Source organism: Ruditapes philippinarum, unplaced genomic scaffold (genome assembly GCF_026571515.1).
Source record: "Ruditapes philippinarum isolate M1 unplaced genomic scaffold, ASM2657151v2 ctg959_1_1_1_1, whole genome shotgun sequence".
NCBI lineage: Eukaryota > Metazoa > Mollusca > Bivalvia > Venerida > Veneridae > Ruditapes > Ruditapes philippinarum.
In genome coordinates, this window is record NW_026858792.1 from 6,875 (window position 1) to 78,963 (window position 72,089).

Sequence of the window (72,089 nt, forward strand, 5' to 3'; positions counted from 1 at the left end):
AAAATACTGAAAAATATTTTTTATGAAACTTAAAATTCGGTAGAGGCAGTTCTGCGTTATGCACATTTTTTTTCTTTTCTTCCCCTATGTTTTGAAAAATTTCGGTTCTATTGGCAACAAATAGCTGGATTTCAAATTTAAATTTTTCGCTTTTTTACTATAAGTTCTTTATTTCTTAAGGTGTTTACTTAAATTTAAATATAAGTTTCTGCGGCATCAACCCACATCATATGTAACAAGGTTACAACTCTAGCACAAACAAAAATTATCAGTATTACCTCCCTTGAACTTGAATTTTTATGAAAAAAAAATGTTGTCTTTTTTTAAAAACTTCTTTATTTCCTAATGTATCTACTTCAAACTATATTTTTTTTTTATCATCAACATTTTTAGAAGGTTAAATACTCTAGCAAGCTATTTCAAATTATGTCCCCCTTGAACTTAGATTTTTATTTTCAAGAAATTGGTATTTTTTCTCCAACTTCTTCCATTCTTTATAGGATTTACTTTAAAATCCCACATCGTAATAAAATACAAAGGTTGTATAAAACATAATTCCTTACTAGGAGGAAACTTAACACATTACTGTGAAATAACAAACTTAAAACTCAAAAGATTTAAGTTCATTCATGTCATTCATTCACTGGTAAAATTGAAATCAGAATGTTGCTGGGGTTCTAACCGGTAGGGGACTTATGGATTGCTTGCAATACTATGATAATTGCTTGTATGTATATAGTAAACACTTAAAAAAAACTTCTTGTGAAAATCCCAAAAAGGTAGAGCTTAGATATTTGGCATGAAACATTTTCTAGTGGATGTCTACCAAGTTTGTTCAAAATTGACCCCCGCCACAGGGGGTCACTGATTTTTCATATATGCATACTGTAAAAAATTAAAAAGATCTTCTTGTTACAAAATGTTTTTAATTTGTATTATTTGTTTTAATATGTAACTAAAGCCCCGGTCGCACCGCAATAACTTTGCTGGAGCGTTCCTTGAACGACAGGGAGAGGGGACCGAAATTCGACAATGCTCACCACCACGCACAAAATTGGAAAACAAATCTAAAAACACGGGCTCTGCCTTAGCGGACCACCGCTGTACCGGCGTTGCTATAGCATTGGCTTAACGGTAGCGAGCGAAAGCAAGCGTTGGTTAAGTGGTGACGCGAACGTTGATAGAGCGGCGTTCTGCGCATGCGGGGGTTGACTCGGCGGCGGTTTAGCGGCATACCGCTTTTGATACTTAAAACATGACACTTTTTCACCAATTTGAACACGCGTGTTTTGTATTAAGGGATATTTCAAATTGTGTAGGTTTGCACAAGAAGGCTTAGTCAGGATTTTAGCTTTACCAGCACGTTTGCTCCTTTTGTGTGTTTTGGGTTGAGAGATGTTCAGCTTATGTATAACACCGTGTACACAGAATGGTCTAATTTATGAAGTTGCCAATTTACTCGAAACCGTTAATCCTATTTTCAATAGCTTGCGTCACGACAATACCTGTACTTTTGATTTATGAGTTTTGGCTGGTTATGATTTTTACACTTAACTGTAGATCTGTTGTTAACAAGGATAATTGTGTTGGCCAGTATTAGATGAGAACAAAAATTGATTTGCTTTGTTGACTGTAACATGGTATTCTGGACGAAAAAACAACATCAGTATGAAACGTCTGATCTCAATCAACACGTTACAAAATCAGGTGTTTGCAAACCGCAAGAACAAAATTGGTGGCGGTGTTGCTTTACTTGTTTAAAACCGAAAATATAAAATGAGAAAGATGGAACATGGGGGAACAAAAAAGTTTTATTTGGCATTTATGGAAACTCATTTTTTCAAAAGTATACAGTACACGTAGTTGGTTTATACAGACCCCCATCCCTAGCCACATGTGAGCAATTTGTTAACTGACATTTCAAATTTTCATAGAAGATATCTTACCTACATACTCTAACTTGTTGATTATGGCGAGACTTCAACCTTCACCTTGACAATGGTAGTGCTGCATCTACAACTTTCAAAATTGCCTTCATGCTATGGGTTAGAGCAACATGTCAACTTTAGTACCAACACACTGCTGGAAAACTGTTTAGACTTGGTTATCACTGAATCGATTAATGGTGTATGTGTACTTAAATGTGAACAAGGACCTTTTTCTCTCCGATCACTGTGCTGTCCACGTAGTCATTAATGTGAGAAAGAACATTACCAGTAAAACTGTACAATTTTAGAAACTGGAAAAAGCATATCCCATTCTGAATTCTCTGATGAGTTAACGAAGATTTCAAGCTTGAATAGTGAAGATGTCAATACTTTTCTACACTTGTTGAATCAGAAAATCCAATCTGTTATCGACAAACATGCTCCAACAAAGGAACAAACTAGTAATATGCAGAACTCAAAAACCTTGGTTCAATGCAGGTCAATATTGGAATCTAAGCTATTGTCCGAAAAAAGAGAGAATTTGGGAGAAAGTACAAAGAGCCAGAACAGTTCAAGAAATTTAAAGAAGCACGGAATAGATACTGTAAAGAAATTGATTTTGAGAAAAAACTAGTAACAAGTGAGAACATTCTAAATGCCAAAGGTGATTCAAAAAAAACTCTATGGTTTAATTTCGGAATTAACTGGTACTAAAGCTGAAAATCCTATGCCACAGTTTCTACAAATGACGGTGAGCTAGCTGAGAAGTTTGCAGACTTTTTATGGACAAAATAGCTAAAATTCGTAAATCACTTCAAAAAGGATTTTCCAAGCTTCATTCCAAATGTCAAAACAATTCAACGTTTAGAAAATTTCGAGGATCTTACAGAAACACAGGTGCAAGAGCCTTATTTGTGAACTAAATACTAAATCGTGTGAGCTTGACTTAATACCCACACATATATTAAAGTCACATCTAGATGAGCTTCTGCCAACCATTACCAAACTGGTCAATCTATCTCTGTCTAAAGGCGTATTTCCAACACACTGGAAACAGGCGATCGTTAGACCCCTTTTTAAGAAGTCTGGTTTAGAATTACAATTGTCAAACTACAGGCCTGTCAGTAACTTATCGTTTCTTTCAAAATTGATAGAAAAGGCTGCGCTCTTCAGACTAAATAACCATGTCGATACCCATAATTTGTTACCCAAAAATCAATCAGCATACAGGCGTCATCATTCATGTGAGACTGCTTTACACAGACTTGTCAATGATCTTCTAGACGGTATTGTGAAAGCAAGAGGTCACAGCTCTAATTGCAATAGATCTTTAGTCAGCTTTCAACACCGTTGACCACAACATTCTACTCGACGTGTTACACAGTCAGTACGGTGTCAAATGGTACCGTGTTAGCTTGGGTGGACTCGTACCTGCGGACCTCGTAGTTGTCGCGTCAGTGTTAATTCTACTGAATCGACTCCACGATTGCTGGAATGCAGTGTACCTCAGGGGAGCTGTCTTTGGTCCGTGGCTCTATCTCACATATGCAGGAACCCTATTTGATGTGATACCACCATCCATATCTGTGTACGGCTTTGCTTGATGACCACATTGCTAGTCAACGCTTTCGACCAACTTCAGTGACCAATGAACTTAACGCTATAAAGCAACTTCAAGACAGTGCTGTAAATCATCAATGACTGGATGAATGCCAATAAACTCAAAATGAACACCACTAAGACAGAATTCATTATGTTTGGTAGTAAAGCCCAACTTGGTAAATGTTCAATTAAAGAAATTTGATATCGCTGGTGATAAAATTCAAAATGTCAGTGTTCATAAGATACTTAGGTGCCTACTTAGACGAGGGCCTAAGATTTTTTTTCAACACATGTTAAGACCAAAGTTGTAGAACTGTTATGTTAAATTATTTGAGAATAAAGAGCATTTCGCAAATATCTGACTCAGGACGCCACAAAAATCCTAGTATTGTCGCTTGTAATCTCACATTTGGATTATTGCAACGCTATATTGTTTTGCATTTCAGAAAGTGAGTTACAGAAAATTACAGCGTATCCAGAATATGTGCGCTAAACTTGTTTTGCAACGCGGAAAATATGATAGTTCCAACGCACTCTTTGTTGGAACTGCATTGGTTACCAATTAAAAGCTAGGATCAATTTTAAAATACTATGTACAATGTATAACTGTTTTATGCGGCTAACAGAACTGTTACACAAGCCTGTCATAAAAATACCAAATCTCAGATCTGTTTGATAATATGGATTATTGTTTTGCTGTCCCTTTAACAAAAGGAAAACATTTAACGACAGAAGTTTTTAGTACCGTTGGTCCAAACTCTCTGGAATAAATTGCCTCTGTATATAAGACAGTCTTCGACTTTGGACATGTTCAAGAAAAATGTCAAAAACTACTATTTTAGAGATTTTTACGAATTGTTTTAAGATTGTGATTGGGCTGTAAACTGATAGAGATGTGGAAATGTGTTTGAAATTTTACTGAAATAACCATTCATTTTTATTTTCTTCTAAATTATTTTTTATTGTTGCTTTTTATATTTATTCTTTCTTTTTTTAAAGTTTTTAATACTTTATATTTTACACGGCTGATATCTTTAACATATTTTTTGTAGTTCATTTGCCATGTTGTTTTTTTATCTATATGTACATACTTTTATTATCCTTTTGTACAACACCATTGAATATGTATATAGAAATAGGCGTTTAATTAAACAGAACAGTTTCAGTTTGTAGTGTCTTTTACGAAATTTCTTATTCCTTCTCAAAGTACGCCCCTGCGAGTTCCACACATCGTTGATGCCGATTGATCCATTGTTTATAAATATCTTACCAGTACCAGTTGGTGTCATACTGCCTAGTTATAGTCTGGGTGACGATAGAGAGCTCGTGTAACGACGTGAATTTCTGTCCTTTCAACTGTGATTTAATTACTGGAAAAATGCGAAGACTAAAGGATCTGGCGAGTAAGGAGGGTGGGAAACTCTACCGAAACCAAACACGGGAACTTCTAGGTCGGTAGCTGCGACTATAAGGGAGGATGCGTTATCAATATGTAGGATGAAATGCTCGTGTGGCACAACGGGTCGATTATTCTCAAGAGCATGTACGAGATCACGTCTCAGCACCTGCAGAATGATAGATTCAATTTTTATTCCTTAAGTTATTTGCATTTTTACATCGGCCATGATTTATGATTTATTGAATACTATTGTAGTCTATATGTAAATGATGTGTTTCAAATATTCTATTAATCAATTTATTTTTCTTCGGAATATAAAATTATATAATGAAGATTTACGCATTTTGTTAGACATGATTTTTACATTAAATTTAAAGACATGTTAAAAAACCCTGCATTTATCATTGATGTAATGTAATATAATTTTAATTCGTTAAATTAACAAACCTTGCAAAAAATCGGCGTTAACAGTGATATTCTTCGGATGACGTGTTGTAGGATCATTCCGTGTATAACTGCAAACATGATAAACATGTATTTACCTCCGCTTTTCGACACACGTGCCTTTTTTGACGGTGGTGACAGTCATGCTCCTCTTCCAAACTTGGTTCTGGATCATAACACCACAGCCAGGTTTCGTATGTTGTAATGATGCGGCCTAGAAAGTCATCACCCTCTCGATTTTGCCGGCGCAGAAACTCCGATGAATCTTGCAGTCGGCGAGCCTTCTCGTGGTCTTGACGAAGTCTAGGGACACAGCGTGCGTGTACCTGCAATAGGTTGTGATATGTTTTATAATTTAGTTTTGCTAAATAATAATGAAAAATAATGTATCATATTAACGGGAAAATAAAAGAATATTAACATGCGCCTAAGGCAAAATTGTTATATTATTAAAACAAATATAACGCTATCCCGATTTTGAACTTGAACGTGGCTGGTAAACTGTAAACAAAATGCTAACATAAGAACATTGATAGCAATGAAAATTAAATTCTGTTTTTAACAATTTTAATCGAAAAATAAAATCTACCAATGTACTAATCTTTCTCATTTTCAAACCCTTGGTTAAAATTGACTGCACCGTCCCAAAGCTGATGCCGAACATTGCTGATACAACCCGCACATTTATTCGCCCTTCTTTTTCTAACGTTTCGGCGATTGACGTCACCAACGTCCCTGTATATTGCCTTTTTTCTCCTTATTCAATCTTTGTCTGATATCTCTGTCTTACCATCTCTGAATATTTTATGGCAGTCGAAAACTAGTGAACGGGTTACTGAGGCTTTCCCTTGATATCCAATATCCGTTTGTACGTTTTAGATGGTTTTTCGCCTTCTTCTTGATAAAGTTTAATTATTGCTTGTTTTTTCAAGTCATTCTCACGACGCCATTTTGAACAAAAATCTTATTGCCACAAGCAAAATTAAAATTGTGACTACAATGGCAAATGTTGTTAGATGCGTCATTTTGTCTGACAACGCCATAGACATAACGCATGACGTTTTTGTGAATTTTGAAATTTATATATGCCATATTGTAAAATATACGCATCATTAAGCGCCTGCCATCAGAGAAAATTTACGCACTGCGCCGGGTATGTGTTATCATGATTTTTTGATTCGCTATTTGCGGTTTCAAAGTATATATGGTATCAGTTTATACGTATTGCCCACCGATGAATTGTGATAGATAGGTTGAAAATGGTTTATCTGACTTCCACAGTCCAGTTTTTTTTTGGTGATGATCCCTATATAAAGGTTAACGGCCGTGAAATATTTTCTCTAGTTTTATGTTTTAACAAGAATGTACATGAATTTTCAATATGATTCATTCATCTGTTCTTTACACTTAACTGCCGTATAAGTCTTTATAAGTGTCTTCTTACAGGTTCGCTAGGACAAAAAAAAAAACAATTCATCATCGGCTTTGGCTCAGACAAGTTGCTATTTAGATCACAATTAGACACGGTGGATAATATATTTTGTTTGTCCATGGTCTTATCAATCATATCAATAGTGTTTATCAATTATACTGTGCTTTTATAGATTTTGGCAAAGTTTTTGATAATGTAAATAGGGATAATCCATGGTCAAAACATATGAGATAGGTATTAAAGGTACATTTTAAATTTCATTTGATCAATGCATACTTTTAGCTCGACTATTCGCATAATAATCGAGCTAATGCAGTTACCCATTTGTCGGCGTCCCTGTGGCTAAGTTTTTGCGTGTAAGCTGGTATCTCCATAACTACTTAAGGGAATTGATTGAAACTTCACACACTTGTTCTCTGTGATTATATTATATGAATAACTCAAGGCCCATAACTCTGATTTGCTTTTTTGCATAATTATGCCCCTTTTTTTGACTTAAATTTTATTTTTAGGGAATGGTTAACAACTTCACACACTTGTTCTCTGTGATTATCTCATATGATTGGCACAAGGCCAATAACTCTGATTTGCGTCTTTGCATAATTATGCCCCTTTTTCGACTTAGAAATTTTTGGTAAAGTGTTTGCGTGTAAGCTGGTATCTCCATAACTAATGAAAGGAATGGTTTACAACTTCACACATTTGTTCTCTGTGATTATCTTACATGATTGGCATAAGTCTCATAACTATTGATTTGTTTTTTGTGTATAATTATGCCCCTTTTTCGGCTTAGAAATTCTGTATCTGGTATCTTAATAACTACTTAAGGGTTTGCGCCTTTTTTGAACAATTTTATGCATTCATAATAATAAAGCAGTGGTTAACTCGATAAAACATCTTAATAACAAATATTTTTACCTTTTCGAAACAAGTTTCGAATAGTCGAGCATTACTGTCCACTGACAGTTCTTGTTGAATACACTTTGGGTCTTAGACAGGATGAATACAATTTTTGTTTTCAATGTTTATAAATGACATCAACGATATGTATGTTAAAAATGGCTTGGAAAGTAGAAGTTAATATGTTTAAAACGTTTTTGATATTGTATGCAAATGATATTTCAAAAGTCAAAACAAAGGTAATAATGTTTAAAAACGATGGTCGTTTACAAGAAAATAATGTTTCTGTTACTATTACTATTATTCTCGTATAATGATGGCATAGTTGAAATTGATAAAACATTTTATTTTTTGGAATTGTTTTAACTACCGGTAGATCTTTGGTGGAAGCTCAAGATACTTAGCGGGACAAGCGCTTAAGACTATCTGCAAATAGAATAATTACTACAAATTCTCTGACATATCAGTTTAACATACAGTATAATTGTACAATAAACTCATTGTACATATTCTAAATAATGGAAGTGAAAAATAGGGGTGTTATCAAGGAAAATCAGTAGAACGTATTCATATGCATTTTTATAAACGTATATTGGGAGTAAGAAAGAGTAAACATAATAATTTTTGTCAAGCCCGCTTGTGGAGGGCTGGTAATAGTTGTCACAGTGGTGGTTTGGTGTAGGTATGTGCATCCGTGCGTCAGTCCGGATTATGTTTGTCCGGGTCGAAACTCTGTCATTATTAAGCAGATTAAAAATAGATTAGCACAAATGTTTACAATAATGAGACGTCGTGTCGTGAGCAAGAACTCTGTGGCTAGGTTAAAGGTCAAGGTAATACTTTTAGGTCAAATGGGAACGCAATAATTAAAAATTATGTTATCAAACTTATTAAGATGCTACAATCGCAGTTATTTACACAATGAATACAGAGTAAAATCCTGAATTTAATAATAATTATATGATTATACAAATTTGCCACTGTTCATTAATTCCATATATATTATTTCATCAATGGTACTACTCGTATTTATAACTTTATGTAATGTGTGTATGTTATGTATGTATGTAATATAACATAATTTTTGTTTGTCCTTTCAATGGAGAAGGAAGTGTAGATTTTTGTTTTGTCAAAGTTCGGCAATGTTTTGATATGTGAACATGATTTATACATACATTGTAGTTGTCTAAGAGAGGGAATATGTCAAGCGAAGAAAATATACTATCTATTTAGTGTTACTTTAACAATATAGACAACCATAAAATAAATGCGTGAGTTCGTGGACTTCGATAATTTGCAAACCCCTATTCTGGTCCATTCCATCGTTAACAGTAGTTTACGTCTTTCTTGAATGAATAAATTTAAATATTGCTTGAGATGTTCCCTGTTTTTGACGAACATGGTTTATAATCTTTAGTAAGGTAATTACAATAAACATAAATATTCCGCTCAACTTGGGTATGGATTACTTCCTGATTACATCGTATTGTATACAGAGTTGGACGCTTTTTAAAATAACCTCTTTTGAATTATGTTTTACTCTACCGACAACTACTTTCTAATTGAAATTGTGAATAACATTTTAATGCTAAACAGTCTTTAATCCACTTTTTTGTTGATTGTATTGACGTAATGTTCATGTTTTTTTGTTCTAAAGTTTTGCGTAAGTGCCTATATATTTCATTAAAATGACTGTCATAATGGTGATTGACCAATACATGTAGCTGATATCGGAAAACGTTTTTAATAAAATATAAGATTGCCTTAAATTTACAAAGACTGCTTCACTAATCCTATAATTAAAATTGAACTTGACAGATAAATGCCGATTGATATTTACAGAATTTTCATTGGCCAACGTGAGTTATATTCACATTTATATCACAATGAATTATACCAAAAATGAAAACTTATTTTGACTTTCACCAGTTCATTCTTTATAAAACCTTTGATTTGCAAAAAACTGACAACGTTCTCGAAATTTAACAATCAATTAAAAAAGAACTGTTTTTTGCAGAGGGATATTAGTGATGATCAGGCAATGACCCCTATTGGTATTTTGGTAGCCGTTACTGTCGGTGTTGATATAGAGGTCCCAATTTAAGTGGTCATATTCATAGACATACTAAACAGTGTAAAAGTCGTTGTCATGGTGGCTTATTGATGAATTTCTTGTCTTAGTAATAAACTCGAAGTAGTCATGTTTTTATCGTCTATTAGTCGTGGTACTTGTAAACGCCATCTAATATCTAGCTGCATTGATGATTGTAGATGTTTAGAACAATTGAAGTTGAGATAAATAACAGTCATAGATAAAGGCTTCAAATCGTAACGTCATGGCCGAAGTTGTTCCGTAGTAAACGATGAAATATATCGAGTTGTGTCGTGGTCGTTCTGCAAAGTCTTTAAAGAAGAATTCGTTTACAATACTTCATCGTCCAAGATTCATATTGTAGTCAAAGCCGAGGCTATTGTTGCCATATTTTTGAAATCGTTGCCACAAGTAAATTAGATAAAGTTTATCAATGGTCGAATTCGTCGTTATCTTTGGGGTTAAAGTAGCAAAATTGCAGCAGTCAAAGTAATAGTTCCATAGGCCTACGAACTCTTTCACGTACTCGTTGTGATAGAAGTTGTAGTAGTGATAGCGGCTGTCGTAGTCATAGCTCTTCTAAAAGTCATTAAAGTTGTCATAGCCGTGGTCGAATTTAACAGCTAAATTCTGATGGATATTTACAGAATTTTTCGGAAAAACAATTTCTGCAAAAACAGTTCATTTTTAGTTCTTTGTTAAATTTTGGGAACGTTGTCAGTTTTTGCAAATCAAAGGTTTTATAATTAATAAACTGGTGAACTTTTAGTCATAAAAGTCATAGTTGTGGTCTTTCTCATAGCAGGAGTCATAGTCGTGGCCGTAGCCTGGACGAAAATGTGATGACGATTACCATTGTGGTCATCTTCCAAAAATGAGCTAACGATACTTGCTTTATCACATAAAATGCATTCTTTAATGCTCGTATATTTTAACCAAATTTACATAAAAAATTGTTCTGTTTGCTCTTCTTGTATATATTTTACTGTTATTTATCTATTTATTGATGAATCATTTAATCTATTTCTTTTTGTTCAAAGATTAATTCTATTATTCATTTTGATAATGTTATTTAGTATGTTTTATAATTTTTGTAATTAACGGTATGAAGCTTTTTTATGTTTTATAAATGGTAAAAGTAACTTCAAATAAAATGAAATACAGCTTCTTGTATCAAAATATCATCAGACATTCACCATTTGTTTTTTTCTAAGAAAAATTTGATATACAAAGGGCTTTTGTTCAACATAGTTCCGCTCCGGTAGGTGAGCCTAGACTGACCGGCGACTGTACTAAGTGTCCCAATGCTTTTCTGTTTTTGGCACCTCTTTGGGACTGATAAAATAGCTCACGGTGATTGTGAAATGTCTCGAATAAAATTAGATCAGTGACTCGTGGAAAAAAATGCAAGTTAAATTTCATTTATGAGTTTGACATCGAGTGATAAACACTGGGTAACATTTTTTTATCTTTATTTTTTTTTGAGAGTGACCTTTAGTGAAATTACTCGGGCGTAAAAATATTTAGTATTTTCATATACAGGCATGCACGAGTTTATTGAGTAACAGAAAAATCGCGTTAAATTGAAATGCTGATGCACTGAACCTGTGTAGCTTAAGAGAAATAATCATTCATGCAGAACATTGTCGATATCCTCATTACGAACGGTCGTACATAGTAATGTTCATTGTAATGTAATTTCAAACGAAATGTTTTTGGACGTTCTATCGAGCGCTTATATTCGATTGAACATAAAATCACTCGTGCGTAAAATGCATTTCCCCCGTCTAGAGCCGATACCATGATCCTAAAATGACGCGAACAAGCTCTACATTGAGTATACAAGTCAGCTCTCTATGCTCTCGGAAGATCTAGAAATAAACAATGATGTCAACAGTTAAAATTCCAAGATGGCTGCCGCTCAGATTTTCAAATTTTCTGGCCGCGCACTAGCTAACTGTAAAATATGGCCGCCAAAAGTGACTCTTATTCAAAATGGCGCCACGCATGTGGGGTTTAGGAGCTGCATATACTTGAAACTGATATTATTTGATGTAGCTGTGTTGTGATGTTTAAATTTATATTAAAAAGTTATCTTAACCCGTATTGTGTGTCCATTAAACAGCATTTTCAATCAAACATATTAATAATTGTTTATAACTTATAAAAATGTTTTCATTCAGTGTTATGTAGTTTGAATATGATACCAAACTATTGTAAGCGTACGAGCTACGCAATATAAAACCATAATCAATAACTACAAGCATAGAGAGTTAAATTACCATATTTATTTTATAACAACTATTTAATGCATGTCGTGGTACAATAATGGTCGGTTTAGACTCTTATTCACTCATATAGAAAATTTATTTTTGCTTCCTTTTTGCTTATTTTATGAAAAAAAAACATTCAAGACGAAAATGGGGAGATGTCATATTATATATGTGCTTTCCCTTGGATTTGTAGCTGCTCTGAATACTGGTGAGTTGATTATATGTTAATAGGTTATGACAAAAACAAATTATAAACTTGTTCATGTGTTTGAGTTTCATATAAAATTATAAAAAAATAAAAATAAATAAAAAATATTACAGCGACCGGATCGGTATTCTCTAGCTTTAAAGTACATTGTTAAAGTACAAAATAGGTCTTTCATTTCTAATAAGAGAACAAAATAATACTTCAGTATTGAGTTAAGCTGCGTCGGAATAGACCATATACAGCCATGTTCGAATAAGAAATGTCATCAAACATTGAGGTTAAATATAAGATTTTCATCTTTAAACAAGCCAGCATTCAAAAATGACTTTAAGTAGCAAATAAACTACAATTTACCATTGTAAATTGCAAATATTGAAACACATTAGGAATAATTATTTTCACAGTTCATGTTCTTTTTAAATAGACATTTACTTGCTGCTATCAAAGTTAAGTGATGATAAAACCCCAACCTGACGCATAAATTATAGATTTGAATGTAAACACGATGAATGTAAACACGAAACATTATCTTTATTTATATAACATTAAACTTAAAGACTGAACATTACATCCTTTGCATGATAAAAAAAAACATCTGTCATATACTTATATATTATCGAAAAGAAAAAGTTCTTTACGAATTACAATCATGATATAGGAAATACGTTAACATTTATTAAAATATATTTGTTAATGACAATTATGTTTTCAGCGTACATGTATCATTTTTTAGTTTAATAATATTTTACTGCTTTTTGAATACAATATAAGAACATTATTTCCACAAAACAACATCTTTAACAAAATACAAAAGGGTTGAACAACAAGTTCTAGCAACATTAGTAACTGTCCTTCCCTTAAGCATTATAAGATATAGAAACGAAAACATGTTTAAACACTATACACATGAGCAATTAAAATATTAAGACGGATACAAAAAACAAAGTAGCAAATAGATTTCGACTTTTAATTTAAAAGAAAACAAACACATTTGCTAATCAATTTTTTAAATATTAAAATTAAAAGTAATTTTCCAGCACTTGCAGTATGTGATGGTTTGTATGGCTGTCCAAATATGTCCTTTATAAGGGGAATTAGAAGAATTAAAATTCGAACAACGATTGTTTCTTTTACATGTACTTATTTGTTATTATTTATATTTTATTTATCTATGTGTATTTATATATATATATTTATTTGAACCTCATGAAATAAAGAGTTTTCCTCGTCTGATAAATTTTCTTTTCCATAAAGGTACTTGTACTTAATGGATGAAAAGGTCGAATGGAAGTTAAAAGTTGGAGTCTTTGGACACCAAAAAGGTTACAATGAAAAAAGAAATGCTAAGCATCCTCCTCGATATGGCAAAACTCACAAACAGGGGAGTTTGCTAAGTGATTTCTATACAGCTCATCATTCAAATTACTACATCTTTTTTTAACGTGCATGGTAAACAGATGTTAATCTTTCTCCAATAAAATAATATTTAGTGACAAGTGTGGGTTTGAATTTATCCTTAAGTTTAGTTTTGAACACATTTAAAGAAGTCGAGCCACGTATATCATTATCAAGACTATTTCATGCCGAAATTGCTGAGGGTATAAATGATCTAGAAAATATTTCTGTTCGTCGTGCTATTATTACGTAATAACCGTTATTTCTTAGGTTATATTGGCTAATTTCTGATACAAAATTTGGGAACAAAGTGTCCAGATAACTTGGAAGCTCCCCATTTTTAGCTTTATACATTATTGATAATTTTTGCATTAAACGGCGATCTGCTAAAGAGACCCAACCTATTTCGTGCAAAAGTCTTTTTATAGACACAGAGCGAGTCAATCCAGTTACTGCGCGCGCAGCTCCGTATTGATTTTTTTCATTTATTTCTTTTTCATATAAGGTACAACTATCCCAAATAACACTAGCATATTCTAATAAGGGCCTCATGTAGGAAATATAAATTTGATTTAATGCTGTTCTATTTAATTTGAACTTTAATAAACGCATACGAGGGCTGTCCAAAAAATTCGTGCACTGCAGTTATTGTCGTGAGAGTTCTTGATATAAAAACATTAATTATACATCACTTGAAGGGGAGATCTGTCTCGAATGAGAAAACAAAAGAAAAAAACGTGTAACCGGCATGTCGTGAAAACGAATCGTCATACAGTTACCTTGGTAACGTAATACCGGCGCACGACAAAAAAGTGGGTTAGTTCATTACTTTGATGCATCACGGTATTCTTAAAACACAACATATATGCGTTAAAATTCAGGGAAAAGTATGTGTACGTATCCCAAACGTCACTATAAAATATTACGTCATTTGCCCTATTGTAATGTCGTAAACAAACATTTGTGTGAGGTCGTCAATATTGTAATTACGTAAAAATGTCAGTCGCTAAACGTCTGGAAATACGGACGATCATACATTTTGTGCAAATATTGGTAAAACACAAACAAATACCTACAAAGAACTTATAATGGCAAGCGGGGACAAGTTCAGTGTCACCAAGGCTGGTTTTTAAATGGCACAAACGCTCTGTAGAAGGGCGAGAGTCTGTAGACGATGACAACCGGTCAGTCAGACGTCCATCCATAATGCCGGACTATGTGACGAGGGTTGTCCAATATATTCGTTCACTGGTGGGATATGTTACATGTCTGTTGCATAAGAACAATAAAAACTACAACAAACTATGCATTAATCTTTCCTCTTTTGACAGTAAAACAAATTATAACATAAAAAGCAAATGCCACTTTACAAGCAACAAACAATTAATACAACTACAGTAATGAACAAACCCAATTTTTTGCCGTGCGCCGGTATTACGTTACTAAGGTAACTTAATGACCATTCTTTTACACGACACGCCAGTTACCCGGCTTTTTCTTTTGTTTTCTTATTTGAGACAGATTTCCCCTTCAAGTGATATATAATTCATTTGTTTTTATTAATAACTCTTACGACAATTACTGCAGTGCACGAATTTTTTGGACAACCCTCGTATAACCTAACATTTTGGACGCCGAGGTAGTTATATTATTAATATGTTCATGCCAAGTTCCATCATCACTAAAGGTTAACCCCAAATGCCTGTGGTGTTGAATGTAATTAAGTTGAACATTGTTAAAGTACAAAAAAGGTGTTTCATTTCTAATAAGAGAACAAAATAATACTTTTGTCTTATTAGGATTAAAGGTTACAAGCCATTGGTCTGCCCATTCAGTAATAATTTTAAGATCAATATTTAGAGTAATTTCTATATATTTAGAATCATCGCTTGTAACTGATAAGGAACTATCATCTGCAAAATGACGAGTCAAACTAAGTTAGTTTTCAGAAATGTCATTAACATAAATCAAAAAAAAAAGAAGAGGACCAAGCACAGATCCTTAAAGGACACCAGCATTTATGAATTTTGTGTCAGAAAAAGAAGAACCAACAAAAACGCTTTGGTTCCTTGACTCCAGATAGCTAGCAATCCAAGTATTCAAATTATTTGTAATGCCGCACTGATGCAGTTTAAACAGTAGACATTTATGCCAAACACGATCAAATGCTTAAGAGATATCACAGAACTCTATACATGTTGATTTCTTTTCATTAAAAGCTTTACATATTTGATGTTAAATGTCAATGAATTGATATACAGTAGAATGCCCTTGAATAAAACCCGGATTGATATTTGTAAATTAGATTGTTCATATGTAAATGGTTGTAAATATATTAAAAAATAATGTTTTCTATAACTTTTGCTATGCAACTTATTAAAGAAATTGGTCTGTAATTAGAACAAAGATCGTGCTACCTTTTCTAAATAATGGCATAACACTTGCGTTTTTCCAACATGTGGGAACGATTAAAAAGTGTACATAGAGGTTTACAATTGCTAGAAGATGTTTCTTTAAGCATACGGTGACTTATCCCATCTGGTCCACTAGCCTTTTTTATTACTAGTATTAAGCATGAAAGAATGTCTTTAAACTTCTTCTTCGTTAATGCTTATGTCACACAAAAATTCGTTTGTTTTAAGATTGAAAATGGGTAAAGAAGTATTAGAATCATCAATAGATGATACAGAGACAAAGTAATCATTGAGCGCATTTACCTTTTCTTTATCAGTAAATACATACAAGTCATTATTAAGTCTTAATGGCGGTATTATTTCACATTGTTTATTATCTTAAACTAACATTTTCACAATTGTCCACTATTCGCGAGGATTATTACTACTTATATCGTTGGTTGTTAATTCTAAATTATTAAAAAAACTTGTTTCGCGTGCTTTTTTAAATTATTAACCTTGTTTCTTAAACGTTTATATAAAATCTGACGATTTATTAGTTTTAATTGCACGTGGTTTTTGTCTGTCACGTTTACGGGAAGTTCGTTTTATTGAATCGTACCATGGTCTGTCGTATGGTCGTATTGTATCTTCTTTATATGGAATGCATCGTTTTGTCAAATCTAAAAATGAAGAAGTAAATAAATCGGAAGCCTCGTCTATAATGCCATTAAATAATAATGACCAATTATATGAAGTTATCAATTCATTTAAGCGTACAAAGTCCGCATTTTTATAATTCTAAACACAACGCTTATAAGTATTAAAAGGAAGCGCTTCAAAATGAATAAAAATATAACAAGCATAATGATCACTTATGTCTCTCGTAGTTTCTGAAACACCAAAGTCAAATGATTTTATTTCGCTAGAAATTACTATTGGGTCAATAAGTGTGTCAGATATATTTGATACACGAGTCGGCTGATTGATAACATTACTCATATTATTAATAATTAAGATATCAGGTAGTTTATGGTTTAAATGATTGAGTTGATCTTCGTTTACATCACCAAGTAAAACAATGTACTTTGACAACTCGTGCGCATTTTATAAACAGTTATCCAGTTTCGACCAAAACTCAACAGTAGTATTTGGGTGACGATAAACAGTGCCTATCAAAATGTTCTCCTCCTTATCTTTAACATTAATCCATATTGATTCTTCAGAATACATTTCAAATTCAAAAACTCTTTTTGTTACCAATTATCTGACGTATAAATAATAATCCCCCCTGAATGGGCAGTGTTATTCTTCCTATATAAGCATCAATATCCATCCGACATGCATCATTTTGATTGTTAAGACCCGGGTTGGTTTCTAAGTGCCTTAGAACCTATAAAGTAAAATAATCGTAAATATTCTGCAATGCTTTGGGACTGTTTTCGAGGTTATTATTGCAAAGAAGAAGAAACATGTTAATAGAAAATATAAATTAAAGCAAACAAAAACCCAGAGTACATATATACTTCTAAAATACATTTCTTTTAACAAACCAAAAATATATAAAAGGTGTTTTTGTGGGTATTGTTTGAAAAAAATTGAATAATGAAAACAATGTGTTCCGTTATAATACAATCCTATAGCCGCTCTCCAAGCACCAATGTTTATATTACCCATTGGGAAGTAACAAAACGAAATGCAGAGCAAATGCTATGAGCAGCCATTGATGAATAAAAGAAACTGAAAATGACATTTTGAAACATAACAGACAAATCATCACAACAAAAATACACGAAAATAAAATAATCATTTGATGCTTATTTATATAGAACAAATATTTGCGAGCAGAGAAAAAACCGACGTCATTTAAAAATATAAATACTAATTTGAAGTGACCAAACTTTAGCTATGTTTAGGGATCTATAACATAATTTTACATGACTAGCCACATTTTTAACAAACACCTTGTATTTGTAGTACGTTTTAATTTATGTATCATTTGATGATTACATGTTGTCTATTTTCGTAAAAAATCGTAGTAACTCAACAGATTAAAATATTTTTCTGCAAAACTGTTGTAACTTAAATACGTACAGTTTTGCACTTAAAAATAAATGATTGTTCTTTTCTATAAACGCAAGACTATAGCAACTGTGTAGTAACTACGTTTACTGTCTGACAAATAATATATAATTTGTCCCAACGTTTTTATGTAAGACTGTAGTAACTCACAAGGCAATACATATTGATATCATCAATTATTAAACAAAGAAGTTGACACAACTCATGTTCATTTTTGAATCATTCTATAATTTAGCAACATACTTTTTTCTGTGTATTTTAGATATTTTGCTAAAAATGCAAATGAATATGAAATGTTCAGCTGATTTCTAACAATAACAAAGGCTTCATGGATTTAAACAGTTAAATAAGTTAACCTTTACTCATTAAAAGTACTAGTTTGAACCAATTTCAGATGTCCTAAATAAGTAAAAATAACAACATGTTTAGAAGCATTTAAGGCCCCATGTTTTTAAAAAACAACTTGATATATGTTCAATTGGTTAGTTTCGTTTCGAGTAAAATAATGTTTGATTCACAAAAATTGACTTAAAAACTAAACTATTTGCATCTGAACATTGGCCTGCCAATGACGATCAGTTTATAAATAGCAGAAAACGTTCAATAAAAGCTACAAATATCGTCTGCCAAAAGTGCAAGTAGATTTATGAATTTATATTTTTGATATTAGTAAAAATGCATGAAAGTGTGATTTGTTTTTATAGTCCTTGTTGGTAGTATAAGGATATTTTTTTCTAACAGTTAATCATGGGAAGGCACAGCACAGGGCGATTGCAATCAACAATGCAAACGTCAATAAACATTTGCATGCATACCTAATGATAGAAAGAGTTATTATTATACTTGGGGTTTTCGGAAACCGATGAGGACGTTACTTCTTATGAAAATAAAATAATACAAATTGCTTAATTCGTAATTTTATTCATGATTCCAATCAAATGTATCATTGTGGTTATTTATCGTACATTAGTTTTAAACATGTCACGGAAACCTCTCTATTCTGTAGTCTTTCCTGTATTAGCCAGTTAGAAATACATGTACTAAACTGTTGGCAAGTATTGTTACTGAAAGAAAACTAAATATATATTGTAGATGTCAAATTTATATAGTATTCTTAATGTTTTCGCTTCAGCGTAATTCATTTTCATGTTGCATAATAATATAAAGTTAACGTTTAAATGTTTCTGTTAAAAATCAAATCAGATGAAATAAGAGAATTAGAAGTTTGTTTAGTCCGTATAAATGATGGGATTAAAAAATCAACTTTGTGTTAGCGATTCAGTATCAGTACTGGTACTGCAAAATGACTACAATTATTTCTTAGTCATGAAGAAATTGGAGATTTTTAAAATAAAAGATGATTATGTCCTACATTAGATTTAATACATTAAATAAGGGAATACTATGCATGTCTAATTGTATTGCCACCTCTGTAATAAAAGTGTCGACATAGAAGAGAATCATACTTGTGACTGCTGCACAAAATAATATCTTATTGGCACCACAATTATTACTAATATGAAGAACAATTCCCCTGAAAGTTACAATGAACACTATCAATTATCTTATTTCAAGTATTATTAGTTGAGTAACAACAGTGTTGCAATCAATATTGTAAATATATGCCCTCAGTTTGAACATGTAATACTGCAGTAAGTCTACTAACAACTGTCTTCCACTCGGAATAATTTCTAATATATAATAATTTTAGCGCAAAAGTGTAGTAACTCAACACAGTCCAAATATCTAAGAGAAACAACAACAATTTATTTTAATTTATTTGCTTTCTTCCAAACTATGATACAACGTAAGTTTATTTTACCTATATTCAACCAAAAGTAAAATAAAATATGTAAATTGAGTGTAAGAAATAAAAACAAGTTTGTTTTGATGTATATTGAAAAATTTCAATTTCGATACTGTGAAGAATTGGATGAAGACGAACATGGTGATAACGAGCACAATGTAATCACACTTATAAAAGTATTTAACTCTATCTATTACGTATTTAAGTCAAATCCAGTTAAGGACATTCTATCCTGTAACAAATGATAAGTTTGAAAGCATGTCTCATTTGATTGATTTTCTTTCTTTCTTTTCTTCTTTTTTTTTGGAGGTAGGGGGGGGGGGCGTTGCACAAAAACAGTGTAAGTTATTTTAGTGATTCTTCAGCTTTACTGGAGGAGAAAAAACTCGGGCATCTCTCTTTGCAAAATGTTTCAGACTCAAACGGTCATCTGAGTACAATTAATTACGTTTCTTGATCGTACACATACGTTTCAAACACACTTCTGAACATTCAAATGAACTTCTGTCATTATGTATGTTATAAAACGTTTATGTTTCTATTAGAAACTTGTTAAGAATTTGATGATTTTTCGGCGAAATTGAAATGGTAAAGTTAGATAAGATCAAAGTGCTGGAGGCACTGAAACGACTGATTAACTAGCGACTTTAAAGAAGCATACCTCCAGATTCATGTTAATTTTCATGAAAGTTTGAATATGTATTGAACATTATAATATTGTGAAGTTACCAAAATAATGTAATTTACACATTTTCATTGGCACTTAAAACCCAAGTAAATTACCAACCAGATGTCAAAATATGCCAAAATAGCTCTTTCTGCGTTAGTAACGCAGTAGAAATATAGTTATTAATACTGAAAAATCGGTTATTTATCGCACATAACATGTAAATTATTACTAGAATTTTGAATCGTTTTACTTTTCCGTTTTCTCTTTCATAAATTTCCTTTATCAAATTCTTTTCTATCCAAATATCAAGAACATTCTGTCTACTACTTGAAATCGTCCTGGGTATAAATAAATGACAGTTTATTTATATGATCAAGACTGTGAACATCATGTTTTGTGAACCTAGTAATCGTGCCGATAAGATTTTGCAAACAATCTGGTGTACCTCTCTTATTATTTTAAGCTTACACTTAGTATTAAATTCCAAAGAAAATTACTTAGGGGTTTAACGTTTGATTACGGTAAAACCATTATAACCGAAATATAATTGACAGTAATGCCTGTGACTGTGATATGGTTAGTTCATGTGTTGAAAATACTAAAAGAAAGCAGCTCTTGAAATTTTCAAAACAAAATCCTGTATTTCCGAAACAATTTACAAAGGCTTTTAATACACTATCTGTTAAATATCCGAACTACTAGTATCACCCACCTTATCTCTGGAACATATTTATGAAAAACAATATTAACAAGGATTGGTGGCATTCAATGAACGCAACAGCCACACGACCAACCCAACATAGGGCCAAATCTAAGTTATCCAAAAAAAAAAAAAATAATAAGAGAGGACGGAAAAGTAAAAAATTTCAGAGCTGTAGGAAAAGTAGGGTTCTCCTAACTTATTTATGCAAACATATGCATCCAGATCAATATCTATCCATTGTATGTTTTGAAATCAGTCACTAGTGTCTTAACAACAAGAAAGTCGGGAGACGAACCTGAACTTTGAAGTTTTTTATCAAATCAAAATTCAAAATATTTACAAAACTATTAACAATGATTATGTCATGATAAAACAGGCTATTAGGAATAAAACCCTGATTTAGATATGCATCGTCCCTTTTCCAAGTTTGTATACAGTTTAGGAGATTGAAGTGTTGTTTGTTTGTTCGTTTAGTTTGAAAGAAGGCTTGGGTTTAAAGAACAACAACTATAAAATCAGTTTTAAGTTTATAAGTTTATTTCACTAGTTACAACAATAATCCAATAATATGACAATTTAAGATAGTTTTCATTTTTTTAAAGCGCGTAAAAATAGGGGTTGAATTTGCCAAAAACTGGCGCGGCAAAAAGAAACCGGCAGCTATTCTAACCTATATATCTTGATATGTTAACCATAACCAAGTTAATGCATAATATTTATTAATTAAACGATAGCAACCAATTAAATATGGACACATTTGTAAAGTGTGTGTATGTCAGTTTCCAACTCGGTACTTTAACCAAATTCATCAGCTTAACGGAGTAACGAACTATGATTACAACAATATTAGGCTTTAAATGTATTGAAATTGATTTTGAATACTTTTTCGCACATGACTTTATGTGCACAACAAGAAAGCTCACAAACAAACCAATAATTTGCTCTTAAATTTATGCAATGTTGGTATATTCCACTTTCGCACTCCGTTTAAGTATGCGTGTGCTTTGTCCGTGTAAATTTTTTTATAATAGCTTGTTTACAGCTCTGTTTAAATAACTATAAAAAATGATCGAAAGATATACCTACTTCTATAATTGTTCCTTTAGTTTCTATCACTGATTCACTGTTGCTCAATCAAGAACATCGAAGAAAGGTATATCTCTTTCAATTTAGGACATTAATCTCCATTTTGTGTGATCTGTGTTATAAAAAAGCAAGACATGGAGTTCAGATGCGCAATAATATAATCACGCATGCATGATAACCGCCGTATGAACACATCTGCGGATGTTTCTAAATTCAAAGTTTTACTGTTTCATGTTTAAATGTTGAATTCTGCTTAAGCCGGTGCTAGGGGGCGTAGACGGTAACTTGCACTTTCCAGTACCGTCCATGAACAGGCTCAATCCAACCGAGCCTGCAACATTTTATCGTGTTAGGCGTTCTTCAAGGATTCTGTTTTTCCCTATTTCAGACCGAAAATGATATCCATATGGGCATGTAACGGGAGTTTATGATGAATGTTGTTAGATTTATAGGTTTGTGACTGGCTGTACTGTCTGACATATTTTTGACCGTAAAATATATATCTAAACTTACATTTCTGTCACAATTAAAGATACTGTTAGCATAAACAGAAAAACGCGATAAGATTCAGATTTCATTAAGAGCTTAGAAATATTGCCAGGCTTTCTTTCCCTTTCTTTCCCCTTTCAAAATTCCATTTTATTTAGTTCCGCCCATTGTTTTCTCGTTTAGGGCACACGCATTTTTTTACTTGGGGACCATATGCCGCTTTTCATGGAATGGCACTAACGTGTCACATTGAAGGTTCCATGATAACCGCCATATGAACACATCTGCGGATGTTTCAAAATTCTAAATTTTACCAGTTCATGTTAAATGTTGAATTCTGCTTAAGCCGGTGCTAGACGGTAACTTGCACTTTCCAGTACCGTCCATGAACAGGCTCAATCCAACCGAGCCTGCAACATTTTCAATTTTGCCGTGTTGGGCTTTCTTTAGGGATTCTGTATTTATCTATTTCTATAAGCTATAATAGTTTTTATTTTCCATTTTTCCATTTTCTTCTTATAATTTTTATTGTTGCCACCAATGTTATAATTTCCTATAATAATAGGAAACAAGATTAATTTGTGACTCCTAAAATGACAGCTAACCTTTTGATTGATATATTTTGTACAGAGAAAATTAAAAATTATTAAATCCAGAATGAGTTGTAGTCGACTTCAACTGTTTTTCAGAAGCAGCAATATCACCCCTGGATAAAATATATACGGCTTCTGTTGATACTGACTTGACAATTCCTTGGAGTTTTGATCATGAAGCAGACATGAGTTTAGTTGTTTGGTCCCATACATCCATGGCTACAACTACAACAGTCATGTCTAAATCTGGAACTAATGCTCCTATAGTTTTCAATAACTTTAATATTGAACATGTTAATAATGGAGAAGTCAAATTGAGGTCAGTTACAATGGACAATGCAGGCATATATTATTGTTTAGTGTCTTATTCAGTCGCTGCAGGATACCCAACAGTAACTGGAACTGCTACAATCTCTATTGAAGGTAAGGAACCGAAATAATGTATGTTGTTGAAATATTATTAAACAGTTTCACTTAGAGACGCTTATGCAAAAAATACAATCTTTTTGCATCAGGAATTTTTGTTACGGTTGGTTCTAGGCTCTTTAATCTCCCTAAAGTGTGGTAATGAGGGCATTACTAGATAACTTAAAATTGGGTTTCACTTCTTGGTGCCATTCTTGGATGTGGGGGGGGGGGGGGGGAGGCAGCGTCCTGTGAACATTGCCTTTGACTTGTTGATCTTTTTTATTGTTTTTTTTTTATGTAAGGAACAAATAAGTCTTCAAGAAAAATGAAATTCTCACACTTATAACAATGTTCTAAATTAAATAGAAATTGTTAGGGTAAGTTGGACGGATGATACTTGTTTTAGACATCTGTCAAAGCCTTACGATCTATTCAGCTGCAATATGCTATCATAATGGACTTTTCTGTATAACTGTGTATGGCTATGTCACTGTACTATGTACCCCTGTAATAATTCTTTACTTCTGGAGGTACGCCAGTTAAAGATGGAACTTGAGTCACAAACAAGAAAGACTGTTGACAATTTTTTTATTACAATAAGTGTTTAAATGTTTATAAATTTAAAAGATAGTTACATAAAGTATAACGTCAAAGTACTGTAAGGTCATATAAGCTTTACAAAATGGAAGATTCAATTTTGGTATATTCTTTAAGCTTAGTTATGCCTTTATTAAGAAAGCAACACAGAATACTCAATATTTTTGTTTCAATATTTCTCACTTTTTTTTCGTAATGTTAATATCCGTAGGCCTTTGAGAGTTATTCTTACTGTAAATGCAAGTGAACAACGTGACTAAGAAATTTGTACTCTTATAGGGTAACCTGGTCACGTGGTCTATTTTCAAAATAAAATCAAATAAAATGGCCGCCATTTCTTTACGAAGATCACCCCGATAGGACATCACAAGAGTGACTATAACACCCAGAAAATTAAGTGGTTTGCACCCTGGCGTGTTTTTCTCGAAAAAATCTTTTTGTTGAATAGTCAAAAAGTAAACATCCGTTTTCATTGGAAGTAATTGCAATGTGAATAATAATGTGTCAAACTTGAACATGCAGGCGATTGAAGCATGCAACAAAGGATCATTTAACAACTTTATTCAGTGAAACATTACAGATATGGTGGACAGACATAGGAAATCATCGTTATTTTGTAAACGCACTTTGAAAAATCCAGGCGAAGAATATTCTGGATACAGAAGGGTCAGATTTCACAGATCATAACCTTTTAAATGGGATTGTGCTTTGTTTTCTAAATAAAACACAGCTTATTTTATGTTTATGACTGGTAGGTATCAGAAGAAATTCAATTAATCACAGTATTTGTTAGGGGTAATAAGATAAATATTACATGGGTTGGTGAGTAACAGTAAAAATGTCATCCCTCGTAAAATACTCTAAATCCACGGGATGATATTATTAATATGACCCACAAACTCATTTGTTATTTATAAAATGTAGTCAATAAACGGGTACCTCACAACTGATTTCTGTTTTGCTCACTAGTTTCGAAAGAAAACATATATAGTCTAGCAACTTGCACGGTATTACCCAGCTCTAGTCTGTAGAAACGTCACCAGGTCCTTGTCCCATTAATAACTTGGGAAGAAATAAGCCTCAGTTTGATTAACTTGTTGGGAACATTGACCGTAGCTCGAAGATGACCCCTATTGATTTTTACGCCAGTAGGTTAATAACAGCATGGCCCTGGTGATAAAATCGACCGTATTATCAAGCAATGTATACCTCAGTGCTTGAAGTGCTTTATTATGCTCCCCGAGAAATTTCGGGGGAGCATATAATCGCCGGGTTGTCCGTCCGTCCGTCAGTCCGTCCGTCCATCCGTACGTCCCGAATTCTTGTCCGGCCCCCAACTTTGTTATTTGAAGTCGGATGTTACAACAATTTACAGAAACGATCACAATATTGAGACGACGTGTGGCGCGCAACATTTGGGTCGCTACCTTGAAGGTCAAGGTCACAGCATGACATTGAAGCAAAATCGTGTTCGGCCAATAACTTTGTTATTTGAAGTCGGATGTTACAACTTTTACACAGACACGATTACCATATTGAGACGACGTGTCACGCGCAACATTTGGGTCGCTACCCTGAAGGTCAAGGTCACAGCATGACCTTGAAGAAAAATCGTGTCCGGCTCATAACTTTGTTATTTGAAGTCGGATTTTACAACTATTTCACAGAAATGATCACCATCATAAAACGACGTGTCGCCTGCAACATTTGGGTCGCTACCTTGAAGATCAAGGTCACAGCATGACCTTGCAGCAAAATCGTGTTCGGCCCATAACATCTTTATTTGAAGTCGTATTTTACAACTATTTCACAGAAATGATCACCATATTGAGACGACATGACGCGGGTAACATTTGGGTCCCAACCTTGAAGGTCAAGATCACAGCATGACCTTGAAGCAAAATTGTGTCCGGCCCATAACTTCGTTATTTGAATTGATTATACAACTATTTCACAGAAATGACCAATATATTGAGACAACATGTTGCGCCAAGGTCGGTAGACATATGTAATTGAGTAGAAGTGCAGTGCAAAGAACAATAACTCTGCATTGCCTAAGTTTGGAATTATCACATTTTGAACTTTGTGTTGGACATAACTCTGAAACTACAAAAGATATACTTTTCTGTGTCCAAATCCTAGTCGGGGAGCATTACCCGATTCAACCGGCTCTGGTTTATTCTTTTTTTATTTAAATCAGTTAATTATATCAATTTATTTATTTTCTTGGGCCATCGTCAGTAAACACAAGAATCACCAAAGGTAATTCAATTAACTGCAACGAACATGCAAGTTGTTGGAACAAATTGGTATAAAGAATTGACAGATGTGGTTTTTGCTTTTTATATTATTTATTCATATATTATGTCGTTTAATCATACAAAATAATTTTTCGTCAAAACACTCTTTACATATATTTTCCCAGAGAATGCAGTGTGAAACGGTTTATTTAGTTTACGGTCCCGAGATTACCGTACTGATTTTTCTTTACCAGTTAGGCACTTTAAATCGAGCTGAAGGCGTACACGATATTTTCGAAGGGTTTTGTTAAATGTTGACGCATATTTCATAATTTTAATGCGCACATACGCAAACACGGTTCTTATCTGAAACTCTAGAAGCCTAGCATAATGCCAATACCAAGTTTCATTAATCACTTATCATTCATTCTCAAAGTATTGATTGGAAATAAATTTTATTTTAATTTCAAATGCCTACGCTTTGACATTAAAATAATATTATTAGTGAGGGTAATTTTTTTGACCACCATTACTGTCAGAGCTAAGAGTAAGTTATCTGTTCCGCAGATAACGACTGTTGTGACTGATTGGACAGGTAAACAGGACATATTTTGACACGTTTGTATGTACGAGCCAAATTGCAGTATGCTCCTACTTGTATGGATTAATACAGAATAACATGCTAGTGTCTGTATTACAAATTGACCAGAAGAAGCTGAGCCCTTCTTTTGATTTTGCTAAACCTGATAAATTTATATTATCAGACATTTGTTTGGTAGTCTATGTATAATGTTTGCAATTATAATATGCGTTTCATTATTTACATTTCAAATTAAACAAATACTTCTCAAGTTCACGCCGAGCGAAATAATATGCCAAAGGTTACATCTATAAGAAAAAGTCCAAAATGTTTTTTGCCAAATGTCAAAAAATATATTCAATTCAAAGTTAATCAGTTTAATATTTTCAAATTAGCAGGAGGTAAAATATTCCATTTTCTTCATTTTATTTCAAAAGGTATTGAGGAGAGTGACTGATTAAGTTAGATTTATCAGGCATGCACTTTATCAATAGAAATTAGTGTAATGAAGTGACAAAAAGAAGAAAAATCTGGATGATAATTCATCCATCATTATGAATAATCCTTTTTTTTCTTCAAGGCAAATGACATTGAAAGTTAAAACATGATGAAATATATAAATGCCACAGGGTAGAATTAACGTCATTTTAATATAACACGAAGAAAAAGCCTAAAAACATAAATACATGATTATAACGCAAGTTAATTTAAACATACATAAAATACAACAATACAACAATTGAGCGATGCAAATAAGAATTATTTCAAGTACTAGTAAATAAAAAAAATAAAAGTAATCTTATCACAGCGTCTCAATACAAAAAGTAAATAACTTAATAATAAGTTATTTTCTATCAAAAATTCTATTAAATAAACTTATAGAATCGACGCAGAAGTACAATTGTGTATCTAAACTCGTAAGAGAATAAAGTCAAAAAGAAATGGAGAAGGAAAGTTCGCGGGAATTTGGAAGAAAGGAAATGTTAAAAACCAATGTGAGACTTTCTCTCAATCTCCTACATACAACGTACAACACGACTGGACATTCAAAAACAGTTCACAAAATTGCACGAGATACAGACAAAGTTGAATTGTTTCGGCCGTTTCCGTGAATTTCCGCTAATAAGCGTACATTACGAAACCATCCGATACAATACAATCGCAGACGATAACAGACGCCACGGAGACTAACGACAATCGACGCATGTGCGGACATTAAGGATACTTTTCCCGCGACTAAATTACAAACATTACACGGCAAAATGAACAATTAACATATCAAATAAAATGACCCGTGACATTTTCCCCTGCTAGGAGAAAAATGATTCCTGACATCTTATCAACATATAAAACAGCTGTCTCAAAACTGAAGTACACATAATTAAAAACAGAACAAAATTAGTTTGCATTATAAAATCAGAACTGCATTTGATAATAACATGTTTCAATAATATGTGTAACTTATGAATTTATAGAACAGTAGTTTCTTGAGTAAATATGTGTTTTACAAAAACAATGCTGAAATAGAAATCAGTTTTATATGAAACATTGCTGATAAATTTAAAGGTACTGCAGGTTCGTCTGAAAACTGAAGGTATGTAATTGCTTCAGGTTAAAAATAAAGGTATATTTTCAAGGTATAGGTTCAATATTACTGAAAATAAAGGTATCTGAATTTTAAGGTGTAGACTCAATACTTCCGAAAATAAAGGTATATGCTCAATTTAATTGAATTTAAAGATATTCACAATTAATGCGAAAATACATAGTAATTATTATATATCTCTTGAACAACTGATTTCGGGGTAGAGTTATAACTATATCTAGGGAATAAAAATATTATAATAAACAACCTTAAAAGAGAGCTAAAAAACACTTTAGTAATAATACATAATCAACGCTAATAAATGTTTACACATTTAAATTGAGTAAATTTATTCAGAATAAATGTTAATTTAAGCTGAAAATAGCTGAAAATGGGAAAATAGTTCAAAATACACATAAAATTGACTATGTTGATACTCGTGATATTCTCCCATGCTACACGAAATAAATTTCACCATCTTGATGAGTATTTTTTACAATAGCAGTGATAGGAGTTACCTATTCCCCATATCTAATCGGTGCTCTCCGGACTCTTTGAGGTCTCTGAACGTAAACTGAGGACTGTTGCTGAGCCTGGTGACTGGTATTGGCACTTGGAGGCTCGGAACAGAGACCTTAAGAAAAAATATCATTATTAACACCTGAAACATAAGATTCAGAATTAACATGAGAATTAGACCTAGAGAATGTTAATTTTCTGAAGTAGGTGTACCCATCTAAAAGAAGACCTAATAGTATTATAAACACTAGGAATACCACCACAAATAATATGGGAAATGCTAGACGGCTGCCCAGGTCTGGTCAACGTGACACGGGGCTTTGGTATCGGTCTCCTCCGATCTGGGATTATATACTTCTCAGTGGTTTCAGATTCGTGGCTTGAATCTGACTCTAATCTGAATTCCATGCTAGTGTCTGATAATACAACATTTATCAGGCATCGCTTAAAAAGGTCCAGCCCTTCATTTGCTACCTACCGATCCTGATAAATTTTATATCAGACACTAGCATGGTATTCTATTCATCACGTTTGCAATTTTAATATGCGTTTCTTTCTTTGCATTTCAAATGAAACACAAACCTGTCAAGAACCTCTAGAGTCCATGCGTCGGGCAGTAATATACCCAGGGTCATATCAAAAAGAAATGGTGTCAAATGATTTTACTAAAATGTAAGAAAGGCTTGAATATTAAAAAAAAATGTATTCGATTCTAATATTTTAAACAAGTTACAGGTAAAACTATTCCATTCTCTTATATTTATTTCAATATGACTGTATTGATGAGGTGCCTGATGAAGCTAATGGTGACTGATATATTTATCAAACATGCACGTTAATTATCAACAGAAATCAATGTTATGTTAATGACATGATAAATGATTGCCAACATGTCCTGTTTTTTTTTTTTTCTGTTTTTTTTTTTTTTTGGTTTTGTTGTTTTTTGTTTTGTTTGTTTGTTTTTTTTTTGGGGGGGGGTGTTGGCTTTTTTTCAAATATAATATCAAAAGAAACAATAAAATAAAGCAAAGTAAACTTGTAATTGAACAAGATGCATCAGTCTGACTTTTATTAAACAGGACTGAAGTAAAACATTCAAACTTATTTCTGTAATAAATGAAATATGGTTGCATATTAATTTAAACGCATCCACCAGAGCATTACAATCATCTTCAGAGAAGACCTAAACAAACTTGTATAAAAACACACCAATTAAGCGTCTGTACAATATATAAGTCGTACAGATTTAACACAAACTTTAAATAAGTCTACAAATAAAACAACGAAAAATACTCGAAAATACTAAAAGTGCATTACGACATCATATCTTTGTTAAACTCGAAATAAATCTACAATTTCAAATTTATTCTTAGTCGTAATCGCACTTTCATTGAAGCTATGGATAGATTTTCCGGTTTTGACAATCTTCAAGTCATACCTTTTGAATTCGGGTGTGTTCGTCATTCAACGGAATCACACTAACCGGTCTTACGAAGCAATAAAATACACGTTACCAATAAACATACCCCACTGCGAACTACATGAACAAGAATTCGGAATATCCTGTAAAAAACTCGAGTTTTACCATTGAAAAAAAGTCAAAAATGTTGTTTTGCCTTCTATGTACTTTTTACCGTCATCGCAGAACGGAACTATATTGGCGCGTGAGATTGGTTCCCGTTCTCATTCATTACAATGTAATATACCATGCTGCGTATCACAAAAATGAGAACCAACGTTAGAAATCGTGAGGATTTTTTGTTTCCAAAGTTTATTAATCGATGTAAATCGAAGGGATAAAATGATAAAAATCGAGTACATAGATAAAATAAATGGCAAACGCAAATTATTAATTTATAAAAAAGAGAAATAATGAAACTTTCAAAGCAGTGTGAATGGATGGGTGAAAGCACCGTGGGTATAGATGTGTTTGGTGACGTTTCTGATTGCAACGCCGCTCAATGTCGAAACGGTCAATTGATATAACAAAATCTTCGACCGTTATGTCGAAATGGTACCGTTGAATAGGACATATAAATGGAGTAGGAAGGCAGGCGGGTAGGTAGTTAGATAAGTATAAGTATGTCTGTCTGCCTGCCTGCCTGCCCCCTCCACTATCTCTCTGTCGGTGTGTGTGTGTGTTCGCGCGCGTGTGCGTGTGTGCGTGTGCGTATGTATGATCTGGCATTGTAGAAATAAAACAAAAATAAGAAGATGCCAAATTATTTATACTTAGTTTATACTTGTACATCAATCTAAATAATCATATAAGAAAGTGTTATAAAAAAATAATTCAGTTATGAAACGACAATGTTATAGGTTGATATTAAAGATTACAATTATTCGTTTTTCTAGTCACATACATGTATAAAATGTTAAAACAAGGGAATTAAGCACAAGTAAAATCTTTTTATAGCGTGTAAGAGTAGTTTTGGTAAAAGATGACGATTTTAAAACTTCAACAAGCGCTATTGACTTTTTTACCATTTGCTTTGCTAGAAAAGTTCTAACTTTACAAAATAAATGTGTCCCTAAATTAAAAAAATGCCACGTAAATTACATTCTGTTTGAGAATGTTAAAGTTTTACACACAACTTACTAACAAACTGCATCTGTTGTATTATCAGTTTTAATATGTAAGCACGTAAGAGATAATATATGTTTAATATTTAAAGCCGAAACAATTATATATATACTTTCAACTTTGCAAAATGATAACACTTATCACATTATGTTTTATTCATTCATTTAAAACAATAACTTCTTGTCAAACATGTAGCTACGCTTAGAATCCGAAATAATATATCCAAACCGGTTGATTTTTAGCGCTTGATAAAATCACTGTTTGTCGCTGTCTACGTCCTCGTGATAAAAATTCTTCGCATTCCGAACTCCAATGAGCGATAGAATCACAGTTTTTGAATATATATTATTTCTTAAATCAAAAACATTTAAATTTGATTGCAATGGCAAAGAAGTATTTTCTTAACATAATTTGTGGCTGAGTTCATATTTAATCTAATTTGAAAACAGACCTAAAGAATTTTATAATCGAGTAATTATATAATATATGTTATTTATATGCAAAATATTATTTAAAAATTTCATTGCAAATAATTCATTTGAAATAATCAAGTTAACGTTTTCCATTACTGCAAATTTAACATCACTAGTAATACTATTTCAATAAATTTTGATAAAAAAAATACCTTCTTGAAAAAGAGAAAAGAATACTCCAGAAAAAAGTAAATCTTAAATTCAAGTCAATGGTTTGAATTTAAAAAAAAGTATCTTAAACTGTCTATTGTGCCATATATACATGTTCTAGAAAGAAAAGGTGCGTTAATGTAAAACACGATGAGAGTTATGTTTAAGATTATTGTTTGAATTTAAAAAAGTATACTTCCAACATGCTTAAGAAATAAATATTGGTAATTATTGCCTTAAAAAGCGAATGGCGCATGCACGGATTCATTGATAAAACGGATCATTCCGAATATTTTATTCTGATTACGTACATAATTCATGTGTAACAGAGACATTCTATTTACAACTGCTTGCGGGAATCAACCATAGAATAATCACACCGTATTACCGGCGGCAGTGATGGCAGATCACTGCAGCTGAGTGGCAGATAGCTGAAATTTACCGCTCCGGTTCAGGGGTTATAAATTTTGGTTGGTATTATTTATATTACACAAATACGGCACATTTTATTGCTATGAAACTATTGTCCATTGACTGGAAAATACTATTAGGTAATTTTGGGACTCGTTTTTCCTGTTTTTAGACTATTTTTGAGCAGGTTAAAAAAGTGACAGCTTCGGAAAATCCGTGAAAATGTCCTATTTGTTGTTCAAAAATATCTCAAGTTTTAATTAAATGGCAGGATTTCGTGTTTTTTAATATAGACGTTCATCCATCGGGGTCACGCAAGCCTATTATTTACCCCGGGAGTCTTTTCTTGAAAGTTTTACAGACGTTCAATCTGGTCTGGTCGAAGAAAAAATGCTGCCATTGTAGGCAGATACTTATTTCAATTCCTCTATTTTTTTCGCCCTTTTAGTCGGAATTGAGACGTTAAACTATCATTTCTAACATTTTCTCAAGATAGAAAAGTTATTAATGCGGTATGTGCATCGAAACAGATTTTTAGCAACACGCAGATACAATACAAAAAGTGTTGATTCAATACGACCAAATTTCACTATAAATACCTGTAAAGCCATTAAGATGAAGAAATTCATTTTTCTATATTCATGCATGTGTGCTTGATCTGCTGTGTCTACATGCATACAATACAATATGTATCTTAAGTTTAGCAGCGCATAATTCACTGCCTTTTCAAGACATAACGCTATTTGCATACAACAGCTGTAACTTCAGTAAGTGGATATTCATTTGCTAGCATATGACATTATTTTCTCGAGGTTCATCGCTTTATGACATATAAAGCCTGAAATTTATTTAGTCGGCGCTAATGCTGCAGAATAGAAGTTACTAAGTCGAGGTTATATAGGGAAGATTATTAAACCTTTCAACTGACAAGATCTGTGGACATCAGTGTATCATAAAACAATGTATGTTAATGCAAAATGGACATTAAGATAATATTATCGACAGTTCAAATATTTTCCTATATTATCAAGTTCTTGAAAAACACGACAAAGGAGATTCATTTCTATAAATTTTCATGTTTGAAATCGCGTCGAAGTTTGCCTTTGAATTACATTTACTATGCTAAAATATTAACAACAGTACTTACAGTAAGGTGGACATACAACGCGTTCCATGATAACCGCCGTATGAACACATCTGTGGATGTTTCTAAATTCAAAATTGTTCTATTTCATGTTTAAATGTTGAATTCTGCTTAAGACGGTGCTAGGGGGCTTTGACGGTAACTTGCACTTTCCAGTACCGTCCATGAACAGGTTCAATCAAACCGAGCCTGCAACATTTTCAATTTTGCCGTGTTGGGCTTTCTTTAGGGATTCTGTATTTAGCTATTGTAAGATGCATACGGTATTGTAAGCATGTAACCGACAGACACAACAGATCAAGCACACATGCATGAATATAGAAAATGAATTTCTTCATGTTAATTGCTCTATTTATAGTGCAATTTGGATGTACTGAATCATCACTTTTTGTATTGTAACTGCGTGTTGCTGAAAATCTTTTTCGATGCACATACCGCATTAATTACTTTTCTTTCTTGAGAAAATATTAGAAATGATTGTTTAACGTCTCAATTCCGACTAAAAGTGCGCAAAGAATAGAGGAATTTATAAAAGATTGACTTTGATTTTCTGTCAGAATGTTAGCCACTTTCATGGTATTTCTGCCATCGACGGCAACATTTAAAATAAGTATCTGCCTACAACGGCAGCATTTTTTCTTCAACCGGACCAGATTGAACGTCTGTTAAACTTTCAAGAAAAGACTCACGGGATAGATATTTGGCTTGCGTGAACCCAATGGATGAACGTCTATATTAATAAGACAAAATCCTGTCATTTAGTTAAAACTTGAGATATATTGAACAAAAAAAAACCCCAGATATTTTGACGGATTTGTCCGAAACTGTCACTTTTATCCTGCTGAGAATAGTCTAAAAACAGGAAAAACGAGTCCAAAATTACCTAACAGTATCTCCAGTCAATGGACAATAGTTTCATAGCAATGGAATGGGTCGTATTTGTGTAATATAATAATACCAACCAAATTTATAACCTACCTGTACCGAGCGGTAAATTTCAGCTATCTGTCATCACTGCAGTGATCTGCCATCACTGCCACCGGTAATACGGTGTGATAATGGAGCCAATATAAATTTACTGTTGATAAGTTTTCTTCAAATATTTCATAAGATATATGCTTATTCCATTTAACAAATATATCTTGATCTACATTATTACCACGACACGCAACAACTTAATACTTTAAGCGTAATAATAACTGTTTAACTGTATATTTGAATCGCCACAACGAAAATGTTTTTCTGAAAGCTGAATTTCACACAAAGACCAAATTTAATTAAATTTATCAAGCTCAAAATATGTTACATGTACCTTATCAGATATCACATAAAAGGTTACACAGCCACTTGTTGATTTAACATCCGTGTTATTTGTGCCGTGTGGCGGCTGTAAAAAGTCTCCCCGTACATTTAATCAATGATGTTATATTTTCGATCCTTAAAGATCGTTTCAGCCGACATTATTGTTGTGCTTGTGGTATTTTAAGTTTCAACTTTTCGGCCATTTTCTAGTTGGGTGGTTCAGTATTCCTCACTTGAATTGTTGAATCACCCTTAGGATGTGTGGCCTGCTTTTTAAATTTGTCCTTTTGACGTCGTATCTGTGATACGCAGGCTTCATAACCTCAGATTCCCTTTCAAAATTCCTTTTATTTAGTTCCGCCCATTGTTTTCTCGTTTAGGGCACACGCATTTTTTACATGGGGACCATATGCCGCTTTTCATGGAAATGGCACTATCGTGTCACATTGAAGGTTCCATGATAACCGCCATATGAACACATCTGCGGATGTTTTTTCAAAATTCTAAATTTTACCAGTTTCATGTTAAATGTTGAAATTCTGGCCTAAGCCGGTGCTAGTGGGCTCGGACGGTAACTTGCACTTTCCAGTACCGTCCATGAACAGGCTCAATCAAACAGAGCCTGCAACATTTTCAATTTTGCCGTGTTGGGCTTTCTTTAGGGATTCTGTATTTATCTATTTTATAGACATAGATGGTTAATCATTTCAAGAAGAATTGTGTTTCACTAGATACTTAAATTTATTCCTTTCGGAAACTTTTGCTGAAATTTAATCTTCAGCTGGTATCTTTTAAGATTTGAAAGTAATCAAACGTATAAGAATAGATGTGATTTTGGAAGATGAATTTAAACGGTCAGAAGATCTTATTTTGAAAAGTGCTTGTTGCTTTTAGATGAGAGTTGCACGTTTTACTTTGCATAGAAAAAAAGATTACCAAAACATTTGAAGAATATACTGTATACAAATTAACTAACTGAATTAAAATGTAAAGATATATAAAGTTGGATTACTTCAACGAAACGTTTATTTATTCGTAATATTGCCTGAACAAAATTCACTTCAAACATTAACTTTGTGTTTAGTTTTGTGATATGTAAGTACAGTGAATTGTTTTACATTATCAGTTTTAACACATTTTATTATACATGTATGATCTAAATATAGCTGCACTACAGTTGGTCCAAACTGAAGTCAACGGAATTTTTTATATAATCATATTCACTGGGTGTAGAATCATATTCACTGGCTGAATTTGATTTTCTCTGTCTAAAATAGGTTAAGGACAATATATTGTAGACTGTAAATTACGCATGCTTATTAAAAAAATTGTTGCGTTTTGTTCTGTACGGTACTTTTTCCGATTAAAATAACAATACTCCACTATTATAGTTTAAAGTTTACACCTCAGTGATGATTATAAACTTGAATAACTTTTATATGCGCAGCGTTCTTGTATTTGTTGCACGCCTGACAGTGCGTGTGTTTTCCGCGCTTCAACGAAAGAGGCAAAAGTGTTCATGTACTTTCTAGGTTTTTTTAGATTTCTTAAAGCCTATTCATATAATAAAACAATTATTGACCAGTGAGCCATTGAATATGATGTGATATTCACTGCCAGAAATTCAAATTTCATTTGCATGTAAATATCACATCATATTCAATGGCACACAATTAATTATTGTATAGAATACATTTGGTCTTTAACTTAAACATTCTGTTCACCCGACAAATTCAAAACAGAAAAAACAACTTATGTTATTTGTTTACACATACAGCATTGTTTTTATATTTTACAAATTATTCCTTTTTTAATATTATTTTCCGTTCCGCCAGTTACATTAGTGTGGCAGTGCGATGTTAACACGTCTTCTGTTTGTTTGTTTTTCTTTTAAGAATGAAACCAATCAGTCATTATTATAAATATACATGTATTCAAACTATCGTATTATATGAATTATGATTCAGATATAGACGGCGATTGTTTACTTATTTTCTTTAGCATCGCAAAACATACCATTTAATGAGAAGAATGTTCAGTAGTAATCGTGTAAAAATTACATTTATCAAAGGCAATGATGTCTACAAATAAAAGTATATATATGTATCATGACGTAACATTAAGTTTATTTCATATAAGACATAAAAGTTTCATTTTGGATTAATTGCTTTTCGTCGTCCCCTGTAATTGTCTTCTCTTTTGAATTGTCCAAAAAGGATGTTCTATAAATATAATGTGTATTATTTACATTGGTTGTTTCCGAAATAAAGCTATACAAAAGCTTATCTCTTTAACGATTTTGGTTCATTACACTTCTTGGTGAGAATGTAGCTTAAAATCAACAAATGCAATGTTTATGATATTTGATGCGTTACATATTTGCAGGTAATTTTTATGTATAACTTTTTATTTAAAGTAGGTGAGTAATACAAGCATTATACACTCATGAGACTGTGAACGGAGACTTAATTATGTATCTTACAGTTATCTTATTTAATGTTAACTATTTTGAAGCCCAGACGACCACAGTATCAGTTACAGTATTTGAAAGTGATGACGTTACATTTGCCTGTACTTTGACAGGAAGTTTCACTTTACCAGAATGGAAAGGTCCACCACAGTTAATGAAATATACAAACCAGGATGATACCTCTGAAACAATAAGTCCTCAGGCGCCCGCTGCAGGCAGATTGCAATATGCAAGTACAAAATGTAATAAAAAAGATTTGATTCTATCAAATGCACAAATAAGTGATTCCGGCGACTACAGTTGTTCGTATAAAGCATTAGGAGTACATACAGTTATCTTTCAAAAAACAGGGAAAAAATTTTGGGGATATAAAAAAAATTTTTTTATTTTAAAATGGGAAATAAAGAAAAAAAATTAAACAAAAACAGTTTAGGAAGAAAAATTTGGTATCAACCCGACAAGTTCAAAAAAGATGCCCTTTTCCAATTTTTATGTTTTCAACTTTATTTAAATTACAACAAAAAAATCACAAAAAATTAACCCCGACAAAAAGGCCAGGTGTTTGCCGATTGGTGAATGATAACTCGGGGCGAAATCTCTACTTCTTGTTTTGTTTTAAATCCTTTTTGTTTACTTTTTGCAAGAAAATTTATTTTTTGTTTGGGAATTTTAAAGATTTATGGTTGGGGTTTTTTAAATTAAAGTAAACATTTGTTATAAAAACCCAGGTACTTTTTTGGTTTGATTAAAGTATTTTCCAAAAAAATAAACCTGGCCCCTTTAACCTGTTCGTAAAAAAAGACAGGATAAACACTTGGGGAAACTAAGGGGTATTCGTCAATTGGGATAGATTTACAGGGTATCCATCTGAAACTTCCAAAGGGGTTTAAAACCCTTACCCCCCCAGTTATTTAAAAAAACATATTAAAATTGTTTTGTAATTACTTCCAAAGGGTTACTTTTTTATCGTTTTTACTACCCCCCTTTGGTTTTTTAAGGGGATTCTTTCATGTTTTTGGTTTTTTAACAATTATTATCTTATTTCAGTATAATATCTTAAATAAAAAGTGTAGATGCATTTTATCGATTTACAAGTAGATTGTCACGTTTGCGGAATTTACAGACTATAGGGTCAAATACAAGAGTGCCAGGTCAATATTGTATGACAATATTCGATTACGTGTTGTTTATAGAATTCATACATTCTGTCGACGAAGGCAGTCACCTGACATCCGACCTCTAATAGGTAAACATTCCAATTACCAAGCTTTAAATTCATATTAAATCTGGTTACGAATGTCTTAGCAGTCAACAAAAATATGGTATTTATACAAAAATGTTTCCCTTTAGAACAGGCACTACAAATGATAATTTGATATTGTACGTAAACGTTCGTAATAAGTAATTGAACATTTCATACATTTCAGAGAAATGCGTGCTATATGAAACTTAAATAAAACAATTTTATTTATTTTATTTAAATCTTATCAAAAGAGATTACAGTGTATAGTAATAAGTAAAATTCTATTCTAACACCCCACGTGATTGTGTCACTATAGACAAAGAAGGAACAAACCGGTGTTAAACTGCCAATAAGCACTGGTAACTGGTAAAGGGACTACTTGTATATGCGGGTGCTATGTTTTCACCCTCGATTATATAGTTTACAAGGCCTTTTAAAGCAACCATTAAAAGCATTTTTATTTATATTCTCAATTTTTATACAATTTTCTTTTCATACGATACCGAAATAATATCTCACATAAAATAACGCAACATATTTGATTCATAAATCAGTTAATAAATATCTAAACAAAACGGCGCCAATCCGTAAGCAGCGTAATGACGTCAGTAACTACTGACGTCATCCAAAGTAAACAACTCATTCATAAACAAGCTGATGTTATTACATACATACAAGAATGATGAATTGGTCACTGATGTAAGCACAATACGACGTAAGTTTTTATTGTTGACTTGATAAAGAAACGTTTTTTTCTTATTACATGTATTATCTCTTTTGTTATTTAATTTCTATATCTTCGCAACAGTAGGGTGCGAAAATCGAACAGCGTTATACGAAAATCGGTACCGGAAGTTATTTCCGGTTGAAAAAATAACATTAGTGATCTTCCTTATTTTATCGTGTTAGAATCGAAATAACATCGTCCTGAGAGTTGTATATCGGCTATTTAACACCGGTTTTGTCGTTTTGATGCGAAAAAGTTAACCACTCAGGCCTACGGCCTTCGTGGTCAATTCGTACGCATCAAAACTCCAAACCGGTGTTAAATAGCCGATATACATCTCTCAGGCCGATGTTATTTCTTAATCAACAACCAACGCATAATAACGTAATCATTTTTATTTTCTCAACCCTATTTTCTCATAAGATGATGTTTAAAAAAAATAATGAACTGCTCTTGGCCAAATTAATTATGTAAATGCTTACTAATGAACACTTTCTTATACGTCATATCTTGATATTTAACAAGCCGCAGACAGTTGCAGCAGCAATCGCAACTTGGGCGCATTGTCGTACAGGAGCAGAACGCCTTGAGTCAGTTTCTCCCTCCTTTTATGCGCAACTTCTTGACGCAGACGTCAGAATTCGTCTGGATAATGGTACGACCTTGCTCAAGATAGTCAATGATGATTAGCCCCTAACTATCCAAAAACATTGAAGCGATCATCTTCCCTGCTGATGGCACCCTCTTAAATTACTTCGGAGGGGGTGATCGAGGATGCTTCCACTGCATGCTCTGTTTTTTTATTCTGGATCGAAGTGATGGACCCATGTTGTATCATGAGATAATATACGGTAGATAAAATCAGATTCATCATCGTAATGAGACAAAATATATCTTGAAAAGTCCAGCCTGGTCCGTTTCTGGTCGTCGGGCAACTGTTTGGGGACCCATCTAGCGGAAACCTGAACCTGAATCGCCTGAACTGTACCAAAGCTTATACCCACTTCCCAAGCAATGCTATGCAGGTCTCACCTTCTGTCGCACATGACAAGATCTTTCACAGCTTCGGCAGTTTTATTGTTGGTGATCTCTTTTGGCCGCCAAGGTCGTTTATAATCTCAAAAGCTTTCCGTGCCCCTCTTAAATTCAGCAGCAGTCCATTTTGTCCACACTGCTGTAAGAAGGGGACTCCTTTCCAAGTGTATCCATGCATTCTTTATGGATTTCCTTTGGGGACATCCCTTTGTTACAAAGGTACTTAATGACCTCTCTGATTTCAATTTTCTCCCCGAGGTATAAATGGCACACCACTATACTGATCAAAGTGTGTTTGATGTTACTTGCTCTGTGTAAAACCGCGTGTAACTCGGTCAGTAATGTTCAAGAGTATATCGGTATCGACGTATTGGGTGTAAATGTCAGTGAAGTGGCTAGAAGTATATCGGGCCAAGAACCTTTTGATCATGCTTCGTATGTTCCTGTACTCTCAATATTAAATTGTAAAATTTACAACAACAGCCATGTGTTTGTTTATCCTCAAAGACACGTGACTTGCTTGTCGATATTGGTTGAAATGTCATTTTAACTAAAATATGTTATTTTAAACATATCCACATAGCACAGTCAGCTATCAATTGTCAAAAACGTGAATTAAAGGTAACTTAAGACTTGTTTGTAAACAAGCATCGAAATAATGTTTTGGTTTATTACATAAGCAAAAAGTGCAAAAAATATTGCCGACGAGACTTGATGTTCAACGTCATTTGAATACCAATATTCACTTACATAACTCTTTTCTAATTATTGTGTTTCTATAAGCCATTTCAACCATTATAGTAAGAGTATCAGGGATAAATCTATCTACGGTATTGAATTAATTTGCAATTAAATGTAGCAGTGTACAGGGAAAAACACTGATAACCAGTGTGCATGATTTCTATACATGTATATACATATCTTTAACCTGGAAATAATTATTAGCTTAATTACATATTTAATCGATGACATTAACCAAACTAAATAATAGCTTTAAGTGTCAACAACAGTTCAAGTTAATGCTATAGATTCTATTCAAAATATGTACAATATGTTCATGTTCATGTCTCCCAATTCATGATAGCAAAATGTATATATGTAATGGAGGCTTCTTATTGTTTGTGAATATGTTTCAGCAGACTCAACACTTATAACAACACCTACAAGTACAACTACACCTGCTAAAAGAACAACTGCTACAATTACACCTGCTAAAACAACTGCTACAAAAACAGCAAGATCGATAACTGGTAACAGTTTTATTGCATGCTTTAGTTGAATTCTATCCATTCAAAGACAGAAATTAACTTTTTATGCTTTAATTTCGAGGGGTGAAAGCGAAAAAGGTTCTTAGTGCATTTTCCAAAATTTTACAGGAGAAGCAAAAAACTGTCTCAAATGTTTGTAAAATAGCAAAATTCCACAACACTTTGATTTTACACATAAAAAAGTTAAAGAAACATGTCAATGATAATAAAAATTCTAGGAAAGACTTGGCAAACAAGATATTTAATCAAATGTAACTAAGAACTGTTTCGCACATAACATTTCTCATATTTTGATTTTTATGTTCAAAGCGAAAAGGTTCCAAGTGACATTTTGATACAACAAAAGCATGTGTTTTTCTTATTTAATTTAAGATAGAGCAACATTTTGGCATTTCTAAATATTCAGTAAGAGATGGAGTATAAATTGCCAGATAGAACTGTTTCGGATTTACTTTTTATTTTGAATTCATATTTTAGGTGTGAGACATTCTCTTACCCACTTTCAAGTTCATGAAATTTTGAGTTGGACTGTGTTTAAATTAGAAACATAAATAAAGGTCATAATTGATAGTGTACAAAACTTTTAAAGAACATGATGGGCATTAATTACACCTAAAAAACAAAAAAAAAACAAATGCCAATTAATTTAATAATCATTTTTAGCTTAACTATATGAAGTATATGGAGAGCTGTCCTCCTTGCCCCAGCGTCCGCGTCCAGATTTCAGATTAAAGTTTTGGTGCAGTAAAATACTTAAGGTATCAGCTTCAAACTTCAAATATATGTTCTTTGGCCTTCATGGTCAATTCCTATGCATCAAAACTCCGAGCCAATAAACACCGGTAAGATCGATATTATTTCTTGATCATTACATGTTGTGTGACATGGTATATAACTCTAGCGTTACTACTTCGAGAATTATCCCCCCTTGAAATTTGTATTTATGTTAACAAATGTTATTTTTTTACTGTAACTTCTTGTCATATGGATACTTAGAGTTACAAAATGCAAGCTCCTGTATTCCCAGAATTATCCCCATTTAATTTTTGAAATTCATTTGTAAATTGATTTTTTAGTATTATCTTTATTGTTATAAATTGTATCTGCTATAGACTTAAGATAAATAACTGTTCTTTGTCATTAGTCACATCATGCATGACAAGGTTCATAACTCTTTTTTCAAGAGTTATTTCCACTTTGAACTTATAATTTACTTTAAATTCGTTTTGCTTTTATCATTTTTGTTTTTGAAGGAATTGACTTCAGATTTCAAATTGCTGTCTTTCCATTAAAATAACATTATTTTATTGACAAGATCATTATGTTGTGCAAAATATAGAACATTTGACTGCTTTCTTGATACTGATACAAAAATATATTTATATCATAATTGATTTGTCTTTCATAGTTTTGTCTTCCTTACTGCATCCATTATTTAACCGCCTCCGTGGTCGAGGGGTTAGAGTCGATGACTTCTAATCCAGTAACATCTCTGGCGTGGGTTCGATCCCCGGGAAATGCTTTGGGAGTTTAGCGCGGAGGAAGGTAGTCTAGTACTGGTGTAACTCTCCAGGAACGATGGTTAGGAAACTACCCGCCTATATGACTGAAATACTGTTGGAATAAGGCGTAAAATGAAACAAACAAACAAACAAAGCATCCATTATTTGATGATATGATATGATAAACAAGATCAACAAGGAAAGGCGGCTTTCAATGAACGCAACGTCGAGCTTCGCTGTCTCCTGTGACAGCTCATGTTTTCTTGCATTTCCTGTCATATTCTTTAATATTCAAAATAAAACAGTTACATTCATATTCTTTCATAATCATATTTAAAATGGTTACCTTCAATAAGATATTTATTCATGGAAATTAATGTCATTTCATCCACAACTATTTTGTAACAATAGTTTTTGCATTTATTTTTAAACAACTTAAATATTATAAGCGGCTTAATGAGGTCATTCTTAGCTTAAGTTCCATTCTAAAATGCGCCAAAATGACACTTTCTTATGCTGTTCATAAATAAATTGCGCTCAAATGACGCAACTTATCTGGCATCCCCATGCTGTAGGGTTATTTAGGATATGGGTCTAATGCTAATTTAGATCGGGAAAATCCGATTTAGCCAGTGAATATGATTTTATAATTTGTTCTGATTACCACTGTTTGAACCAATGAGATTACAGCTATTTTTAAATCATATAATAGTGAACAATATTCTCTGAAAAACTTTTTGGACTTGTCTGAAACTTCATTCAAAGTGCAAGAATATCTTTGCAATAAACAGTTTCACAAACAGTCCCAGAATATATTTGAACTGAAAATATATTTTACAAATTGTGCATTACATATAACTTGCACATTTTTTTTATTATATGGGTAACACACTTGAGACACCCCCATGTAGCAACAATACATAGAAGAGATGATATGTCTCAAGGCCAAGTCCCAAAGGCCACCTTCATTAGCATAAGTGTGACCCATAACTATACTTTCTTTTACATTGTTTATACATCAAAGTCACCCATAGCTCCACCTACATTAACATTTTCTAATATCTCAGAGGCACACATAGCTCCGCTTTCATTCATTTTTTTTAATATAAATATAAATAATATAATATAAATACAATATCTTGTAATTTTGTCTATAATCATTTCTACCTACTCACACCAGATTTCTGATTATCATCAAAAATCGCTTTTAACCATTCTAAATATCTCACTATCAGCTGTTATCTCACTTTCAAGAACATCACCTGATATCGTATTGTCATCTAAAGTTGTGGTCTCATTTACTCCTGGCAGAGCCCAGGATCACCCAGGTAAGTTACTGGGATTATCGGGGTGAATTTTTTTTTGCGGCCACATTTACCTCGGCAGTACTACTGTTATTCCCAACTAACACCCTGAGGATGCCCCCGGACCATCCAGAGCCGGCAGAGCCCCAGTTGACTAAGGCAGAGCCCCAGTCGATCCAGGCAGAACCCAGGACGTTTTTGGCAGAGCCCCGGTAGAACCGCAGTGGATTGAAAACATGCAAAAATGATGATGTTGATTTTTATTAATATAATTCGAAATGATATTTTCTGCTATTTAATAAGTAATTCAAGATGATTTTCTGACTAATCCTAGTGCAAGACTGGACAGAAGAGAAATAGGGGAAGGGTTTTATTACAAACAAGTGCAATTATTGCAAATTGCCGTAATTCTTTTGAAATGAACCGAGCTTTGCCGGGGCTCTACATGGATCAACAGTAGCTCCATCGTCATCCTCCGGGGCTCTGCCGGCATTCATCGGGGCTCTACTGGCATTCACCGGGGCTCTACTGTAGCTCTACCAGCTATATCATACCCAAGATCATCCCTAGTTTGTGTCAGCAGAGCTACAGTGCTTCCCTGGCGTAACCCGGTCGTTCTTGGCAGGGCTAAGGATGAAGCTGGTAAAGCTATACCTTCCCGGATCACCCCGGTGATATTAAATATTTTATTCGATCCAGGGTTGAATGCTGAATGTTCCGGATCATCCCGGAGGTTGCAGGTAGAGTTATGAATGAATCCCGTTTGTTCCTTGATCATCCCCGGACGTCTATCAGGGCTCTGCCAGGGTGTGAGACCACAACTTAAAGCTAAGTTTTTTTAAATTATGTCCCTGGATTAATTACAACCAGCTTAAGCATCACTTTCAGTAACATTATCAGATTTCTTACCGTCATCTATAGCCCTACCTTTAATATCATCACACAATTTCTCACAGGCACTCAAAACCCTTTAAGATAGTGCATGATCATTACTGGCCATGTACACTTAGAACTGTTTCCCAATAATTTCATGAGTGAAGTTAACTACGAAACAGTTCTAAGTACCTAAGTTTTCTTCTATAATCAAGACATCTACTCTGAAACTAATGAATTTCTTATGTGATATTATTTAATAATATACAATAAAAGGTTTAGCTTTCAAAATTGCTTTGATTTCACTTATTTTAATGCAGTTTGATTTGTTTTAATCTTGTACATTTTATACTCAATGAAAGCGAAAAGGTTCTAACTGCCATTTGCAGTTAGAACCTTTTCGCATTTTACAAAAAAGGTTAATTTTACTTAAAACCTTAGGACAATTTTTCATTTCACCCTTTTATAAGTAAACTAAATCTTATATTTTGACTTAAGATGTATGTGGGTGTTTATGTTACAAATATATAAAAAAGTGAATTTTGTAAAAAAAATGAGTTAAAACCTTTTCGCTTTCACCCCTCGATTAGTCTCCCTTAAATTCATAAACTGAACGATTATTGAGGAATTCTCTAGAATTATTAAATTTAATTATCAAATATTAAGATCTAATTTTAAGAATAATGAATTTGAAAATTTAAATTTTTTGTAAGAACACTTACGATCAAAATCGACCCATTTGCAAAAACATATATATTCATATATATTTGAAATGTTTCATTGCTATTCTTGTTTTATTGTGCTTGTAACTTTTATTTATCTCTACAATATAAATAATGCAGATTAATACATCTACGGAAATGGCATCATCACTATCATTTCAATTGTTTGTCGTCTACGAAGTTTTTTCACTTTTTCAGAAGTATGTTACAAATCATGTATCAAAAACGCAAACAATAGTTATTTGTTGATTTCTATGTTAAAAGGTACCTTACCAAAGATCAAGGTGGAAGTTGAAGGTGTTGGAGCCTTTGTTGACCTTGTTGTCGTAATACTTCTTTTAGCTGTTTAGAGATATAAATGTATACAATATATAAAAACATTCATTACGTTCAATATGTGTTTCACAATTAAAACAAAATATTTTTTTAATCTAACACTGTCGGAGATTTCCCTTATATATAAAAAGCTTGAACCAATTCCTGACTTAAGATAGAAGTATTCTCAGTTGAAGAACTAGCATGTAATTGTTTAGTTAACACATTTTTTTAGGTATTTTTATCTCTTTATGTCTCATATCAATATATATACATTTAAACAATAAACTCTGATTATTATTTACTCCTAAAGCAATAAACTCTGATCAGTATTTACACCCAAAATAAACACACATCATTTATAAACCACTTATACGAAATATCTTTTCACGTATATACGTCTTTTATACGAAACAATACTAGATACCTGGCGAGCCCAAGCTTTTAACAACTTATGATCAAATAAAACAATAAAATCACCACTAATGAAGAACACAAATACGAATATTTAACAACTCTAAGATACAGTATACACCACAAATATTCAACCAACAATATTATCTTCACAAAATCTAATCATCATCACAAAAGCAAAGTTAAACAGGTATAACTCAATAACCAAAATAACTAATTACAACCAATAAACCCTGATAAATTAAGATCACCACAATTAAATTCAACCAACTTCAACAAATCAACAGAACTCCCTTCAAAACAACAAATTCTCTTCTCAACAAAAAAAAAAAAAAAAAAAAAAAAAAAAAAAAACGCTACACACTATCAGCGTGACTCTCCTAAACTGATGTAAAAATCTCTCCCTAAACTCGCATATTTCCTATCAGACATTTACATGTAAAAATTCAAACCACAGCATCAGGTTTCATTGAAATATGATACACTTCGTTGAATCGCTGAAGAAACAAATTAACTCGGTTTTAAAACAAATATCTACAGTAAAGCTGTACGATTATTCTGACACCTTTTTAACATAGAAATCAACAAACAACTACTATTGTGTACTGTTTGGTATAGATGAAAAATCCTTTCTTATCGTTTTATGTGTTTTGTACAAGAGCATGCATATGCTAGTTTGGCTTAACATATTTAATCATTAGCTCAATTCATAATAGTACAAATTTAGCCTTGTTCTAACAGTTCCTTTGCTGAAGTTTCATTTGAATGGAAACGGTTACATTTTTTGTATAGTCAAGGACTGTAGTAAATATTATTTACATCTACATTTATTTGCATAAATAAAAACTTACTGTCTTTTATATTTACATGTTTATTATAATGTTACGCATATAGAAAATAATGCAGATTTGAAATCTCAACATTCTATGTTATCATAACACTCGATTGATATCCAGTTTGCAGAACAGCATATTTTATTTGATGTGAATTAACATAGATATATTGCGCTGTACTTTTTTAAATGTTAGTATGTGTTTTTTTTCTTTTCCTTTACAGAATATACTATATGCATATTGAAAAGAATTAAATTAGGAATGATTAAGATACTGCGAGGTACCAAGCATTGCAATTTGCAGCATGCAATAAGATTGAATTAAGTCATTCGTTTACCTCCTTATTTAATTGTGATTTCGAATAAGTGAACTTTCATTCCACTCTTTATTCGATTAAATACATGTATTTGTAGTTGGTGTTTTTGTATTTGAAACGTTTACTTGTGCATATGTCGACAATTTTCAACTAAACCACAAGACCACAAAAGAAAACAAAAGAGAAAAATATTACAACTTACGCAGCATTATATAAATAGTTTAGTACGTGTATCAAATACCAATCTGTTTGGTGGTGATGGTAGTTTTTACTCCGGATCACGACAGTAAGCCACATCTGTTTATAGCTGTGTTTTCCTTATATACCATTTGTTTGTAATGCGTATTGTCCTGGGATGATAATTTGGTATTGGAAAAGGCCGTTATTGGGGAAACTGAATATTATTCGTGATTGGAAGTGCCAGAAACTATATATAGTTTAATTCTTATATGAATAAGTGCCATCGCTGTGGTTAAGTTGGTAATCAACGTAACTGTCACTTTAATGATTTGCACTCATAGGTTCTAAATTCTGGAAACAAAGTGATCCCTCGAAAGCATTAATCACAACAATATTACAAGAGAATTTCAGACTCGGTGAGAATTGCACACTCTAACCCTTTGTTTCGCCATGTTATAATGCTGATGTTGATATTGTTTTTCTCTCATTTTTATTAAAGGGATACTCAGGCAAATTAATGATAAAAATATTAAAATGATCCTATGTACTCAAACTACGCTAAAATGACATTTTTGTAAGTCACAGCATGAATTTCTATATTAATTCTATGTGTTTTTGGTTTGAAGCGTATGTCAAAACAGCCATTTTATTTAAGAAAAGAAACACAAATGTCCGCCATTTTGTATCATTTATTGTTTTGACGTGACGTCACTATTGTGGCGTTCTATCCGGTTTGCGCATTGTGTATTTATATGACATGAAATTGGAAATAAAAAGAACACAAAAAATTCAATTCGAAAAAAGCTTCATATATTGTCAGAATACTTATTTTCAGAAAGTCTCCTTGTTGGTGAGCAGCTCCAGTGAAGGAACCGAATAAAGCAGCAAGTCTAGAAAACGGTCGGCTTTCTAGTGAAGAGTTGGGCCTTAGCAACGGTCCGCTTCCCAGACAAAAGCAAATCTTAGAACGGTCCGCTTCCCAGAAAAGAAGCAAATTTAAGAACGGTCCGCTTCCCAGAAAAAAAGCAAGTCTTAGAACGGTCCGATTCCCAGAAAAGAAGCAAGTCTTAGATCGGTCCGCTTCCCAGAAAAGAATCAAGGCTAATGAGCACAGCAAGTCCAATAAGCACAGCAAATCCAAGAAGCGCAGCAAGTCCAAGGAGCGCAGCAAGTCTAAGGATCGCAGCAAGTCCAAGAAGCGAAGCAAGTCTAATAGCACAGCAAGTCCAAGAAGCGCAGCAAATCAGGAGTGCAGTAAGTCTAACGTGCGCAGCAAGTCTAATACCGCAGCACGTGAAAGAAGTGCAGCAAGTCTTATAGTGCAGCAAGTCCAAGGAGCGCAGCAAATATAAGAAGCGTAGCAAGTCCAATAGTGCAGCAAGTCCAATAGTAAAGCAAGTCCAATTGTGCAGCAAGTCCAAGAAGCGCAGCAAGTCTAAAAAGCGTAGCTTATCCAATAGTGCAGCAAGTCCAATAGTGCAGCAAGTCCAATAGTGCAGCAAGTCCAATACTGCAGCAAGTACATGGAGCGCATCAAGTATAAAAAATTATCTAGTCCAATAGTGCAGCAAGTCCAATAGTGCAGCAAGTTCAATAGTGCAGCAAGTCCAATACTGCAGCAAGTTTTAGCTGTGCAGCAAGTCAAGGAGTGCAGAAATTCTTAACTTATAATCACAAGTACCGCTCTGAATATCGATAACCAAAACTTGACAGCGTAAATATATTTATATATGTTGAACGAAAAATCCAGACGCCGACAGAAACACCAAGTAGTTTAAAAACAAGTCATGTGACTTGAACAAACCCTGGAAGTGACAGTAATAGATATTGTGTTTATTGTATGATAGAAACAAGTCTATATCATTCATATGGCATGTTCTTTAATGTCCACAGAGTTCACTGTGGCAACTGTTGTGAAATATTAACACTCTTACCTGACTCACGTGGGTCAAGTTAGGAAACCACCATTTTATTCCTTATAAGGTGAAAAGTTTTGTTCCTGTGACTACCTAGTGTATTCATTTTGAGGACATTATCTACGGAAGCTTATCAGGGCCTCCACTTATCTAAAAATTTCACGTCATGTCAACTTGTTTCTTCTCGTTTTGACCAAAAACAATCAATGAAGACGTCATGATTAATACGTAATACATAAAACATTCCATGAAGACGTTATGATTAATACTTAATAGGTCGAAGTTTTTAATCATTGCGAAAAACTCTGTGAATTACGTGAGCTATTTGTCAATGCGAGTAACGTCTTCGCGTCTTTCTAAATATTTCAGCAAAGTCGTGAAATCAAGAAGTTTCAACAGGATTTTTGTCGACGATACAAAAGCTTCAATCAAATCTAGAAAAATTCAGCTGCAATGCCTAAAAGCTTCTCATCTTTGTCAGTAAATTTTATTGAGAAATGCAAAAACATCTTATCAATGCGAATAAAAATAAGATGACTTAGCGCAAAAACATCTCACCAACTGTAGGCCCGGATACGCTTTCGTAATTAACAGAATAACGAACGAAAAATTCAAAACGAAGAAATGAAATTTTGCCTGCGTCTCCCTTTAACTATTTTTGTATGATCGTTTGAATATATTTTGTTCTTCAAATTTTCTTTTTCTATGTTTTTTTTTTTTAATTTCAGTCTCGTTCCACTATTTATAATGATAACAACTTCATGTCAAGTGATTATTTTTCTAAGATTAATTTAACATTTAAAAAATTCAAACTAATTCAAACATAGTACGATAACGATATTTGACTCAAGTTATTATCCTGGAACAGTACCTCGCATAATTTGAATTCACATTTTACCACATTTCTTTCGAATAAAAAGTATCGGTCATTAAACTTTGATAGCATTCAAAAGTTGTTGTTAAAATGTTTTGAATTTTAAATATGTACGGTATTGCCTTTAGACATAAAATACGATTTTTAACAATTAATGTAGTATTGAATCTACACGGATATACTATTTTATTTATCACATATGAACGATTAACTGTTAAAAGGAGTTTTTTTTTGACGCGCCTTTAGGGAAACGCTAACATCAGTGCGCTTTAACTCTTTAATGTTTGTAATTACATTAGTGTTATATCTTTTTTATTAAATGGCTTTATAACACTCTTGTGCCGCGGTTCATGTGATAAAGTACTTTAGAATCTAAATATTTAATGAGGCGTTTAATCATCGCATAATCTTAGAATTCAAAAAAGGCATATATGCAAGACAAGAAATGAAAGCCATGAAAGATTATACTTTTTTATGTAAATAGATTTTTATCTGAAAAGAAATGATTGATTGAATTCATTTTCTTCAGATTATTGAAAAAAATGAATAAATGGTAATTATTTTGTTACACATGTATTGAATACCAAGTAAGATAAAAAAAAATTCGTCTTCTATCTTCATCAGCAGTCATCATATCATGTCAATATCTTAACAAATATCTATATATAATTTAATGTTAAACAATTATATATTTACATTCCAGATTCCAGTTCAGGCACCGGCACAATAAATACAGATATTTCCTGTGACATATTTGCAATAGTTTTCGCCGTTGTATTGTCGAAGTAGATATGTTAGAAATAGGTTTCAAACATTTTGTACAAAAGGTTTATAAAAAAGCAAGTAAATGTCGGTTAATTTCTTGTTTTCACTAATTATCACCAAAATCACGATGTTGAAATAGACTTTCAACTCAACTTGCTTATCTGCTATTTTCAGTGGTTGATTTGTGCCATTCGTGTTTTCGGAGCAAAAACACAGATGACTAGCGAGGGCGTGGGCGAAGTTTAATAAATGAAACTTCGGTCCGCGAGTTTTAAAATGTTTAAATAAATTTGTTTTCGACATTCATTTTTACACTATCCAAACACTGTGCCGAGTTCCTGTAAAGTTAAGTTTGTAATGATATAAACAGGGAGCTCAAGCAAAAGCCATATGGAATGAATAGACAAAGATACAAGTTTTAGGTGTGTATGAAGTTGTTTTGTTGATTTGCAACGGACAAATACATTTATTTTATGTTAGATAACAGAGCATTGGACATATTTATTTTACACAGATTGACATGTCTCATTGTGCATAAATTGGTTAACATAGTGTATTTATGACGACATTGCCGACAAAACCTCAGATTCATACAACCTCTTACATTTTATTGTAAAAACGAAATTATGTTACAAAACTATGTTAAGATTCTGTAATCACAACACTTATCATTATTAACATAATAACAATCTGAACACATAATAGAATCCTGAAATAGTTATCTTAGAATCGTACAACATATCTTATACGCAAATGTAATTTTATATTTATCACTCATACTATTATGAATATCATAATGTCAAATTACTAAAAGAAAAAAGTCTGCGTTCAAAAGTTCACAATATGCTCCGATACATTAGACTACTGTAACATTGATTTCATAACTACCCTCACGGTGCCTAACTTTTCAGTTGCTGTGCCAAAGGGTAACAAGTTTGCTCTTTAAAACGAATTACATGTAAGCAAGAGGTCTTTTTGCACCTGTTGAATATATGCTTAATTGTTTGAATGGCAGGAAAATAATTAAGAACTTCTGATAGATCGAGTTGCATTTGCAAACAATAGTAACATAATCAGTTATTTCCGTCAGTATTCATATATTGAGCTAAAATGAGGAATAATCGACGAGGTGTTCCGAAGTTAAAAGATCGGTTCACGGTTCACTCGATCATATGATAGTGTTTGGTGATATTGTTACCAAATTACTCCGTTTTTTGTTTTGTTTTTGTTGATTTCTTAGCTCACCAGAACCAGTGTGAGCTATTAGTATCAAAGGGGGATGCTCCGGCGTCCGTCGTCATGCGTCAACAGTCGTCTTCTTCTCTGTAACTGTTGGGCAGATTTACTTCAAATTTGGTATGTAGCATATTCTTGTGGCAGTCACACTTCACTTTGCTCATGTTATTAAATTTTAGGGCTGGGAACGAATAAGGAATTTGATGTTCGAATATTCGTTTTCCATATTCGAATATATTCGAATATTCGTTTTTACAACATTTGTACCAATATTTCTCTTTGACGTATACGTATCCGAAATTGATTGCGTCGAATACTGTACAATTTTAATATGTTTGGAATAATCGACGATTAAAAATACCTATATAACTACGTAAAAGTTTTTTATTTTATATATTGTAAATCGACATAAATGTTTACTTTTGAAATAAATTCATAATTTGATTGCCTTTTGTTGCTGGTCATTTGTCTTCATGGTCTTATTAACGGTAGGTAACTCACGTGACTTGATTGACAGTAATATGAATCACCGTAGCTTCTTAGCCCCCAAAACACATAATTTACATTGAAACTTAACTTGAATTAAATATATTATTTATTTATAATTTTAGATAAGGTTTAAAATATTTTTCAGATACATTTAGCTATAACGCAGTAAATATCACACGGAGTCTTAGTTTCTACGGAATAAATATATTTTGACAGAATATAGACACTGACCATGCTTACATAAAGCACCGATTAATACGTGTCGATTTTTTCGTCTTCACAGAAAGACAATGACTGAATATATATATATAATCGGACAGATTATTGCACAGAAAACAATAAATAAGATAATTAAAATCGGAAAATTACATTATATTCTGTTCAACAGGTAAATTGCAAACTGTGAAACGGGTGTCCTTTTGATCAACTATAGACCCCAAAGTTTTCACAGTTAATTGGCGATAATCGTTGACACGTGTCATACAAACGTGTGAACAACTGGTTAAGTAAAAAGTAAAGGTCAATGATTTAATTTGCTATCTTAATTGAAATTTGAAAGTAATTACAAAAAAAAAACACTTTTTTTTCCCGAATATTCGTATTCGTTTTTCAATGTTCGAATATTCGGTAGTGTTTCGAATATTCGAATATTCGAATATAATTCCCGGCCCTATGTTATTTTAATTGGCCCCTTTAAGGGATCAACAAAGCTAAAAATAGAAAAACCTTTAAACATCTTCTACTATAGAACTTATTGATGGATGATCATCAAATTTTGTTTGTAGCATTCTTGGGTAGGCTTTTATATTTAATTGATTGGCCCCTTCTAGGGGTCTCTATGGCTAAAAAGATAAAAACCTTTAATCATCTTCTACTACAGAACTAATAGATGGATGATCACCAAACTTTGTCTGTAGCATTCTTGGGTAGTCTTTTATCAAGTTTGCTCATATAAATTCTAAAAAACAGAAATACCTTTTAACTTCTATCTCTACAGAACTAATGGATGGACGATCACCAAACTTTATCTGTAGCATTTTTAGGTAGTCTGTTATCAAGTATGTTCATAATTATTTGATCGACCGCTTTTATGGGTCTTTAGAGCTAAAAATAGAAAAAAACCTTTAGACATCTTCTTCTGATCACTAAACTTTGTCTGTAGCATTCCTTGGTAGTCTCTAATCAAGTTTGCTCATATTAATTTCAGTGGCCCCTTTTAGGGACCTCTTAAGCTAAATATAGAACTACCTTTAAACGTCTCATTCTAAAGAACTAATTTATAGATGATCACCAAATTTTGTAAGTAGCATTCTTAGGTACTGTTTTATCAAGTTTGTTCATATAAGTTTGATAAGCCCTTTTTAGGGACCAATAAAGTTAAAATAGAAAAAAAAACCTTTAAACATCTTCTACTATATAACTTATTGATGGATGATCACCAAATTTTGTTTGTAGCATTCTTGGGTAGGCTTTTATATTTAATTGATTGCCCCCTTCTAGGGGTCTCTATGGCTAAAAAGATAAAAACCTTTAATCATCTTCTACTACAGAACTAATAGATGGATGATCACCAAACTTTGTCTGTAGCATTCTTGGGTAGTCTTTTATCAAGTTTGCTCATATAAATTTAAAAAAACAGAAATACCTTTTAACTTCTATCTCTACAGAACTAATGAATGGACGATCACCAAACTTTATCTGTAGCATTTTTAGGTAGTCTGTTATCAAGTATGTTCATAATTATTTGATCGACCGCTTTTATGGGTCTTTAGAGCTAAAAATAGAAAAAAACCTTTAGACATCTTCTTCTGATCACTAAACTTTGTCTGTAGCATTCCTGGGTAGTCTCTAATCAAGTTTGCTCATATTAATTTCAGTGGCCCCTTTTAGGGGCCGCTTAAGCTAAATATAGAACTACCTTTAAACGTCTCATTCTAAAGAACTAATTTATAGATGATCACCAAATTTTGTAAGTAGCATTCTTAGGTACTGTTTTATCAAGTTTGTTCATATTAATTTGATAAGCCCTTTTTATGGACCAATAAAGTTAAAATAGAAAAAACCTATGAACATCATTTCCTACCGAAGAAATTGATAGATGATCAACAAACTTTGTCTGTAGCATTCTTGGGTAGGTTTTAATCACGTTTGCTCATATTAATTTGATTGGCTACTTTTAGGGGTCTCTAGGGCTAACAATAGAAAAACCTTCAACATCTTCTTCTACAGAACTAATGGATGGATGATCACCAAACTTTGTCTGTAGCACTCTTAGGTAGTCTTGTATCAACTTTGCTCATATTTATTTGATTGGCACCTTTTAGGGGCCGCTAAAGCTAAAATTAGAAATACCTGTAAACGTCTCATTCTACAGAACTAATGGATGGATGATCACCAAATTTTGTTTGTAGCATTCTTGCGTAGTTTTTTTTTATCAAGTTTGCCAATATTATTTTAATTGTCACCTTTTAGGGGCCGCTAAAGCTAAAATAGAAAAAACCTTCGAACATCATCTCCTTTTGAAATAATTGATGGCTGATCACCAAACTTTGTCATCAAGCAGTCGTTTCTGGTGAGCGACTCAGAGCCATCATGGCCCTCTTGTTATAAGAAATCTGCCTAAACACTTTTCCGCTGAAAATGTCTATCATTTGGAACTTTATGCTTGTATCATAAATAAGAGGTCCAAGTTAAGCATGATAATAAAAAGTTAAGCTAGACATATTTATTATGATAATATTCTAGCAAAAGTCTAAAATCAAATTAAACGCTTAAACTACAAACTCAACAACAACATAACTTTAACTCCAATAAACTCATATAACCACTACAAATAGAGAATTTCCAGTTCATTTACCATTTTGTTTGCGCATGCAGCTAGCATTGTGTGCAAAAGTAGATTGGCGCGCGACGCACTTTCAGAAACCAGTCTTCACGACTTTTATGATTTCACCATTCACCATTAAAAATGGCATACAAGTGGTTCAGATAAACAGTCTGATGTGCAATACAAACAAAAGTAAAAGATCATAAATGTACATGTTTACTCAATAGCATAATCATTTGTTCAAAAGTGCAACTTAGTGCAACATATACTAAAAAAGGAAATATATTTGCACTACTTGTGCTATACAGGATTGATTCACTTACTTTTGATTGACAATTCCTAAACAAAATATTACCAGCAGATATCATCCTATTTTTAGCTTTACAAAATATAGATCAACATTTGAATCAAGTTATCTGTAATTTCATTAATAAAATCTGATATTTTGCGAAGCTGAAGGGCTGAAAATAGTACTATGCCTCTACGCCACCTTAACTGGCGCGCTGGTGACTTTATCTAATTTGAAATGACGAAAAATATTTGAGCTGTTCCAATTACATAAAATGTTATTCACTTTTAAATAATTGGAGTATGAAATAACCTAAAACATTTTGGCCAGATATACCATCCTAAAAATTATACTAATTGAAAAGGATCGCACCATTGTAGCTATAATAACTGTTTACCGTAACTATTTGTTGTAATCGCTATTCATCAATTTATACAGTTTAAATGATTATAATCCGAATGAACCACAGTAAGTACTGTTAAATGTAACGCAAATAAAAATGATAATTTCGGATATTTCCTTTTACCTTTTACCGAATCGTTCACCATGATGTTATATTTTTCGTTTAGATAAAGTCGTATCTTGAAGAGAAGAATGCGCACAACAATGTTTGTAAACTGGTTGGCTGTAGATTAGATTAATTTATTTCAATTTGATGCACAAAAATGGATGCCGCCAACAATCATCCTCAACACTGTGTAGAGGTTGTATGACCTGTCCGTAATAAAGGTGTATATATATATTTATATAGAGGATATATGTTTAGTTCAGTGTAAGATCGGAATATATTTCACCGAGTGAGCACCAAAAGGAATATTTCACGAGTGGCGCAGCCACGAGTGAAATATGAACTTTTGGTGTTCACAAGGTGAAATATATTTCGATCTTACACTAAACTAAACAAATTTTCTTTTTATTATATGCAAGGAAACGTTTTTAAAATACATCAAGCCTAATACTGAATGAAAAGCGCGCAAAATTATAGTACAACGTGACGCCATTTACGACGTCGCGTCATTAAATAGGTCCCCAGTACTGTGCACGCTGGTTTTTCACTGAAACAACGTAAGGGGCTTAAATTCAAAACAGTGAAATTATCAAAGTGGTAATTTCACTGTTTCAAACAGTGAAATTACCAGTTTTATGTCACTGATATATTTCTATAAACCACCGAAAAGCATGTAATAAATATATATATCTTGCTAAAATTAATAATATCTGATTGTGCAAAGGTACTTTATGTGCCTTGACTTAATAGTGTTGTGCAGATTATGATTAACAATACTTTCCTAAACAGTTTAACCCTCTGAAGATTTAGCTTCAAAAATTTGTTCCTCAACTAAGATGACCGTGATTATAATTTTGTCTCAACGACAACCCTGATATAGCATACTTCGTTTAAGTAAGGTGAACTTTCCAATAGTTATCCACTTTTAACACGCTTTATTGTTATTGTTTTGTTTCAAAACATGCATATTCGAATGCATTGGCACTTGTTGTCTGGGTTTCACACAAACCGGCTACGCATCCATATAACTGACATTGAAGTCAAAAGTAAACTCGATTTATATGTCTATAAAACAAATTACCTGTACTTTTAAAAAAGTGTAATTCATTCTTTCTACTCAAACTGTAATTACACGACAATCTGGAACTAATATTTTAAGAAACTCATTATCGTCCGGTCAATACTCGTTTGCTATAGCGTCCTGCAGTTGTCCGTGATAGTGCAGGTTAGATTTGTTAAACAAAATCACATAATGGCGATCATCAAAGCATGTTGTCGCTCTAGAAATGCTTGCCAAGTGAGTAATCGGTCACTATAATGCCTCGAGGCCCTCATTGTTGTGCACCTTTTTCTTCAATGAAGATCAGCAACCAGGACAAACGTTTTCTTTACAGGTTAACATAAAAATGTGTATACATACTTATATTTCCTAACTTTCAGATTTAAAAAAGAAAAGGAGTTAAATGATATATAAGAGTGTATGCGTACAATTATTTGATTGAAAAGATTTAAAAACCTTAATTCAACTTTGATCCCTCAACAAAACACTCAAACACGCATGTATGCACATGTGCGCGCGGACACACACACGCGCTCTCTCACGCGCGCTCAAACACAGACGCACGCACGCGCACGCGCACGCACGCACACACGTACTACGGGCTTCACAGTATTCTACGGTGTTCCGTTTGGACACGTTTGGACAATCGTGACATTTTATTTATTCTGTACCCGCGATGCACGATGGTACGATGGTGAAAACGCGATGGCACGATGGTACGATGGTGAAAACACGATGGTCAATGGTGAAATCGCGCCATCGCGATTTCACCATCGTACCATCGTGATTTCACCATCGTACCATCGCGTTTTCACCATCGTACCATCGCACCATCGCGCTATCGTGTTTTCACCATCGTGCCATCGCGCTTTTACCATCGTGCCATCGCGATTTCACCATCGTACCATCGCGATTTCACCATCGTACCATCGCGATTTCACCATCGTACCATCGCGTTTTTACCATCGTACCATCGCGTTTTCACCATCGTGCCATCGCCTTCCTGTGGACATGCGCATTATACATCTTTTTCAACAATGGATGAATGCATAACTATGTATTATGTGAGAGGCTATACGTATCGAGACATTTTAAATATAGTGAGGCTTAAAACGGGATTTGATATCAGCACAGACTATTAAATAAGAGTTGTGTATTAAGATTCAATCATTATAAAACCTTTATGCACTGTGCTTAATTCATCTTGTCTAGATATCTATAACACAAATTTTTTAAGGTTTTATATCATAAATATGATGCTCAAATTAAGATAAGTTCCAAAAAGCATTATTTGTAAAGATGTTACCGAATTTAACATTTCATGTAAATAAAGGGAGATAATAAAAATTTATTTTCTGTAAAGTCTAAGTCAAATTTTTCAATAAGAAATGAATGCATATTTTAGTGATTACATATAATATGTATAAATATTTGCAGTACATATTTTACATATTCTCGATGTTTGAAAATTGTTTTATATTAAAGCATTATTATATAAATATATATAATTTCACTGAAGTGTGGTGTTAGCTCAACAGGTACAGCGTTGGACTGTGAATCGGGCGATCGGGTTGGATTCCCCCGACGGGTGCAGGTCACTTTCGTTGTGATTGATCATGAAATCCTTTCTACGGACATTGACACTGGTCTCTGCTCTGCAGAAGTTTCAGTTCCTTGCGAAAGTGAAGGCAACTAGTACTGGTAAACTGCTTGACAGCCTGCCCAGGAAAATGCGGTGGTTGAACTGTGCTCTTGTGAATTCAATGTGGCTTACTGTCATGATCGGAAGTGAAAACTATCACCGCAACCACCACGGTGTACAACCTCAATTACAACATACAAAATCTTTAGAACGGTACAAAATTGTCTTTTGGTATAGCTGCCATGTGTTTTTTTTCCAATTATTCTTGCTTGCATATGGAAGAATGAAAAATCACAATACGTTCAGGTATTAGAAAGTAAATTATAAAACAAAATTAAAATAAAAGGAAAATTAAAGAAAATACTGAGCCAGAAAATGATGCATCAAGAGCTCATACATATAGATAAGATAATTCTATTTCCCGAGACTATTAGAATGTGTATGCCTTAAAGTGAGAAATGTTTGCCCTTGACCTGGTCCGATTGGGAATTTAAAGCCAAAGAAATATTACTATGGAAGATTAATTATTACTGCAAAAATTGTAAATTCGGCGCTATAATCCGAGCATAGGTTCCAGTGCCACACCTGGGGATTGATCAGTAATTTACTTAATTACAATTACTTTCAGATTTTATTGTGATAGATTATGATTGAATTCTCAGATTTGCCTCTGTAATCAATTAAATAACATAAGAGAACAGAAGAAAACGTTATTTTACTTTGATTTGTACATAAATGTACATTATCAGAAAAGTACAGAACATTAACTCAAGTTACATATAATATAACACATGAGTATACATAACAGTGGTGAATATTTGTTAATTTTAACACATGACATGATATTATTTTTAAGGTATTTGTAAGAGGAAAATAAATAATTATCATGAGAAATGAAAAAAGAAAAAAAAAAACAAACAAACAGCTACAGCCTGAAGATATTCATGATTTTCATGATACATTGATCAAAAGGTATAAACAATACATTTTCAATACTTATATTCAATTGTATCATAGTTTGGGGACCTTTCTGTTGAAAAAGTGTCAGAGTTAAATCGTATACATATACATGCACAGTGCGGTAACTGGAGTGCAGGTATCAGTTACCCGCACTCCAGATAATGCCCGTGGATTGGTTCATTTTTGCCGGGGTTTACATATTGTGACGGCAGAGAAAGGGAAAGGGGCAGAACTATCATATTCAAATGCTCGTTCATTGGTTAATTTATTCTGGGGTTTCATATTATGACAACAGGGAACGTGCTGTCATGTTTGACTATGATACAAAAGAGAAAGAACACCAAAACACTCGGCAATCTGATTTATACTCGGGGGCTACGCCCCCTCGTACAAATCAGATAGCCTCGTGTTTCGGTGCTCTTTCTATTACTTACTGATAACAAAGTTTAAAGTCAACGTCACGTTACATTTATCCGGCTTCATCCGAGACCCACATAGGCCCTTGTTTGCCTTCTGCGTACATATTCAACGATCATGTCTTGTGGCAAATTAAAAAAAATCGTGATATAAAAATAAAATGTATTTTCAGTACAGATATTGCGACATTTTGTTTCAGTTTTCGTCAACTGAAAGGACACTTAAAGAGATTAGGTTTGAAAAGAAGACAACCATTGGACTTCGGCCAGATTGAAGCAGCGATACAGGTACAGTATACATTCTTTCTTTATCTATTTAAAAGCTTAAGATGGCAGTACGAGTCTTGTCGGATACACAAGTTACTGCAAACTATACTGTTTCTTGGGAATAAATTAATTAGTTAATAAAGAATAACGTGAACATTTTACAAGAAGACTGTATCCTGTAAAACTTTGAATAAAATAAACATCAACATTTCTTTGAGTTCTTCTTTTTTCGTTAAAGTGGTGTTAATTGCTATTTTGAATGCACAAATTAAAAACAACGGCAAAAATCCTTACTGTAATCCATAACTTGTAACTTGTGTAATATTAATAATATTAGTAATTTAATTCTTTGGCTTTAAATTCCCAATTGGACCAGGTCAAGGGCAAACATTTCTCACTTTAAGGCATACACATTCTAATAGTCTCGGGAAATAGAATTATCTTATCTATATGTATGAGCTCTTGATGCATCATTTTCTGGCTCAGTATTTTCTTTAATTTTCCTTTTAATTTCATTTTGTTTTATAATTTACTTTCTAATACATGAACGTATTGTGATTTTTCATTCTTTCATATCCAAGCAAGAATAATTGAAAAAAAAAAACACATGACAGCTAAACCAAAAGACAATTTTGTACCGTTCTAAAGATTTTGTATGTTGTAATTGAGGTTGTACACCGTGGTGGTTGCGGTGATAGTTTTCACTTCCGATCATGACAGTAAGCCACATTGAATTCACAAGAGCACAGTACAACCAACGCATTTTCCTGGGCAGGCTGTCAAGCAGTTTACCAGTACTAGTTGCCTTCACTTTCGCAAGGAACTGAAACTTCTGCAGAGCAGAGACCCGTGTCAATGACCGTAGAAGATTTCATGATCAATCACAACGAAAGTGACCTGCACCCGTCGGGGGAATCCAACCCGATCGCCCGATTCACAGTCCAACGCTGTACCTGTTGAGCTAACACCACATTTCAGTGAAATTATATTTATTTATATAATAATGCTTTAATATAAAACAAGTTTCAAACATCGAGAATATGTAAAATATGTACTGCAAATATTTATACATATTATATGTAATCATTCAAATATATGCATTCATTTCTTATTGAAAAATTTGACTTAGACTTTACAGAAAATAAATTTTTATTACCTCTCTTTATTTACATGAAATGTTAGATTCGGTAACATCTTTACAAATAATGCTTTTTGGAACTTATCTTAATTTGAGCATCATATTTATGATATAAAACCTTAAAAAATTTATAGATATCTAGACAAGATGAATTAAGCACAGTGCATAAAGGTTTTATAATGATTGAATCTTAATTCACAACTCTTATTAAATAGTGTGTGCTGAGATCAAATCCCGTTTTAAGCCTCACTATATTTAAAATGTCTCGATACGTATAGCTAGCCTCTCACATAATACATAGTTATGCATTCATCCATTGTTGATAAAGATTTACAATGCGCATGTCCACCGGAAGGCGATGGCACGATGGTGAAAACGCGATGGTACGATGGTGAAAACGCGATGGTACGATGGTGAAATCGCGATGGTACGATGGTGAAATCGCGATGGTACGATGGTGAAATCGCGATGGCACGATGGTGAAAGCGCGATGGCACGATGGTGAAAACACGATAGCGCGATGGTGCGATGGTACGATGGTGAAAACGCGATGGTACGATGGTGAAATCACGATGGTACGATAGTGAAAACGCGATGTAACATCGCGTTTTCACACCATCGTACTATCGTGCAATCGTGATTTCACCATCGTACAATCGTGATTTCACCATCGTACCATCGTGTTTTCACCATCGTACCATCGTGCCATCGCGTTTTCACCATCGTACCATCGTGCATCGCGGGTACAGAATAAATAAAACGTCACGATTGTCCAAACGTGTCCAAACGGAACACCGTAGTATTCTGATACATGAAAACAATAATAACTATTATAGTATTTGTGTATATGAATACACAGGAATAAATCACACGATGTTTCACTTACTATAACCGACGACAGATGGGAGACATTTATTTCTGAACCAAAACAACATACTTGTGACAGATTATAACTTGCGCATTGTGCTTCATTTTAACCTTTGGTTGCATTTAGTTCATGGAAAAGCAAACCCTTTTAATATACTTGATATTATATCGGTATTTAAACACAACAAGTATCATAAAACTACAGGCATCAGAACCAATAACGACATAGTAAGAAACCTCCCCTCGCAGAATATGAAAATTAAGTGATTAATATTAATGTAAAACTAAAAGGCACAGTGGTATTATTGAGCACAAGGCTTGTACAATTAAAGGAAATGAATCAAAGGTACAAAAATAATGCTACATGTTAATAAGTCCCCCTTGGAAGAAGAGGGGGTATATCGTTTTGCTAATGTCGGTCCGTCTGTCCGTCGGTAGACCACATGGTTTCCGCTGATTATCTTAAAAACTGTTCATCAAAAAGTCTTCATATTTCACATAGTGATTCTGTATAATTAGTAGATGATCCCTATTGATTTTAGGTCACTAGGTTAAAGGTCAAAGTCACAGGGGCCTTTAATGTCAAAATGGTTTCCGCTGATTATCTTGAAAAGAATTCATCACAAAGTCATCATATTTAAAATGGTGATTGGCCATAACTAATAAATGACACCTATTGATTTTAAAGTCACTAGGTCAAAGGTCAGGGTCATAGGGGCCTTAAATGTCATAATGATTTCCGCTGGTTATCTTCAAAAGTATTTATCACAAAGTCGTCATATTTCACATCGGAATTGGCCATAACTAGTAGATGACCTCTATTGAATTTAGGATCACTAGGTTAAATGTAAAGGTCACATGGGCCTTTAATATCTGAATGGTTTTCGCAGATTATCTTGAAAAGTATTCATCACAAAGTCTACATATTTCACATAATGATTGGTCATAGATAATAGATGACCCTATTGATTTTAACGGTCACCAGGTCAAAAGTCAAGGTCACAGGGTCTTTGAATGGTAGTATGATATCAGCTAAATAATTATGACAAAGTCTTTTTATTTCATAGTGATTGGTCATAACCAACATATGATCCGTATTGCTTTTGGGGTCACTAGATCAAAGATCAAGGTTACAGGGGCCTTAAATGTCAGAATGGTTTCCATTGATATCTTGAAATCTATCACAAAGTCTTAATATTTTACATACTGATTGGTCATAACTATTAAGTGATCCATATTGATGTTTGGGTCACAAGGTCAAAGGTCAATGTCACAGGGTTCTTGAATGATATTATTGTTTTTGCTCATTATCTTGAAAGCTGTTTATCACAAAGTCTTCATATTTATAATATAGATTAGTCATAACTATAAGATGACCCTTATTGATTTTGAGTCACTAATTCAAAGGTCTAAGTCACAGGGGCCTTAAATGTCTCATTATCCTAAAAAACTATGTGTCGTTCGTGATTTCTTGTTGAATATTAAATACATGTGTATGATATGCGTTGTTTTAAAAACTTTCTTGTAAATGCCCCGTTAATTAACACTCATTTTGAAATTCTACATACTTTAAATTTATCTAAAATGATTAAAATGTAAATGTTTTCGAACCTGTAGCCCATGGATGATCTGGCCGTACATGAAAACCTATCAAGATCGCTTACTCATCTTTCGGATTCTTGTTGTTGTTGTTTTTTTATTGTTTAATACCGAGTATTAATATCAATGAAAAACCTATCCCGTTTTTGTCTGAATAAAATACAAATATTTTGATAATTTAATTAATAAGCAACAAGCAGACCGTTTAAAAAAAATATTTAAAATACCAATATTTACATATTTATTGAATTTCGCACAATCATGGAACTATAAGTAATTGTTGAAGCGTCACTGAATTCGTTGAGACATTCACTATAAATGAATTGTGTGAAAAGTAAATATCAACTTACAGTCTAAATATTTTTAACTCCACAGCGAACATATCAAGATCAACTAAGAGCATACTATTAAACTATTAACACTTCAACAATGTTATCACAATTTAATCGGCCTACTTAACCAGGATGTAACCTGTAACGTAGTGAACATCACTTTCAACGCCTAAATTATGTTCAAACTTATGAAGGACCTTCTCAAACAATACTTTTTTGTATTATGAGTACCAACATGACAAAAAACTGCTGTTGATTCATTGTTTAATGCAAGAGATTTGCAAATTTCTAATGGTTTTTTATATGGTACCATAATATCTATGTATATTTTGTTTTCAATAAATGTGCAAAAAAACAAAGTTTAGCTACTGTGACAACGTTCCTTTTACCTAACTGTTTACTCATAACCCGGATAAATTTTAAAATGATTTACCTAACCATTTGTAAGAAAATTTTCCCACATTTATGTTCGACTTTAATGATATTAAATCGATATCAAGTACAATTTTGTTTAGATGCTTAATTCACATATACTTGTTTTATTGTTGTAATCACGTGAAGGAAACCGATGATTAAAGGAGTAGCAATTTAAATATCATAAACGCTAGTCTTTATTATTATATATGATTCAGTAATGTATATATCATCGTCACTTTAAAACGGTCTGGTTTAATATAATAATCATAAAAACAAAGAAGAAGAAACTCATAGTTATGTGACAAATACAACCGAAATTGTATCTGTAAGTTTTGATAAAAGGTTGGTGGGTACATCAAATCTGTCAAATTGTGTCACCTATTATTGGCTGATAGTTATTTCGTTAATAATTATTATGAAATATTTATCATTTTAGCTAGCTTACGTAACGTCGGTGGTTCTAATTAGGTGCCCGTTCGTGCCTGAAATAATGCACGAAGGGCACCTGAGGTCTTCCGTCACCAGAAAAAATGACCTATACTGCGTTGGTGTGACGCAAAATCCAATCAAACAGACAAACAAAACATACCATTTGAACGTTTGTGCAAAAAGGAAATCTTTTCAATACCATCAGTGATGAAAGATGTTAAACCCCTATAAATATACACATACCTTACTTATGGTGTACATGTACACTTGAATCTTTCTTACTAGGTAAACGATTTAAAACGTGGAAAATCATCAATATTTATTAGGCTAAATGAACGACAAAAATACCATGGGGTGCAATATTTCAGGTGTTAAAAAGCTGAAGCCAATATATCTTTCAGCGCAGAAAAGTCACATTTCTTTGTAGACATTAAGATATTTAAGGTGACAACGGAGTCAATTATCACTGAAAATACCTAAAAAGAGATTTTTTGCTTAGTATATTTATTAACCTTTTCTGAAAACATTCGTGATTTAATTTTTGAAGCAGTTAGTCCAAAAAATGTGCTTTTAAACGTTTTAAAACGGTACCTATCCCATTTTTATCTGCTATTCGCGTAACCTGTCAATTATCGATAACGCTCCGCCCCCTGTTGGGGCATCAATGAGGGAAATCGGTAGTTCCATATATCCATGAATTACCGCTCTATACTACTCGTCATACATGTATCGTACAAATACTGTACATCTTTATGAATATCTCAACATTTTATCGTCTACCTTTTATTTAGCCTTTTTTTATATATAAATTAAGAAATTGTCGACCAATGTACGTAACATAATGTATGTAACATAAGTAATTAAGCATAGCTGTAAATCGCACGACCACGGGGTTGATTAAAAAATGTAGTTGCTAAAATATCCATAATGTGTGAAATAATAATTTGTTTGTCCTGTTAATCTGATAGATATTACATTGACTTTATGGACTTTTGTACGGATTCAAGGGATTGCTTTACATTCAAACTAGTTTTCTAACAATGTCTAGTAAAACAACAACAAAAAAACAGACATAATTTATGTGAACGCCTATTTGACTTGTGGTAAGGGGTCCATGACAAATTTCTAAACCATTTTTACCATTGTCTAAGGATGATTATTTCTCTATGAATCAATAAAAAAAGATATTAAAATATATTACCAGTGAATGCTTTGAATAAATTGTCCGCCAGTACATCGAACACAGTACTAATAAACCTGGGACAAAGTATAAAATTTATTGTCTATCCGGGTAGAAACTGGATCTCTATGCCGTGCATAGATGATATTCATGATAATAGAAGTCAAGAAGGCCAGATCATAATGATCGAGTAATACCTTTTATTTCTATTAAAGTATGTGAAGCATTATCAATTTGGTGGAAAAAATATATAATATCCCGTTCTTATTTGTATACATCTACAATGGACTTTAAAAGACTGTCAGAAGCTCAGTTTTTTGTTTTATATTTTAACGGAAAGTGACACTGGTATAATACAATAATAATGCTGATGATAATAATAATAAAACTTCAAAAAGGAAACAATAAAATACCCCGCTAGCGGTGCGCACATGCGTTCCATTTCCCCCCACTGAGTGCCTCAAATTTTAACGATACATACAACATGTGCGACAGATACCAGACGAACAGTAAATCACGTTAAGAATTGAAGAAATTTCGGCTATAAACTGATATTAATCAGCAGCTTTTTAATTAGTCAGATGTCACTGGGTCATAAAATGTTGTTAGAGTATGTTACCGCAACTTGTGACCCTCTCTGGTGCGATATTTGTGTATTATGCAATTATTTAGCGTGAAACGTAGGGGTCCGAGAGAGAACAGCCGATTTATGACACTTCGTTTGATGCGGGTCGGACTAACTTTGAATCGGCATAACTTTTTTAATAATCAAGCTATTAACATGCGGTTTAAAGCACATGAAAGGAAATTCATTTACGGAGGGAACCGTGTCAGGGATTTTTGTTTGCTCAATCAGCGACTTAATTATCTTTAATTACGTAATATGTATGGTGAAAAAAGTCGCATAAAATGTTTGACGTTACGTAATATTTTTTTTGAGAAAAGATAGAAAAAATTTGAGACACGGTTCCCCAGATAATATAAGTATGGTTATTTACCAAAAGTTTGATGACAAAAAATAAAAAATGACTTTGATATGACGATTTAAAATTTTAGGATTTTTATTCAAAATCAATCATTTACAAAGGCATTTTTTTCAAATATGTTATTTTTTATGATGATCAACAATATTTAATGCACAAAGATTAAATAAATAACAATTATTACTAAAATAACTTGGTTTAAATGACATTTATGTGAGTACCACGGAAAGTGTCTGTTGTCACCTTAATGCCTTTATAATCTTGTTAAGCATAAAAATCATTTAAGATCATACTAACAGCAAAGTAACGGTTGGGACCATATATATATATTTGCTTAAGAGGACTGAACTCACTAATAATGAAGAACATTTTTTCAACGTTATATTTAAATCCATCCATATATACAGAAAACATCCTCGCAAATGAATGTTTACTTTGTTATTTGACCTTTGACAGTTAAGTAAGACCTTGACCTTTTTGCTCGACATTCCACCTCACTATGGAGAACATTTATCCTAAATCCCGCCATGCATGTACAAGTTACACTCCAGATATAGGTTTTTGCGCATTCCCCACCACTTTCCCAGAATGGCATTTTTAGCGGCGGACACGAGTTTTACATGTCACATATTTTTATTTGACATTTGACCTCGTGTGACCTTTATCTTGATTTTGTGAAAGAAAACTCAACATAGAGACCTTTTGTGCTAAGTTATATTAAAATCCAACCATGTAAATAGAAGTTATACACGCAAATGAATGTTTTATTCTGTTATTTGATCTTTAATAAATAAGCGTAACCTTGACCTTTGCCATAGACAACTGAATTTTCGGAACGAAACTCTGCCTAACTATGGAGAATATTTGTATTTGGTATATTAAAATCCCTCTATGCCTGTAAAATTAACGCTCCGAACACAAGTATTAAGCTGACCCAAAAGTGTGACCTTGACCTTTAAGGGGCGGACCTGGGGTTTGTTTGCGACACACCAAGCCATAATGGTGAACATTTGTACCAAATAATTGTGTTACCTACAAGTGTGAGCAATATATAGACCGGACAAGTCTGGACAGAAAGACGAACATGACGACTAATTTAAGGTCATTGTAAGCTGGCTTGAAAAAAAACCTGATGATAATGGAACAGGGTATCACAGGGTATCACTATATGCCCGTCCATTTCATATCAGGATCATAATAAACTTTGTATTTGATGGTGAAGGGTTACAAAGTTGTCACAAAATATGCACTTTTTTCTGTTCCAAAGAGCTACATCATGTGAAATTGTTATCAAACACACACACAGGTCACAACAATTTTTCTACGAAACGATTACATTTAATGCATCCAGATGAGCCAAAATATTTAAAGGAATGCAAACTTGAAAAGAAAATCAAGAAAAGTAAAATGTTCAAGTTACATTTTATGTGCGAAAAATGATTGATAATGCAACGTTTATTAATTTACCATTTTTCTACTCCATGACTTTCAAAATTGACTACTACACTTCTACTGCACGACTTACACAGTAGGGACTTATTTTGCCTCTTTTTAGTAAATTAAGTAGATTGTAAGTGCCCTTTGCAATGTATAAATTACCTTCTTTGTCTATTCACATTATTTTACTTTTAAATACATTTTCTTTTTTTTTGTGAAATTAGCATGAACCTTGTGGCATGCTGCTTTAAGATAGAAAAATCTCATTATACACTTACATTACGACAACATCGAAGTATCTATGTATGTAGCGATTGTAATTAAACACAATGTTACGAGTAGGGTCTCTTTTTCATTAAACATCAGATTAGTTTTACACAGAAATCATAATAAATTTTAATTATCATATACATTTCTTGACAAAATTATGCTAAAATAGATAAAAGCAGAATCCCTAAAGAAAGCCCAACACGACAAAATTGTTAAATAGTGCAGGTTCGGTTTGATCATGGACGGAACTGGAAAGTTCAAGTACAATAAAACAATAATATTGTTATTAACATTTTAAGAGATGTAGTAAAATAAAAAATATGGCATAAAAGTATTTGACAAGATCAGCTAAGATCTAAATGAGAAACTTTGGAAACAAATTTATAACATAGTTACTGTAACAGTATTTTGAAAAACTGCACTTTCACTTTGTGCTGGAATATTCAAAATGAGTGTGGAAGCGGAAATATTCAACCATATTTCAAGATTTGATAAGTTACAGACTGGTGCCTCAATATCTGCGCAATGTCAAATCTTTTTCCAATTAGATTTACTCAAGAAAATATGGTAAACAAGATCAACAATGAAAGGCGGCGTTCAGTGAACGCAACCCCCACATGACCCAGCAAAAAGAACCAGGAGCCCAGGAGGACCCAAACAAAACCAGGACAGGGCACAAGGCAGAAACCAACACCTAAAAACTTAATATCAACCACCACAAAGAGCAAATGGTCTCCGCAGTACTCCAACTTCTTTAATGTTTTCTGACAACAAGACCACTACTATCTTCCATCAAAACCATCTGAAATTTAGTTTTAGAAAAGTTTATTGCTGCTTTAGATATTCCGTAATTGTAAATCTTTTTCTGCCTTTTTCTACAAGAATTACTTTGATTTATAAAGCGTTATAACTAAATCATGTGTGCCATATGCCAGAGCTCAGCCAATCGGTGCATTATTTCACAAACAAGCACCAGAGTAGAACCACCGACGTCGTGTAAGCTATAAAAGAATGCATATATGCCTATGCGGCTCAAACCTACATCCGTTGAACGGTACAAGAAAGTGGTTTGAGGTCCTTGAATTAATGAGGCCAAAGCCTACCCAAATAAACTATTTTTTTGCTAAGTAACACAATTTTTCAAAAGTCGTTTAAAGTTATAAGTGTGCGTGATTCTAATAGTCTATTGACAGTAAGGGCAAGATAAGATGATTAGATTTTGCAGACTGCTTACTACATGAATATTTAATATTTCAATGTTGAATGACCTGAGGTTAAAAGAAAGGAAACCTGACATCATAAAAACAGTGTAACTTAGTAAGTGAATTACATGCCACAAGTGTATTGATACCAATTTTTGTTCCTTAATTCTTTTAACACATTGCATAATGATATTTGAAATATTATTAACATTGACTTTTTTGTGAAAATTGACAAGCTTACTGATTTTTAATAAGATTGGAGTCCTGTGTTGGTTTTTAAACATGTCAAACATTT

General features: G+C 33.0%; 1 protein-coding gene and 1 long non-coding RNA gene across 2 annotated transcripts; both read left to right on the top strand.

Annotated features, from left to right (window-relative positions):
- Nucleotides 1-12,117: 12,117 nt before the first annotated feature.
- Nucleotides 12,118-40,619, top strand: LOC132754290 (uncharacterized). Its single transcript, XM_060744904.1, has 4 exons — nucleotides 12,118-12,278; nucleotides 23,593-23,919; nucleotides 38,004-38,281; nucleotides 40,455-40,619. Exons 1-4 carry the CDS (start codon nucleotides 12,218-12,220, stop codon nucleotides 40,617-40,619), a joined length of 831 nt encoding a protein of 276 aa, XP_060600887.1. The 5' UTR covers nucleotides 12,118-12,217.
- A 1,286-nt stretch (nucleotides 40,620-41,905) lies between these two features.
- LOC132754289 (uncharacterized) lies at nucleotides 41,906-52,333 on the top strand. Its single transcript, XR_009629061.1, has 2 exons — nucleotides 41,906-42,214; nucleotides 52,185-52,333. It is a non-coding gene; the product is annotated as an uncharacterized LOC132754289 (long non-coding RNA).
- Nucleotides 52,334-72,089: the final 19,756 nt, after the last annotated feature.

Bases quoted from the DNA above. Each gene is read 5' to 3' on its own strand.
- LOC132754290 (XM_060744904.1), top strand. From the start codon at position 12,218: ATGGGGAGATGTCATATTATATATGTGCTTTCCCTTGGATTTGTAGCT. The intron at 12,279-23,592 runs GTGAGTTGATTA...ACTGTTTTTCAG, and splicing joins TGTAGCTGCTCTGAATACTG to AAGCAGCAATATCACCCCTG. The intron at 23,920-38,003 runs GTAAGGAACCGA...ACTATTTTGAAG, and splicing joins TGCTACAATCTCTATTGAAG to CCCAGACGACCACAGTATCA.